Source organism: Zingiber officinale, chromosome 8A, assembly GCF_018446385.1.
Source record: "Zingiber officinale cultivar Zhangliang chromosome 8A, Zo_v1.1, whole genome shotgun sequence".
NCBI lineage: Eukaryota > Viridiplantae > Streptophyta > Magnoliopsida > Zingiberales > Zingiberaceae > Zingiber > Zingiber officinale.
This window is the reverse complement of record NC_056000.1, coordinates 7,457,404-7,528,060: the sequence shown is the minus strand read 5'-3', so window position 1 is coordinate 7,528,060 and position 70,657 is coordinate 7,457,404. Positions and strand designations below refer to the sequence as shown.

The window sequence follows — 70,657 nt, the reverse complement described above, 5'->3', positions numbered from 1 at the left end:
GTATGGTCTTATGGATGCCCTTCTGACAGGCCCACACCTAGGCATGGTCGAAAGCAGGTGATCGCTTCGATTGGTGTGCCCAGGCTCCTTCGAGAGGTCTATATAAGGCCTCCATTTCTTCAACCGGAGGTACACAAGTCTACATTTTCTCAGCCGCTTTCTTATTCCCTCGCCTGACTTGAGCGTCGGAGGGCCATCGCCGGGACACCGCCCCCCCTGGCTCGGTTTTGTTGCAGGTTCGCCGGAGCACTCGAGGATCCAGCAGGGAGCGCCACATCCCCAGCGTCCATTGACCCTGGTTCGGACAGGATCAAATTGGCGCCGTCTGTGGGAACGCGCCTGTATCCGAGCGGAAAAGATGGACGAAGCTGGACGACCTCACCGTGACGCTCTCCCAGGAGAAACTCGACGCTCTAATTGAGGCAAGAGCAGCTAAGCTCGTGGAGCAACAGAAACAGAAGGCTCAAGCTGAGCGGATATCTGAGCGGCCCAGGAGGAACGACCGGAGAAGCATTAGAAATGGGGGCAAAATAAGGGTCCGACCAGCACTCAAGTGGGAGTAACTCCTGCCCCGATATCGGTCCGACGAGGGAGCCATGATGCGTTTCGACAAGTATATATATTCTTCATCACTCCACGAGTATTCGGGAGTCGAGAAATTGGGTCAGAACCCTCGCTGGTCGGCAGGTCAGTTCTTCAGTTATCCTCTTTCCGTTGTAAGATTTATTATAGAGCCCCGAGCTCGATGGGAAGACCCCGTGCCGCTCGGCCGGGAGTGTATAAACCGAGCCAAGAGCTCGATGGGAAGACCCCGTGCCGCTCGGCCGGGAGAGTATAAACCGAGCCAAGAGCTCGATGGGAAGCCCGTGCCGTTCGGACGGAGGTATATTAGCCGAGCCAAAGGCTCGAGGATCGAAGGCCCCGTACCGTTCGGACGGAGGTATATTAGCCGAGCCAAAGGCTCGAGGATCGAAGGCCCCGTACCGTTCGGACGGAGGTATATTAGCCGAGCCAAAGGCTCGAGGATCGAAGGCCCCGTACCGTTCGGCCGGAGGTAAATTATCCGAGCCAAATGCTCGAGTGTCGAAGGCCCCGTACTATTCGGACGGAGGTATATTAGCCGAGCCAAAGGCTCGAGGATCGAAGGCCCCGGACCGTTCGGCCGGAGGTAAATTATCCGAGCCAAACGCTCGAGTATCGAAGGCCCCGGACCGTTCGGACGGAGGTAAATTATCCGAGCCAAACGCTCGAGTGTCGAAGGCCCTGTACCGTTCGGACGGAGGTATATTAGCCGAGCCAAAGGCTCGAGGATCGATGGCCCCGAGCCGTTCGGCCGGAGGTAAATTATTCGAGCAAAATGCTCAAGGACGAAGGCCCCGAGCTGCTCAGCCGGAGGTATATTGTACGAGCCAAAGGCTCAATTCCGAAGACCTTTTGCCGTTCGGCCAGGTAAACGTTGTCCAAATTAGGCTTAAAAGCCCGACGAGCTCCGTCGTTAAAAATCGAGAGTCGCGCCGACCGGCTATAAATAACCGCGCCGACGAGCTCCGTCGTTAAAGATCGAGAGCCGCGCCGACCGGCTATAAATATCCGCGCCGACGAGCTCCGTCGTTAAAGATCGAGAGCCGCGCCGACCGGCTATAAATATCCGCGCCGACGAGCTCCGTCGTTAAAGATCGAGAGCCGCGCCGACCGGCTATAAATATCCGCGCCGACGAGCTCCGACGTTAAAGATCGAGAGACGAGCCGGCGTCTATAAATCCCCGAGCGGAAGACCGACGAGCTCCGTCGTTAAAGATCGAGAGACGAGCCGGCATCTATAAATCCCCGAGCGGAAGACCGACGAGCTCCGTCGTTAAAGATCGAGAGCCGCGCCGACCGGCTATAAATATCCGCGCCGACGAGCTCCGTCGTTAAAAATCGAGAGACGAGCCGGCGTCTATAAATCCCCGAGCGGAAGACCGACGAGCTCCGTCGTTAAAGATCGAGAGCCGCGCCGACCGGCTATAAATATCCGCGCCGTCGAGCTCCGACGTTAAAGATCGAGAGCCACGCCGACCGGCTATAAATATCCGCGCCTTCGAGCTCCGACGTTAAAAATCGAGAGACGAGCCGGCGTCTATAAATCCCCGAGCGGAAGACCGACGAGCTCCGTCGTTAAAGATCGAGAGCCGCGCCGACCGGCTATAAATATCCGCGCCGTCGAGCTCCGACGTTAAAAATCGAGAGACGAGCCGGCGTCTATAAATCCCCGAGCGGAAGACCGACGAGCTCCGTCGTTAAAGATCGAGAGCCGTTATCCGCGCTGACGAGCTCATCATCTAGCCGTTCATTTCAAAACAAAGGGCGTCCCATCGTACGGAGCGTCACCGCCACTAGAGACAAGCCACGTGGCGCTCTGTCACCAAGCGCAATTAATGCGCCCATACCGCGCATACTTCGGCTTAATGAAAAAGACTTGCGCGATTTTCAAGAGGATTTAGACAAGCAAACATCCACGTTGGGCGCCAAGGCATACAAAGCGAAGAGCCGAGCGGATAAATTTGGCATGAGGGCCGAACGGCTCAAGGGATATCAGCAGCAGCGATAAGGCGACGACCGCCCGCTCGGACACACAGTCCAGTCAGTCGGACTCACTGCCTCCTTCGACTAGACTTGAAGGGGAGGCAAGTGATCCGGCAGTAAGAAGGATGGGGTCCCGTCCGAGCGGAGCCAGAGATTACCCAGCCAAAGGTTTGAGTTTCCGACGCCAAAGCAGAAGAATCGGAGCCGAGTGGCCGAGCGGAGGTGCCCGCTCGGCCGAGGACAGAATGGCCGAGCGGAGGTGTCTGCTCGGCCGGAATTGTGGCGAGGGAACAGTGGTTAGCCGAGCGGCCTATTCGCTCGGCTCGGGATATGATATGTCAGCAAAGGCATGATGATTAGACTGTACGCAAGATGACACTATTAAAGGCCCCACCATCACGTCACGGAAAGGTTGATACAGTAGCAGTATGGTCTTATGGATGACCTTCTGACAGGCCCACACCTAGGCATGGTCGAAAGCAGGTGATCGCTTCGATTGGTGTGCCCAGGCTCCTTCGAGAGGTCTATATAAGACCTCCATTTCTTCAACCGGAGGTACACAAGTCTACATTTTCTCAGCCACCCCCCCCCGGCTCGGTTTTGTTGCAGGTTCGCCGGAGCACTCGAGGATCCAGTAGGGAGCGCCACATCCCTAGCGTCCATTGACCCTGGTTCGGACAGGATCAGTATGATTAATAAGATAATGAACGACCAAATAAAAGGCTTTTTGTAGGCGCTCGGTTAAACAAAGTCCGACCGAGTGTAAAGGTATTTAGCCTTATAGAAGCTTTTAGCATATTACCGGTCGAGTGAAGGTCAAACGAACACCAATGTGCTTACATGTGCTCGGCTTGACAAAGTTCGACCAAGTGTAAAGGTATTTAGCCTTATAGAAACTTTAGTATATTACCGACCGAGTGAAGGTCAAACGAACACCAATGTGCTTACATGTGCTCGGCTTGACAAAGTCCGGTCGAGCGTAAAGGTATTTAGCCTTATAGAAGCTTTTAGCATATTACCGGGCGAGTGGAGACCGAGCGATAACCAATGTGCTTACACGCGCTCGATCGGACAAAGTCCGGCCGAGCATAAAGGTAGTTGACCTTATACAACTTTTAGTATATTACCGGCCGAGTGAAGACCGAGCGAGCATTAATGTACTTACATGCGCTCGGCCAGACAAAGCCCAACCGATTGTAAAGGTATTTATCTTCATAAAGTTTTTAGTATATTACCGACAGAGTGAAGGCCGAGCGAGCACTAAAATGATTACACGCGCTCGGTCTGACAAAGCTCGGCCGAACGTAAAGGTATTTAGCCTTATAGAAGCTTTTAGTATATTACCGGCTGAGTGAAGGCCGAGCAAGCACTAATGTGCTTACACGCACTCGGCCTGACAAAGTTCGGCCGAGCGTAAAGGTATTTAGCCTTATAGAAGCTTTTAGTATATTACCGACCGAGTGAGGCCGAGCGAGCACCAATGTGCTTACACGAGCTCGACCGGACAAACCCCGACAGAGCAAAGAGATATTTAGCCTTATACAACTTTTAGTATATTACCGGCCGAGTGAAGGTCGAACGAGCACCAATGTGCTTACATGCGCTCGGTCGGACAAAGCCCGACCGAGTGTAAAAGTATTTAGCCTTATAAAGCTTATAGTATATTCTTGGTTGAAACATGCTTAACAGAGAGTATTCTCAATAGAAGATATATACGAGCGGCTTGAACGACCGCTCGAGACATGTTTAACAGAAGTACATAAGTATGACAGTCTGGCGAATTTGACAGGAAATATCTTCTAGAATCTTCTTCAGTTGTAGTGGCGTGTTCTTATGCATACTTTATCATGAATACAAATCACAAACGACAAAAAAAAGTACAGGGGTAAAAAAAGATTCCTTAAAGGATTATTACACGAAGTCTAGAGAATGACTTCATCTTCTAACAAACTCTAACAAACCGGGGACCATCTCATGACTACGGAAGTTATATGAGGTAGTATAAAAAGGGGGATTCTCTCCGTTGGCAAGGTAAGCAAGTTCTAACATCCAAAACTTTGTTTCCAAGTACTTGAGTTACTGTATTTCTTCTTCTTCTTCTTCTTCCACCTTCAAGAGAGGAATTGACTTGAGCGTCGAAGGGCCTAACCAGGGATCCCCACCCCGGTCTTAGGTCACTAACGCTTTGTTGGCTCGTTTCACTGTGCGTAGGATTGTTGAGGAGCTCTTTCGGATCTTCAGGAGTTTGTCTTCATCAAAAATCATCGTTCACCGGGCCTGCGCACCACCTCGCAGGCTTCAAACAGGATCTGTGTCCTTGACCGTAGGATTTTTGTTCGATGTCCTCGACCTGCCAAGACTTCGCTTAGTGCCATAGACCAAGACTTCCTTGCCTAGGCAACTAGGACTTTCCACCTGCTTAATGTCTACTAAGACTTCTTTGCATAGTCTCAACTAAGACTTTCACCTTACCTAAGATTACTTAGGACTTTTCTGCATACTTAATCAAACTTATTACAATAACAATAAACTTTAACTTTGAACCTTTTATCATTATCAAAACTTAGGTCCGATCATCTGGTGTTTCCTGCACCAACATATTGGACTAACATAGTTTTCAGTGGATGATTGTCCAAGCTGAACTTTTGGAATGCCATGATTGGGAAGGATATAGTAGCAGTCAAAGAAGGATCAGACATAAAGAGCAATTTGTAACAGACCTGATCCTTCTTTTGGATGTTTGGTGACAGTGCATTCACATTAGGATGTTTATCTCCATTAGCAGCCACTCCAGCAACAAAAACATGGTTTTCACATGAAGTAGGCTTTTCATTTGCACTAGGAACTGTCTGAGGAACATTGTGGTTTGGTTGAACAGCTGCATTAGCAGAATCTGATTCTGCTGTCTTTTGATTGAATGAGTTCTGTTCATCATATTTCCTTTCTGGAGTGTCCTGATCAAAACTTAAATTTCCATTACGAGTAGAGTTTGCACCATCTCGATTATCAGTGGCATGGCCTGACACAGCAACTATGGGAGGTTTATGACTAATCTGATCACTTTTTCCGTTGGGCACATGAGTGGTGACAAAATCTCTTTCTTGATTGGTTGAGGTTCCTGTAACTTCCTTGCCCATTGACTGCTGAAAGGAATAAAGATACAATAACAAACAAACTAGAAGCAAAATTATTTTGACATCAGCGCAGAAAGGGAAACCAATAAAGTATCAAAAACAAAAACATTGACAATAGCCAAACATATGTCAAGTATTTAACATAATATGAAAGCAGTTATAATGTTATGGCATAAAATGAATTGGTAATGAGACAAATGTATAAATAAGATTACATGTATCAAATGGCAAAAAAAACATCCACTGGAGAGATATCTGTGTTAATCAAGTGACACATTTTTCTTCTCGTGTCTAATAATAAAATCAATAAGAAATTGAAAAGATGAAAATGACAGGAACAGATTGGCCAGATCAAAGGTAGACAAGTACAGTGATTTCATTTTCCTCATTATTGATATCTTAAAAACAGATAATATCACTTCAATCAAGTTGAATCCAGTTAGGCACTTGTTAAAGGAAAAACAATCTGTAAATTAGCAGTTTTTCATTCAGCTCAATGATAATAACTGGAACATCACTTCTAATGTTGCCTTTTCATATAGCATCAATTTCATACTAAAATTCAGGAAAACATAAAAGCAAGCCCTTCATAAATAGTAGTTGAAAAGGAAAACAACAAATAGAGAAGTTTTTGCTTCACTGATTCTGCAAAACAACCGAGTCCCAAGAGTTTCTAGTGTACACTAAAACATGATTATTTTTTTTTGTTAATACGAACTAGCAGTGCTATCAAAATAAGATTGCAATTTTAGTCAAGATCTTCATCACAACTCACAAGCTGGAATTTAAAGGTAAAGTAGAAAGAGTGGAAATTAAAACTAATCATCTGCATTGTCAATACTACAGAATATCAAAACTAGTTTTCATTAAAAGGAAAGGTTACAGAATTGGCATTATGCAAGAAGCAACTAATTAACAAACTAGGAAGATAACTGAGGAGATAAATTAAGATGTCCGAAGTGACATATTTAGTACAATTAAAACTAAGGTAGAGAACAATTGGTATGGAGGTTCAAGATCATTTCGATCCTTGCTAGAAATTTCCCTTTATGTGATGCACTAGCTTGCTCACACGTACAGAGAAATCTACTCCCCACCAGCATAATAAAGAACCTGCAAGGTATCAGTGCATGACAACAGCCACACCCTATTCAGAAACACATTCTGGACCATCCAACAAAAAAGCTACAGTCAGTTTTATATAAATAGGACACCTTAATAATTCCATTTACTTTCATCTCTCTGTTAATTTGCTAATTGTCACAGTTTTTCAACGAGTCCATGCAAGGGAAGATAAATAAAGCATCTGAGACATGACAATTCAACAATGTGTCAAGAGACATCCAATCAAGTCATGGTTTCTTGAAAGAAATTTTCATTTTCTAAATCATAGAACCATAACAATTAAACCAGAAAAGCAAATAAGATGTCCTGTGAGTATTATTTGAATTTTTTTTCCAGAGTTTTGCCAACTTTAGAAATTTGTTATTCATTTAATTCTAAATTTATTTATTTATTTTAAAATGAACACACATTGGTAATTTGAAATTAGTTTTAATTCGTCGATAATAACATTTACTAGGAACTGAAGTTCCACTACTGATTTTAGTCGTTATTGTGAACCATGGATCACCAAGGCTAGGACAACTTGCCAGATTTGTTTTGCCAGGTCAAAAGACTAGATGCATAACTGATTAGTTGCATTTATCCTTGAGCCTTTAGTGCATACTTGGATTGGATGTGCTTGGCTACATAGTGCTGTTTTCTGCCATTGCTTTCTATATTTCAATGCTCGAGAGTGTTAGGGACTGCAAATAAGGTTTTTGGATATTGGTCACGGAAGAACTGAACCACTCGTGTCTTAGGTCTAGACTCTAGGGTGCTGACACAAAAAATTGCCTCTGAATTTCATATTTCTCATTTTCTCAATTTTTTTTCATGTTTTAGCATATTTAATTGTCTTAAACAATATATTTCTCAAATTACTCTATGTTGATTCGCTTGATCCCTTTATCAGATAGAACTACATGCAAAATCGACTCCATCATGATTATCTATATTCTCATTCAAAGCTAATCATTTTTTAAAAGAAAGGCACAAAACATTACCCTACATACCAATCAGTATTGCCCTATAACAATAGGTATTGTACTAAAAGAATCCCCCAACAAGAATCATACATTACAAGTCAACAGGAAAGTGGAACAAAGCCAGAACATAACTTTACTCCACTTGGACAATGTGGAAGAGAATGTATCAGAATAAAACAGCTTGACAGCAGAAACCAAGGTCCACCAACATCAACAAATGGTAAATTTCTCTCACTTTTACCCTAACCCAGTAAACCTTCCTACCACTAAAAGCAGAAAACAATGCCCACCAACTTCATCAAGTGACAATCATTTTAGGAGGGCCTCAACTTTTATACTAAACCCTTCCCATCCAACTCATAGGAAGGGAAAGCTTGACATGGAGACGAAAAACATCATAAATCATGAGCAAAAACACCAGATCTCAACCATCGCCCTTAGATCCGACTATAACACTTCGAACCCACTTCGACCTCACCTCATCGCCCACGCATTCCATTACACTGACAAACCGAAACAGATTAAGAACTGAATCATCCAAACTAAGGCAATCACCAAAGATTACTTACAGATGACTTCCCAGACACCGATTCGAGAGATCTGGAGCTCGCACCGAGTCGATTTGCCTCGCCCAGTCGCCCTCCTCCGCCTCCTCGCCGCAGAGAGCAGTAAGTACCCCCTGTTACCCCAACTCTATCGCAGCTTCGACGTTGACGCCGGCAGCTAACGGCGGTTCCGGAAATTCTGCCCGCTGCCCAGTGCCCACATGCTCCTCGTGCGTTCTTTTATTGGCGGACGTAAGCTTACCGATTCACCTTGCGGTGATGTGATCCCGATCTAACGGACTTTTATGTCGGGGTTGACGGACTTACTAAACAACGGTTATAGAGATGAGTACGGACAATTAAGTGTACTAGACTACTAGCCAATGTTTCGTTAATTTTTTCATAAAGCTATTAAATTTATAAAAAAAATAACAAAAATTAGCTAAATATTTTTTTTAAAAAAACTCTGAAATCAGACATAAAAAAAATTATTAATATTTTTTAAAAAAATTACCTTTAAAATATGCTATATAGGTATATATCACTTTTTGAAAAAGGATAATAACGTGACTTGATGGATTAAAACGTGCGACCAAGTGGATTATAGACTAAATTGTGTGGTTCCAAATAGCCATGGGATCCTATTCATGGACACTAAATGATAAAGATGCATTATCAACTTATGAGTTTTCCATTTCTTATAGAAAAAGATATTGTTTGTTTGTGGAGTAGATGAATTTGCAGGAATAAATTTATTTTACAAGAAAGATAGTGTCTGAAAATTTTAATTATTTCCTTTAAGAAAAATAGTATTTGTACCACTCATTATTTCATCATAATTTGAGCTGGAGTTGCTTGGATGAACAGATAGAGAACAAGGAAAAGAAATGTGAATGGATGATTATTGCTTCTCCTGCAATATTGTTAAGTCCTTTCCTCTCCTTCCAAGTAAATTTCACATTAAAGGAGAAAAATTCATTATAAAATCTAATAATTTACAGAAACTAGCTCTAATTCAGGGAGAAACACATTTATACCACCATTATATCACTAAGAATACATTATCATTAGTTGAATCAGCATTAGGCCTGGTAACACACTCTACAATTAAGTGAAGAGGACGATAAATTAAACAACAGGAAATTCATGGAAATGAGCACTGTCAGCATGAGCCGTGAAGAGGGTTTGAGCTAAGGTCGGTGTTGTCAACACATTTATTGAATTGGCACTCCAACTTGGCGTGGCCGATAACCCAACATCACTATGAAGTCTTTCGCTGAGGTACCGATAACTGCTGGAAGCCTTTGTGATGGTGGTGTTCCTTTCAGCCACTGCACTACCACATTGTTCAGGGACATTGTGGGCATCATTGGTTCATTTCGGCATGTTATTTCGATCTGCAGATGCTTAGAGTGTTACAAAAATGGAGTAGTTAGCTGTAAAAAGCTCAGAGAAGGTAATATGATGAGTTAGAAAGAGAGCCTAAACTATGGCATATTCCCTCATTCAAACTAAGTTGAGAACATGATCTCTAGTGTGACCGATTTAAGGTCCTTAATTATATTTTCCTCTACTATAGACATGCAAACATTGAACTAATAATTAAACTAGATAAACAAACAATTCCTACATGTCATATTTTGGGTTATTATTATGGGAAGAGAATGACGAGAAGCAATTGTTAAGATTTAGGCTAGAAAGTTGACTTTTGAACGTCTATACTAAATTCCACCATGACCGAATAGAGTTAAGCTCACAATCCATGGTTTTTAATGTTGTGCTAGTGGTTGTATTGTCTTTGTTGGGGGATATTTAGTGTATTTGAACAGAAAACCATTTATGGTTATCTTCATGACATATTGAAGCACAAATCACAGTGCAAATGTGCAATGCTTTCCTTTTTTGAGTTACTACATAGGTAAAATTAGTTTAGTATTTTGCAAATGTCTCCATGCAAGTGAGACTTCAAATTTTGTTTTTGATGCAGTCATATATTAGTATACAACCCTGCTCGGTAAGAAGTACTATTGGTCTAGGGAATACTCACCTCATCTTCACTGAAAAGATTAAGCTTATTGACAAGGTACTTCTGAATGTAAGAAACAGGTACATTACCATCCCTGGGATCAGAAAAAGAACAGTCAAATGGCTAATGCTAGATATTGGTGGGGAAAATCAAATATCTAGCGATAATGAATTGAGACATCATTTATAAAAACATTAGGAAAATGACAAGAATTATTCTTTGTAGATCTTCCTTGTAAGTTGAATTGAATTCAAGACTCCATTAAGATAACAGCGAACAAATCAACAAACAAAAATGGAAAGCAACAAAGTGATGTTGGCATTAGGCCAGCAAACAATGAGTCAATTGAAATTTAGAGCAACTTAAATGCTTTCTTTGTCTTCAAAGTTCTTGTTGGAGATTCACTTTCTTACTGAATATAGAACAAGAATTTATACTTCATCAGCAGTGACCACTTACCAGTCATGTTTCCATAAGAAGTTTAAGTCGAAGAGGAAGTACAACATGAACAGTTCGTAAGTGTGGTTTTTTCATCATTCCATAACCAAATACAACTTGATTGTTTGTGTTTGTCATAAGTTTATCTCAATTGTTTGTTTGCCACGACTTAAAGCTATTCTATGCAAGAAAACATACAGAACAACACTTGTAGGCATTATTTTTTAAAGTGATTCCAAAGGAAAGATGAAGAAACAATGACAAGTTATAATTTTTCAAAAGTATTAATGCATAATAAGAAAAGTAAACTCACTTTATCCGCAAATAATTAGTTGATATCTGGGGAAATGAGGAACCTCCAGCCCTGAAACCATTGTGCATGAGATAAGTAAAGAACAACTTGGAAAAAGTATGCAATAGATAAAAACAAAAAAACATCCAGTTTTGAATCTCCTTAACTGGTCAAAAGAGGCCACTAGGGAAAACCACAATGGAGTTATTCTCTTGTCACTTTGAGCATCAGAAACCTCATGTACTGTTTGAGTTGAGTTATGGTTTCTCCTTTTCTGGTTAACTGACTTCAGCCTTCTGGATTTTATTGTCATACAAGCCATTTCAGCATTGTCATTCTTCTCATCCTGAGATTTAGACTTATGAGGATGCTCCATAACCTTGGTTTCGTTAGTATTTATTTCACCATCAGCAACCTTGTTTTGCTCTGCCTTAATGAAAGAATTCTGTAGACCAGACCTAAAAGATTTTGTTCTGTTTGCAGCTTCAACTAAGCAATTTAAAGGTTTCCAGAGCTCTGCCTTATCCTGTGTGGCAGTTACATCACTCCCTGTATCTTTATTAGCATCACTGTTGGAATTGTCAGAAGGCAAAGCAGCCTGAAATAGGTTTTAAGAAATAAACATAGGTTCACTGTCAAAAACGCAGAAATACAAATAAAATTCACTTGCAGCTTTAGCATCTAAGCTAAGTTGCAAAATAAAACAAACTATCATTTATGTCACCTGTCTTCTGTTTAGGGCCTGCTTGGTTGAGTTTCCATTCCAACTTGATTTTTTTGCAAACTTATCCGTAGTGTCATCCTCATTTTTATAGGATTCACTACCATGAAATGTGGGCCTGTTGCCAACTGGTCTTTTTCGCCTTCCTAATGGACCTATCTGTATAGTAATTCTCGGAGTGTTCACCACCAATGAAGAAAGAGAAATTTCTTTTCTTCTAGCAGGCAATGTGATGGAAGGGGCACTATCAAAAGCTCCATGTTTTGGTTTCTTTAGAGGAAAAATCTTCACTCTCAAATCTTGCAGATTATGATCAGCCCTGCAAGGGATATAGTGTTTCAGACAAGCATTAACTCATGCATAACAGTACAGCCTGTGAGTTTGAGAAATTAACTAAATTTGTTTGTATGGGTTGATTTTATTCTTGAATATCAACTCAAGTTTGGAGCACAAGTATTAATCTCTTGTCCCTTTTTATAGAGAATATTTATATATTATTTGCATTAGTGTTGTTCTTTATAAAATGATCTGATTAATATCTGATCTGCATTCCTTGGATAGAAGCTTTTTGCATTTCCAGCATATGTAATATTACAAATGTCCTGTGACAAAGGATGCCAGAGCACTTGTATATAAGTTCATAAGTTTAGAACCACCATAGTGATTTTGCATATAACTTGAAAAGAAACCTAAGTTTGGTGATCAAGCCCGAGGGTTCTCATCAATTATCCCCCACAAAATAGAAGGGGAAAAAAATCCTCTTTGCGGTCTCATATATAAGCTGATTAAAAATGAGCAATAAAGATAGATAATCATACCTGATGGTTCTAAATAACTGTGCATAGAAAGACAAAAATATATCATTTAATTCATATACTATCCTAATTAATGATTGGAGTCTTTGGACTTTAAGAAGGCTAAAAGGTTTTTCAAGCAATTTATATGTATTTTCACTCACACTCACTCCGTTTGGTCACAAACTGCTCTGCAGTGCTCAGAATTATGTGGGTGACTGGGTTGATAATCCCTTGTTAACTTAACTGAGCAGTGTTTCGTTAAACTTATAAGGCTACCTATTTGCTAGGAACATTCAATAAGAACTCCACACTGATCAATAAAGATGTTCCATGTGATACAAGGCTTTTGCGGGAAAGTTTATGAGAATACATTAGGCTGATTATGATGGAAACTTCTGTAATATACAAGAAAATAGTGATAAAATTCAAGTATTAAATGAGACCGTATTATACTTCCAACTGTTTAGACTTTAGACTTTAAAAGAGAATAGAGGCTAATCTGTTCTGAAATTAAGTTTCCATATAAAACCAGTATCTCTTACTGAATATCAACCAAAATAAAGATCTCATAGGTTCACGTATGCAACTTGTTTATGGAAAATCCAACTTCCCACCTATTGACCTGCATCAATCCAACATTTACATGTAACTAGGTTGATTTCATTTGTATAAATCTGTTGGACCCCGTGGTAGTTTTGATGTGATCAACCAAGTTAAGCTAGGTCCTGTTATATTTTGATCTTTGTGTCTAAGTGTGCAGGAGCTTAGGAACACAGAAAGTCGAGCGGAAGACACAGCCAGCGAGAAGGATGACACGGGAAGGTAGCCGACGGGCTCGGCGCATCTGAGGGACGAAGTGCTGCAGAAGAGTACACCGATGGACGAGAAGGACGTGCGCGACGTTTGAGGGACGAGAAGCCGGAGCGGAAGCCTGTTCGAGGAGAAGGCAGGAAAATGGGTCTGGGTGTGCCCTATTCCGAAAGGCAACGATCACCAAGGCAATCGGAGTAGCAGAAGAGCGAAAGGAGGCTGGAAATACTGTTGGAGGCGCCTTCAAAGGGAATTGAAGACACCTCCGAGGCGCCTCCTCGCCTCACTGTGGAAGGCACCTTCGATGGCTGGAGGGTGCCTTCGATGAACCGTACAAAGGCACCTTCCAGCCTTATGGAAGGGGCCTTCGACCAGGCTAATTTTACCATTGTCAAGCGATAAAGCTTTATCATTTGGCGCCTCACTGGAGGCACCTTCCAGCCTGTTGGAGGCGCCTTCCACCCACGGATAGAGTTTCCCAGGAGCTATAAAAAGACCCCTGGGGCTAGGAAATAGACTAGAACTTCCAACCAACTCTTGTTTTAATTTCTTAGCAACTTTCTAAGCTTTCAACGAGTGTAAGAGGCTTCTCCGCCTTCGTTAAAGGAGATTTTCTTTTAGTGCTTTCATTAGTCTTGGATTAATAACCATATATGTTGTAATCAAGTAAATCTTGTGCCTCGTCTTTTAAGTTGTTATTTTCATTTATTATTATAGCTGTTTTTAATTAGAGTTGAAAGAACGGGAAAGATGTTTGTTTTATTTTGACAGATAATTCACCCCCCTCTTGTCGGCCCCATTGTGCCAACAAAATCTACATGTGTCTTAGATGAACTAAAAGGATGTGAATCATAAATTATATTCCCCAAAGTAGACAATCTATGTTGCTGGCATTGATGAGTTCTCTAGTTGATAGGAAACTGGTAATTATCAGTAAGGTATTTCCTAGGAAACCATTGGCATGCGCTGCAGCACAATAGTCTATTTATACTGCGATAATGCTTTTCCCAAAAAAGCATTAGCTTTCCTCAAAATCCCCATAGTCCAAAGGCTCCAAACTCGTATATGCATGAGTTAAACATAATAAATCCAAGAAATCCCAGCACAACTCTCTCAGGAACTGTTTGGAGAAGTTAAACTGTGTTGCTCTTGCCTTGAACAAGGAATACTGACATCCAATGTGGTGTGGTGACACCCTGTAGCAAAGACAAAAAAAGTCCCAAAAACATCAAATCTGATGATGATTACTAATCTTTGACATTCTGACCAAATACAAAGGGAGAAGGAGCATCCTCAAGGTTTTTTTCCATGTATTCTGAAGAATTCTTTCCATTAATCTTTTCTTCATGCTTACTCTTATATTCTAAATCTTGGGCTCATCAATATTGTTACTTCGAGAAAGCTCCTCTGATGTCAAATCTGGCTTCATTACTAAAGGAACACAAAGCACACTGTGCTATTTTTTCAGGCCTGAAAACTCAAACTACATACCAATTAACTTTCTTACATTTAAGCATATTAAGGATATAAATATATAAATTGTTTTTCCCCTAAAGTTTGAGCTTTTGAGATACATGATTAGCCAATGAAATTTAACATGGCATAGAGCAAAAGGTCGATGGTCTGAATCCCTCTTGTCAAAAAATGTTCTCTCATTCTAGCATTATCCACATATATCGAGGTAAAAGTAGTATCCTAGAAAGGTTGAAGATATACTTTGAAAAAACACAAGAGTATGCACTCTATTTCATAACACTAGTAGCTAAGTATATAGATTCTAGGATAAAAAACAGTGGCAAACTAATAATTCAATGGAATCAAATTAGGAGCCATGATGAGAAATCCATACAATATAAAGTATGAAATCTTAAGGAAAACAAAAATTACCTAAGTTTTTCTACAGGGAGAAAACCAAGATGAATATTGCATACGGGGCAGCAATCTGTTTCTTCTTCATCAAGTTTCTCAAATATGCACTTTCTGCAAACTGGTAAAGTAGAATTTATTAATTTACGTATAAATCAACTTAAGGTTCAGACTTAAATTTTTTAGGAGAACTTTACCAAAGATGCATGTCCAGATGAATGACCAATGATAAAAGCATTAACATATGAAAGTAACTAGAGATCTGATCAAGTAAATGATTACTCACATATATTACGTATACATTCACATAATAAGACGATACTAACCAAAGGATCAGACTATAATAGCCTTCAGAGTTGAATGATCAACAGAAAGGAGAATGGAACTTATATGCATATAAGTGAAACCTATGCCACCTTGATCGAGAAAAAACCAATGTAAACAAACTAATGTAAATCAAAGTATAAATGATCCTTGACAACCTCTCTTCGACTTAGCACGTTACAAGAAAAAAAAATCAAAACCAAAGATTTATTTTCCAGAAAGTGAAGTTATAAAACCTTTCTATAACGTATATGCAACTATAAGAATGCAGAGATGAACTCTGTCATTCCGTTGCATGCCTTGACGTGGCTTGCTTGGTTCATACAGTACAATTTCGAACGGAGAAAATAACCGATTGAAATTAATGTGGAACGAAAACACAATGTATCTCATACAAAAAACAGTACTCTCTACCTGGCCATAGAAGCAGAGACACAAAAACACTACATATACGAGCAGGATCATGACACCAATGCATACGACCATGATCACTCGTGCCCAAGGGGAATCAATTAGGAAGCTTAGTTGATGCCAAACATCAAATATTTTGAGTCGTTCGTTGTTCCTAATTGATCTTGGAAACTAGAAAGCAAGCAATTTTTTACCGCAAGGAGCATCGTAACCCTGAGAGATGCATATACGTAAAATAAAGACCGGAGAACCCCAACGCCACAAGCCATCCCCGTAAGCACAAACCAAAACCATCGATCAGAACCATGAAACATCCGAAATACGAAAGACCAAAATAAGAGGAAGAAGCGAAAGGGAGAGAAGGGCGCGATGGTGCTCACACGTATGAAGACACTCGGAGATGGTGGTAGCGTCCCGGATGAGCTTATTGCAGATGGGGCACGTCATGCACGCTGAAAGAAGCTTCCTCTTCACCTCGACCACCTGGGCCGGCCCTGCCGCCGACACCTCATCCTCCTCCGTCCCCGAGCTCGCCATCTCCGCGTCTGCTTCCAGTCGAAGGCCTCCAGTCACTCCGCCACGCTCATACCGTTCATGCGAGCTACCCTCCGACAAGAACGTCGTCGCGCGTAGCTCCTAAAGCTCAAGGTGTGGCATTGATGGACGAATCACGTGTATGAACGCGGGGCGGCGGGGATCCGACGAGAAAAAACGAACAAGATCGGATCTTGATGGGAAACAAGGAAGCGGAGGAGCCAAGGAGCGGCCTCGAGGTGAGATTTGGTGGGGGGAGAGGCGGGGTCGAAAGGGCGGAGAGAGATCGGACGAGAACGAGGACGAGGAGAAGAACGCGAAGAGAGAACAGAAGCGATGAAGGGGGAGAATGTGATTGTGTATATATGAAAGGTTGTATATAAGAGAGAAGGTTTCCTATTGGTGCGTACCTTAGAGGAACCCGTTCGTCGCTCTCAGAAGATGGACAGTGGGTCCCATTGCCAAACAGCAATAACAAGACTGGTAAAGTTCGGTCAGCTACGAAATGGTGAATGGACGAATATCTGTTGGCGAAAATAACGTGTTTTGGAGGATTGTTCAGATAACGCTAACGTGCTGGGGGAATTTTTCGCTGATTTTTTTCTGAATTTTAGTATTGTTCTGAAAATCAAATTTGATCATGTATTTTGTTCGAAATGAAAAACTGATCGGAAACTAACAAGATACAACGATCGCTGCAATTTAGTTATTTTTCAGGGTGTAATATGTCATAATCTAATCTAGTCGAAATAAGTGCCAAATTTCTTTTGGTACCAAATTTTAATGATTATATAAGTAGCCCTTTTAGTTTTAACGTAATTTTATTATTTTAAAATAATTTAAATTTAAATTAAATTATTGTTAAGCAATCGTATCCGTATCTCTAAATATATAATTTATCTTAAATTTTATATTTTAGCTTTCAATATTTGCTGGCTTTAAAATTAACGGATAACGAATAAGTGTGTCATTTCGTCGCCATCTCCAAATGGATGGCTGAGATGCATCTGGTATTAGCATCCCAACCGTCTGATCTTTTGTTGACCCTTTTCCAAATGTCTATATATATATAGGCATGCCCAAGGTTCCGTTCTCAAATTCCGTCAACGAACCAAGTTGAATATCGTCGATAGAATAATTGGCGGAGAATAGGGCGACTGAGAGTTTGCCAGGTGCTTGGAGAGTGCCGACGTTTTCTATTTGGGCGCTTATCTCGATCTTCCCAACAGCAATCGTCGTTGGTATCCATTTCAGGTTTCAATCTATTTCCGATGATTTTCTCACATCTTTTGATTTGCATTTCTTGGATCAAGACCGGTATTTGAAGTCCGTTAGGTTTTTAATCGTTTGCTGCTCTTGACTATCGCATTCCATAGAACAAGATCGTTTCTGTAGTAGGTTCAAAGCTTTCATTTGTTGTGAAGTTTTGCCATGTCAATTGTCAAGTACGGTTCTTTGGTTGAGTTCATAAAGTGATTTGTTAGAGATCAAGAATTGAAAAGTGTCCGTTTTCAATCTGTTTCCGTTCATTTTCTCATATCACTTAGATTTGCATTTCTTGGTCCAAGACCGGTATTTAAAATTCGTTAGGTTTTTAATCGCTTGCTGCTCATGACTATCACATTACATTATTAAACGATATCGGTTTCCGTAGTGGGTTTAAAGCTTTCATTTGTTGTGAAGTTTTGTCATGTCAAGTACGGTTCTTTGGTTGGGTTGACGAAGTGATGTTGTTAGAGGTCGAGAATCGAAGTGTCCGTTCTCAATAGTCATGCGGTGAATATGGTGGCTGGTGGGCTCCTGATTCGGGTCAAGAGTAGGGTCAAAGTTTAGAAGGTCAGTTGATAATCTCTTGGACCATTTTTTTATGATCCAAGGAATGTGTCACTCATATTTACGGTCGGATTGTGGTCGTGATCTGTCCGTAAATTGTTACGATCTCTTTCTGGGTTCATCGTCCCCACCAGATTATAGTTTTTGTTCGGAGTGAACGGTCAGAGGTCACCCGGAGGACACCCTCGCTTGGCGCCCAGTAACCTGGCCACTTATCCACTACCAGGGGCATCGGTGGTGGATAAGTGGTCAGGTTACTGGGCGCCGAGCGAGGGTGTCCTCCGGGCGACCTCCGACCGCTCGCTCCGAACAAAAACTATAACCTGGTGGGGACGATGAACCCAGGAAGGAATCACAATCATTTGGGGCGGGATCGCGACCGCGATCCGACCGCAAATGCAAGTGACACATCCCCTAGACCACAAAAAGTGGTCAAGGAGATCCTGCCTCCTGGTATAATAGCTAATATAGTGGTCAAAATCAAGAAAGGATCAATACTCGAGACCAACTCAGACAATCATCCCAATCGAGAGGTCATCCGACCGGTTTAATCCGTCCGGACCCTTGGGTCGGTTGGATACCGAGCCTCTCAGTATTAATAAAAAGTTTTAAGCCGAGTGAACGCCATCCAGAGCAAGGTCCACTTCGTCACTCGAGGTTAACACGGTTAACTATTTTGGCTGAGTGATCTAGCTGATCGGATAAAATGAATACTTGGTTTGACCAAACTCTGGTGTCAAACGGAACTCAACCTGAGTGAAGGACGAGTCCCCGGCAACATTTCGCAAATCCGACCGGATCTCTCTTGTAAGCAACAGCCGATCAGACAACATAAGAGGCTCGGTCGGTTGGCCAGTTATGCATATTGAAGGTCCCTTAACCCAACAATCTTACATTCCTTTTGGCATTCCATGCTACGTTTGATAGAGAATGTTCTATATGCAAGTTGTAAACTTCTACCTAGCCAAACACAGGGATTGTGGGTCCATTTTGGGAAAGGTGTTAGAGCTTCGTCATGGTATGCCCTTTCTTGAAAGCGCTTTGAGATTCATGCAAAACAAACAGTAACACTATAAAAAGGCACCTTCATCTAGGTATACGATGCTACACAACTTTACATACTCATAATTACTATTCATTTACTGTTCATCTTCTTCAACTGGATCACTGACTTGAGCATCTGAGTATTTGCGTCGGGGACCCCCTCCTTGACCTGGTTGCTAACACTCCTTTGGACACGCAGGACCGTTCGAAATAATCTTTTCTAGCTTGGGGTTTTCGCATCATCGATACCAGAGTCACTTATTTAGTGTACAATCTTCATCGATTTCAGATATGATCAAATAGCAAAGCTCAAGAAAGAATAGCTAATATCAGAAATTTTATAATCGTTTATCATATGGCTAGTTGTGTAGTATGATTTTATATTGTTATTGAGACCACTGGTAGTGATGAATCACATGATAAGTAATCTGAGTAAATTGCCATTGTTGATCATCATATTTACTTAAATAAAACCTTTTTATGGTTTATTTTGGTCTCTCCAGTTAGCATCTGCTTGAACATTCCGGTGATGTAAGTTCAGAAGAACACCTGAAAGCAAAATAGGTTGATAAATCTCAATATAAATCTTATATACTCTATTCAATTCTTAAGAAATTATAAATTGGATAAACAAAATTATGAAAGCGTACCAGAATCCATATTATGTAGTCTATTTTGGACAAGATATTTAATTTGCAGATTTCCTTAGTATTCAGAGAGTTTTGTCGATGAGGAAACAAGACAAACCATCATCTGTAAACTAGGATAATAACCTTTATTCATAGAAACATAAGTTTGCCTATTTCTAATTTGGCCCCTCAATAAATTAGAAATTGCACATGATATCCACATTAATATATTCATAATAATTAAATACTTAAGTCATATTCTTTAATCATAAATTTGATCACATTAAATTATTACTTATTTAATTGATGACATTAGACATTTATAACTACAATTATGGTCTCAAAATTCTAACAATCTCCCACTGTACGCACTATATATGTAAACTTATAAATGTTAACATTAATGAGCTAATAACTTTTGTCATTATAGCCGTATGACTTCCTTAACAATCTCATCCATTAATTATGTAGACATAGGATTAATGTAGTATTTGTTGTATCTGTCACAACTAAATCATCAATGGTCACGTATATCAATATAATCAAATGACATAGTTCAATTATGAATGTGTGACATAAAAATTACATGTAAGGTGATTTATTCATGTCAATTTTTAACTGGTCTTGCTTATAACCAAAGTAAGATCAAAACTTTAACTTAAGTTATACAAAGTGTAATAAATAAATATTGAAATTTATATCTAATCAGATAATCTCCAAATACATAAGTTTCAACAACATAACTAAACATATATAGAAAACAGATATAGTACAAACTCTCATTAGAGATTTCACCAAATTGAATAACACTCATATAAGTGGTATGCTTATAAAAGATATTGGGTGGTAAACCCTTCGTAAAAGAATATGTTATCATAGAGTTTATGTCTATGTGTTCTGTCGAAATCTATCCACTTTGTACTCTTTCACAACAAGGAACTTGATATCGATGTGCTTCGATTTTATCGAACTTCTATTATTGTTAAAATGCAATATAGTTAATCGATTGTCACAAAATAACTTCAGTGGTCTTTTAACCCTTCCCAAAATACACAGTCTAGTGACAAATTTTTTTAACCATATTCCATGATTAGCTGCCTCATGACATGCTATAAACTCTGCTGTCATGGTGGAAGAAGTTGTAAGTGCCTATTTTACACTTCTCCAAGAGATAGCTCCGCTGGCTAGCAGAAAAATAGCTATCTTGACACCCCACAAAATCAGAGTCAGAATATCCCATGATCTCAAAGGTATTTGACCTCTTATATGTGAGCATATAATCAATTGTTCTATTTAAATATCTCATTACCCTCTTTGCTACTTTCCAATGATCCATTCCTGGGTTGCTTAAATATATGTCCAATACTCCAACAATGTAGCAATATCGGATGCGTACAAACTTGAGAATACATAAAACTTCCTACAGCCGAAGCATAGGAAATCTTTCGCATTTCTTGAGTCTCAAGGCTTCCTTTAGGACATTGTTTAAGATTAAACTTATCTCCTTTAGCGACCAGGGTGTTACCTGGTTTGCAATCTTGCATGCTAAATCTTTTAAGCACCTTATCGATATAGTTCTTTTACGATAATCCAAGAATACCTCGAGAACGATCTCGATGTATTTGGATTCCTAATACAAAAGATGTGTTACCAAGATCTTTCATTTCAAAATATCTAGATAGAAATTTCTTGGTATCATTTAACTACCTATATCGTTTGTGGCAAGGAAAATGTCATCAACATATAAAACATATAGAACTAGAAAGATATGCTTATTGCCAGTAAACTTATGATACACACAATCATCTACCACATTCACCTGAAAATCAAATGAGATTATTATATGATGAAATTTATGGTACCATTAACAAGGTGCTTGTTTTAACCCATAAATGTACTTCTTAAGTTTGCAAACCATACTCTTTGGATCTCCTGATACAAAGTGTTCTGGTTGCACCATATAGATTGTTTTCTCAATATCTCCATTGAGAAAAATCGTCTTGACATCCATCTGATGGAGTTCCATATCAAATGGTGCAACAAGTGCCATGATATAGTCCTTTGTTGAAATTGGAGAAAAGGTCTCCTTAAAGTCAATCCCATATTTTTGAGTATAGCCTTTAGCTATAAGATATGTTTTATACCTTTCCACATTACCGTTTGAATCCTGGCCCGTTTGATTTTAAAAATCCACTTACAACCAATGGGTGTCACGCTTTCTGGTAATAGGACAAGTTTCCAAACTTTATTGTCGTGCATTGACTTATATTCCTCATTCATTGCCTCGATCCACTTTTGAGAATATGAATCTTGCAGAGCTTGATGAAGGTTGATCGGATTATCCTCCGCCATACCATCATTTTCCTCATGTTCTTGAAGTAGTATTATGTAATCATCCGAAATAGCACTCCTCCTTTCTCTAGTGGACCTTCGTAAAGGTACTTATTTTACATACACCGATTCTTGAGGTTGTTAAGATTGTTCTTTTGGGAGTTGATTAACAATGTCTTATTGTTCTTGTATTACATCTTGATCACTGACAGGAATAAAATCCTGATCGGTATAAGAAGCAATCATAGGAATATAAATCATTTCCTCTTGAAGAGTAGTGGAAATACATTCCTCCTCAAAGACAAGGTTTGTAACTTTATTCTTCTCCCCAAACTCAATTTCCTCAAAAAACGTTGCGGTTCCCGTCTCAAAAATGGTCTTTACTTTGAGATCATAAAACTTATAGCCCCGTGATCGCTCAGAATAGCCAATAAAATAGCTACTTACAGTTCTGGAGTCTAGTTTCCTTTCATGTGGCCTATACAGTCTAGCCTCAGTCGGACATCCCTAAATATAAAAATATTTAAGACTTGGCTTTCGCCTTGTCCAAAGTTCAAAAGGTGTTTTAGTAGTTGCTTTAGTGGTTACTCGATTTAAAATATAAGTTATTGTCTTTAATGCTTCTCCCCATATGACATTGGCAAGGTTGAATGTCTAACCATACTTCTTACCATATCCTTAAGAGTTCGATTACGTCATTCAACTACACCATTCATGCTTAGTGAGCCTGGCATGATGCATTGTGGGATGATTCCACAGTCCTCTAGGTATTGAGCAAAAGGTCCTAGACGTTGTTCACCTGAACCGTCATATCTATCGTAGTATTTACTGTTAGGACCAAAAGTAGCTAGAAGGGGGGGGTGAATAGCTTGTCGCGTTCGCTCGGTGCTCGGTGTTGCTTGGCGCTGCTTGTTTCTTCTTGGATGTGCAGCGGAAAATACAGAAACAAACACAAAACGCTAACACTAGGATTTTACTTGGTATCCACCTCACAAGAGGTGACTAATCCAAGGATCCACACCAACGCACACACCCTCCACTATGAATAACACTCCTTTATGGTAACTACCAAAGGCGGAGAAGCCCTACAACACTCTCAATACAAGAAGAAGAAAGGGAAATACAAGTTAAGCAAAAGCTTACAAGATGTGCCGTAAAAACCCTAACCCTAACTTCTTCCTCTTGCAATAGATCCGCCTCTTGACTTGGAAAGCCTCCAAGAACCTTCAAGAACTGGCGATCACGTGCTTGTAGAGAGCTGTGGAGGAGCTGGAATGAATCTGAGAAGAGCTCGTAAAGAGATGCCGAAGACCACGCTCGCCTGCGTCTACGACGCCAGCGGTCGGATCCCGATCGATTCGAATGTTCGAATCGATCGGAGGCTTTCGATCCACGGATCGATTCACAGCCTGTCGAGAAGCGCTGGATCGATCCACGGATCGATCCGGCTATCCATCGCAGCATCGTCCCGATCGATCGGCCGATCGATCGGGACCTCGATCGATCCACGGATCGATCCGACCATTGAAGAATGGATCGATCCACCGATCGATCCACGATCGGATCGATCCACGGATCGATCCAAGACTTGGTTTTGCCCAAAACCAAGTCCCAAACCTCCTAACCAACATCCGGTCAACCTTGACCTGTTGGTACATCATGCCTCGCATCTGGTCACTCCCTTGACCTGCCAGGACTCCCCACCAAGTGTCCGGTCAATCCCTTTGACCCACTTGGACTTTTACTCGTCGTGCCAAGTATCCGGTCACTCCATTGACCTACTTGGACTTCCACCAGATGTCTGGTCAACCTTGACCCATCTGGACTTCCTTCCTTGCCAAGTATCCAGTCAATCCTTTGACCTACTTGGACTTCCCAACACCAGATGTCCGATCATCCTTGATCCATCTGGATTTCCTTCCTTGCCAAGTATCCAGTCAATCCTTTGACCTACTTGGACTTCCCAACACCAGATGTCCGATCATCCTTGATCCATCTGGATTTCCTTCCTTGCCTGGCTTCACTCACCAGGACTTTTCACCTAGCTTCACTCACTAGGGTTTTCCATCTGCCTAGCTTCACTCACTAGGACTTTCCATCTGCCTAGCTTCACTCACTAGGACTTTCACCTGGCTTCACTCACCAGGATTTCCTTCTGCCTAGCTTCACTCACTAGGACTTTCGCCTGGCTTCACTCACCAGGATTTCCTTCTGCCTAGCTTCACTCACTAGGACTTTCCAGTCAAGTATCCAGTCACTCCCTTGACCTACTTGACTCTTCTTCAATCAATATCTTATTGTCAAACATCTAAACCCTAACCAAGACTCAGCTTGGTTAACCAGGTCACCCTTGACCTGAGGGATATTGCACCAACAATCTCCCCCTTTTTGATGTTTGACAATACCACAATAACACTTACAATCCCACATGTAAGTTAGGCTAATCCTATAGCCTCCTTCTTCATGCCACTAGGTAATGAACCCATAAATTAAGCTTTTCATTCTCCCCCTAAGAGGGCAAACTCCCTCTAGGTAATGAAAACCTAACTTACTTCCTTTCATTCTCCCCCTATTGGCACACATCAACCCCCACTAATAAAACACATCAACCCGTCTTTGGACACACATCAACCTATGCTCCAATTTTGGGCACACTTCAACAAATCCATTTGTTGAAGACTCTCCCAAGAGTTGCTCATCGTGATCACAATTTCACTCATTGTGATCAACTCAATATTGAAGGTCCCATACCCTTCATTATCCTTAAACTTCTCCCTCAATGTTGATAAATACCCAACCTTGAGCATTTTCAACCACTTGAGTTGCCACTTGAAATGATGAGGATATCCACTCCCCATTTATCCCCATTTCAAGTTTAAATGCTCAACCATGAGCATTTTCTTTAAAGAAGGTTAACCACCTTCCAAGGTTCATGAAAAATAATTTTCATGCCTTTAAAGAGTCCCTCCCCCTAAAGACATGGTGGTAACTTCTGTCATTGCACCAACAATGACTTGGAATCCCTAAACCTTTAGGAAACCCAGATTTAGAAGTTTTGAGGTTCAAATGTTTAAAATTTGACACAAACCTCGACCTAAACTTCAATGAAGTCTTCCTTAACCATTCCATCCTTGTTTTCAACACGAAAACACCCTTTTTATGTATACAAATGTATTTTAAGGGTTTGGAATGGTTACATAGACTAACCATGGTTCAAAGATGCTGAAGTCAGGCCTTCCCAGCCAAAATCAGCAACTTGGATCGATTGAAGTTGGGTTCCAATCGATTGAACCTTTATGAATCGATCCACGGATCGATTCAGACTCCCTGGATCGATCGGCTGATCGATCCAGCGAGCTTCTGCTCGCGGGAATTACCGTTTGAATCGATCCATGGATCGATTCATGGAACTCCAATCGATCCATGGATCGATCGGAGCTCTGATAGTTGCTGAAATTCCTTTTCAGTCAACTTCAGAAACCCCTAGAAAATTCTACAAAAATCCAAAAATTATGAAATTTCGTGTAGACATTATTTAGGGCATACTTAATCATGGAAAAATAGTTTTCTATGAAAATACATCATATTTTCAAAGATTGACACAAACTTGAAAACTTGCAAAAACTTTAGTGTTTTTCTTCAAGTTTGTGTCTAACTATTCAATGGTGATTACTATCAAAAGATAGCCTTCACCAAGGTTTTCCAAAAACATTTTAAAAACATTTTCAAAACCAATATCCCATCATGTTCCTTGGGCTTAATGCACATGACTTGTACATTAGCTTTCCCAATGATGGGAACACACATAACTATGTGTTTTGATGAATCTAAAACTCAGACGAATGCACTAAATCAACATCTTGAGTTTTGTTCATCATCCTAACATCTCACTTGTATCTAATGTGCACTAAAACACATACAAGTCACCTTATAGTCTTTGTGAGATGTAGGATTTTGGTTTTGCCCTATTCTAGGGATCATGCATATCTATCTAGGCATTTTGAGAGGTAGACATCCACAAAGGATGTTACTTGTTGATTTACTTGTTAAACAAATGTCACTTGTTTATTCCACTTGTTGTAAACAGATGCCACTTGTTTAACTAATGTCATATGTCCTTAATTTTTAAGGAAATAAACATAATGCATGATAATGTTGTGGCATACATCAAAATAAAATAACTTTCAAAAGAAAGATTCCTATAACTACATGATGTATGTATGGCATGACATGGTATTTTTGTATTTTTCATGATAAGTCATGAATGCAAAATACAAATAAGATAAAATATGATGTCATGGCATATTATGAGCAAACAATCATGGCATGGTTTAGCATAAATAAAATATACCTAGATTACTTATCTAAGTATCATTAATCTTAGCTAATCCTAAAACTTAAACCCTAGATTGCCCAAAACGCTTCAAGAAAGTGCCAAAACCTAAGTTTGCATTTCTTATTCCCTTGATTAATTTATGCCAATTAAAATAAACATGTCCTCAAATGTTGGCATATTCCATTTTTCCTCAAGAGTAGCACTTTTAAATTTAAGGCCCGGATTGCCTTAAATTGCCTAAGAACATACCAAAATCCCAACTTGATAGTTCTTATGAATTTCCCAATATGTGCCATTTAAGATTAAAATCAATTCTTCCATCATTAGGCACATTTTACTCTTTCAAGGAGTAAGTAATAATTTCATTTCATTTTCAAAGGTTAACAAAAACCTTGAAAATGCTCCTTGAGTGTCAATTTCCTCAAAGTTGGGTTAACCACCCTTCTAATCGGAGTTGACACTCTCTAACCCATCTATGGGGTAGAGAAGATGCTCCTAGGAGCCCAACACCTATTGGTGCTCCTTGGATGCTCTAGGTACTTACTAGGGATAACTTCCCTAGATACCTTCCTAGTGACCTTGTTGGGCCTCTTAGAAGCCTTGGTCACATTTTCTAGGTCAACTCTAGGGATAACCTCCTTTGTGACCTTGTTTGTGACTTTCTTAGACTTCTTAGAAGTCTTAGTCACATTTATTGCAAAAATACTCTTAGGGATGACTTCCCTAGTATTCTTGGCTTGACCACTAGACCTAGGGTTTGTTCCATAACTATATGGAACTCTATGGTAAGAGGGCACATCCTTCTTAGCCTTTGGTTTGTATCCCAAACCTCTATGGCCATTGGATGGCTTTTGTACCCCTAAACCTAGGTTATGCTCATTTTGCCCTAATAGGATATTTTCCATCCTTTTTAGGGTCTTTTCAATTTTATCAAGTCTTGACCTCAAGACTTGATTTTCCATCACTAAGTCCTTAGTTTTTGGTTTTCCATTAAGTTCATGAGCATTTTGGTTTCTAGGCTTGTATCTTACATCCTTAGAGTTATCGCCTAGGTTTTTACCTACATTCCTAGCCTTAGGGATAGTAGTTTTGGCATGTAGGGCCACATGCTTTTCCTTAAAACCCTCATGCTTCCTATTCTTATGGTAAATCGCATTAAAATGATAAAAATTTGACCTAGCATGCTTTTTACCATTTTGCAAGGAAATAGGCTCAACGAAAGTTACTTTCCTTTTTACCTTGGAGGCTCCCCCTTGACTAGTGCCTCCTTGAGCCTTGACCACTTTCTTCCCCTTGGGGCATTGACTTCGATAATGCCCTTTTTGTTGACACAAGAAGCACACAATGTGCTCCTTGCTCTTCTTTGTCCCGGGGGTGGTCACCTTGGGCTTCTCCTTGCCCTTTTGTGCCACTTGGCCCTTCTTCTTGGCCAAGTTGGGACACTTGCTCTTATAGTGCCCATGTTCCCTACACTCAAAACATATTATATGATTTTATTATTAATTGAAACATTTATACCTTTGCTTGTAGGGGTGGCATCTTTTTCTTTGGATCCGGAGGTAGAAGCTTCCTCTTGATCGGACCTTGATTCTCCTCCCTTTGATTTTTCTTGACTTGTGGAGGTAGAAGCTTCTTCCTCCTCTTGATCTCTTGACCCGGATGTAGAAGCTTCTTCTTCATCTTGATCCGGTGTCACCAAGGATTGCTCCCCCTCAATCCTAGAGGTGGAGGCTTCATCATCTTGAATGTGAAACAAGGAGTATGCTCCCTCCTTGTTCCCTTCGGTGCATTCCCTTGAGGATGAAGCTTCTTGGATTTCCTCTTCTTCGGAGGTTGAGTATCTCTCAACCTCGGGGTCCTCCTCTTGGTCTTGCTCCAAAGAGTCACCCTCTTTGGATTCTTCATGATCTTGTACAGTGGAGGGGATCTCTTCATGAAGCTTGGCCAATTTGCTCCAAAGCTCCTTGGCATCTTCGAACTCTCCAACTCGAGCCAAGATGTGGCTAGGCAATAAGTTGACCAGAAGCTTGGTCACTTTGTCATTTGCCTCGCCCCTTTGAATTTGCTCTGAGCTCCATCTGCTTTTCTTTAGAAACTTGCCCTTGGAGTTTGTTGGAGCTTTGAAGCCTTCCATTAGAGCAAACCATTGCTCTATTTCCATCATAAGAAAATTTTCGATTCTTGATTTCCAAGAATCGAAACTTGTAGAAGTGTATGGTGGAGCCACCCTTGTGTCAAATCCAAGCCCATCTTGGAATTGCATCTTGAAGTTGAGCTTGATAAAGTCTTGAACTTGAAGAATTTGCTCCAACTTCTTCACCCTCTAGCTTTTGTTGTTATGCTTGACCCTTCCGGCGATGATTCCGGTGAAGAGCGGCCTCGCTCTGATACCACTTGTTAGGACCAAAAGTAGCTAGAGGGGGGGGGGGGTGAATAGCTTGTCGCGTTCGCTCGGTGCTCGGTGTTGCTTGGCGCTGCTTGTTTCTTCTTGGATGTGCAGCGGAAAATACAGAAACAAACACAAAACGCTAACACTAGGATTTTACTTGGTATCCACCTCACAAGAGGTGACTAATTCAAGGATCCACACCAATGCACACACCCTCCACTATGAATAACACTCCTTTATGGTAACTACCAAAGGCGGAGAAGCCCTACAACACTCTCAATACAAGAAGAAGAAAGGGAAATACAAGTTAAGCAAAAGCTTACAAGATGTGCCGTAAAAACCCTAACCCTAACTTCTTCCTCTTGCAATAGATCCGCCTCTTGACTTGGAAAGCCTCCAAGAACCTTCAAGAACTGGCGATCACGTGCTTGTAGAGAGCTGTGGAGGAGCTGGAATGAATCTGAGAAGAGCTCGTAAAGAGATGCCGAAGACCACGCTCGCCTGCGGCTTTAACCCGCGCCAGCGGTCGGATCCCGATCGATTCGAATGTTCCGAATCGATCGGAGGCTTGAATCGATCCACGGATCGATTCGAGCGCTCCGCGATAAGCGCTGGATCGATCCACGGATCGATCCGGCGCTATCACGCGAAAGCGTGTTCATCAGCTGATGCTAGGCCTCGGATCGATCCACGGATCGATCCGAGGCTTCTGTTACTGGGAAAGGCCTGGATCGATCCACTGATCGATCCAGCTCTTGGTTTTGCCCAAAACCAAGTCCCAAACCTCCCTAACCAACATCCGGTCAACCTTGACTGTTGGTACATCATGCCTCGCATCCGGTCACTCCCTTGACCTGCCAGACTCCCACCAAGTGTCCGGTCAATCCCTTTGACCCACTTGGACTTTTACTCGTCGTGCAAGTATCCGGTCACTCCATTGACCTACTTGGACTTCCACCAGATGTCTGGTCAACCTTGACCCATCTGGACTTCCTTCCTTGCCAAGTATCCAGTCAATCCTTTGACCTACTTGGACTTCCCAACACCAGATGTCCGATCATCCTTGATCCATCTGGTTTTCCTTCCTTGCCAAGTATCCAGTCAATCCTTTGACCTACTTGGACTTCCCAACACCAGATGTCCGATCATCCTTGATCCATCTGGATTTCCTTCCTTGCCTGGCTTCACTCACCAGGACTTTTCACCTAGCTTCACTCACTAGGGTTTTCCATCTGCCTAGCTTCACTCACTAGGACTTTCCATCTGCCTAGCTTCACTCACTAGGACTTTCACCTGGCTTCACTCACCAGGATTTTCACCTGGCTTCACTCACCAGGATTTCCTTCTGCCTAGCTTCACTCACTAGGACTTTCGCCTGGCTTCACTCACCAGGATTTCCTTCTGCCTAGCTTCACTCACTAGGACTTTCCAGTCAAGTATCCAGTCACTCCCTTGACCTACTTGACTCTTCTTCAATCAATATCTTATTGTCAAACATCTAAACCCTAACCAAGACTCAGCTTGGTTAACCAGGTCACCCTTGACCTGAGGGATATTGCACCAACATTTACCATCATGATTAGATCTGACTTTCTTAATGTAGGATCGAAAAGAATTTAGATATCTCCACAATGACATGATATTGTCCACTTTGGGCCTAGACCCTCATGGCTTTGCTCTTGGGCTCTCCCCAAAAGCCCTCATGCCAATGGAGATATCTTTTCTCTTATAAACCCATGATCTTTCTCATGTGTTTCCAATATGGGACTATGTTTGCAATCTTGCAATCCCAACAATCCCCCCCTCAAACAAAGGACCATAGGTTTCCCACGTCCGATCCTCGACCTACCAGGTCTTCCTGCCCCTCGGTCCACCCGACCTACTAGGACTTCCTTGCCTAGTGTCTAGTCCTCTTGATCCGAACATATGCGCCCCCACTTTCTTTGTTCGAAGTTAATATTGTACTCACATGACTCAATCAGACCATTACTCTTGTGCACAGTCGGCGGTTAAACCTTCTGGCAGTCCGGGCTCTGATACCAATTGTAGGATCGAAAAGAATTTAGATATCTCCACAATGACATGATATTGTCCACTTTGAGCCTAGACCCTCATGACTTTGCTCTTGGGCTCTCCCCAAAAGGCCTCATGCCAATGGAGATATCTTTTCTCTTATAAACCCATGATCTTTCTCATGTGTTTCCAATATGGGACTATGTTTGCAACCTTGCAATCCCAACACTTAATTCTTTTGTCGAGTTGATTTTCAACTTCAACCTTAAATGATTTGAAAACATCCAATATTTGAGCCTTCTGATAAATAAGAAACAGGTATACATATCGAGAATAATCATCAATGAATGATACAAAATATTGTTAACCATTTCAAGAAGATGTTGAAAATGGTTCACAAACATCTGTATGTATCAATTCTAATACCTCTGTAGCTCTATATGCACCATCTTTCTTTCTTTTGGTATGTTTGCCCTTAATGCATTCAACACAAACATTTAGGTTTGTAAAATCAATGGAGTGTAAAATTCCATCTGATACAAGTCGTTCAACTCTATTTCTAGAGATATGTCCTAAATATTTGTGCTATAAGGCACCTGCGTTTTCATTATTAAATTTATGTTTAGTACTACGTGATTCCACATTCAGAGTTTCAATATAAGAAATATTTATATCAAGCATATATGGATTGTCATAAATTATAAGTGAATCGGTTCCAATAACAATAGAATTAATAGATAAACTGAATTGACTGTTTCCTAACGAACAACAATAGCCTAATTTGTCCAAAATGAGAAATAGAAACCAAATTCTGTCTAAATGATGGTACAATAAAAGTATCTATTAAGTCTAAATAATAACCAGTGTTTAACAACAATCTAAAATACCTTGTTGCTTCCACCGCAACCGACTTGCCATCACCCACATAAATGCTTCTTTTAGTATCACGTGGCTTTCAGCAGCTCAGACAACCTTGCATTGAAACACTGATGTTAGTAGTGGCACCGAAATCTAAGAACCAAGTGTTTCTAGATACTGAAACTAAATTTACTTCAAAACAAACCAAATTTTAAAATGTACCCTTTTTCGCACACCAGGTATGGTACTTAGGACATTCTTTCTTGACATGATCACATTTGTTATAGAAGAAACAACCTTTCTTGTCATGATCTTGCTTTTGTTTCTTCACATAAGGACCTTTAGTAGCCTCATTCTTTCTTTTCTTGCCCTTATCTTTAGGGGTGCTTGCCAAATAGACACTTTCAGCCTTGTTTTGCTTCAACCTTCTTCCTTTTGAACATAGTAAGAAATGAGTTCATTAAGAGTCCATTTCTCTCTTTGACAATTATAATTGATCTGGAACTAACTGAATTGGTTCGGAAGAGAAATAAACATTAAATGAACAAGTATATCATCCGACAATTCAAGATTAAGTATCTTCAACTTTGATGTAAGGTGAGACATTTCCATGATATATTCCCTAACATTTCCTTTGCATTTATACTTCATGGAAATCAAGCTCTTTAGAATTGTGTTGGTTTTCGCCTTATCGCTTTTGGCAAAGCGCTTTTCAATCTTGTCGAGATATTCCTTAACTTTGGTGACCCTATTAGACACCGCACCCCTAAAAGCCTCAGGTATGCCGCGTTTGATGATTATAAAACTCATGTAGTTAGAGCGATCTCACTTCTCATATTTAGCCTCTATTCAGAAGAACTAGAATCTATAGGAGCAGTGGGTTGCTTTGTCCTAAGCAGCTAAGAACAATAAGAATGTTCTCCTCTCAATCCTTAAAATTTGTACTATTAAGGATCGACACTGAACTTAAGTCAACAGAAATAGTAGCAACATTTGCTAAAAAGAGAACACAAGAATTATAACATAAATAACATACCCATTTGGAATCAATTAAAATAAATGGTAAATCCCATCTAAAAATACTCAGTGCAACAACAATATCAAGTCTTTGGACAGTAATATCATTTACAAGTGGTACTCTTGTTGTAATAATCAAACACTAACAATAATGCATAACAAATAATAAATTTATCTTTAGATCGATTTATTATATGTATGAAACATAACAAATAAAACCTGATACTTGTTACGTGTTTATTATCATAAGTAAATGTATAATTTGTTAAATATAAATCTTCCTTTGGGTCGATTAATACTCATATAAATATACACATTTATATTTTATTTAATACCTCAATAATATCTCAATATTTCAAATAAAATTAAATTCAAATAATAAAGGTGACATATAATTTAAATTTAATTTAATTTAAAATAATAAATATTAATAGAACTCATATAATCCAATTAAAATAATATTATAAAATAATTTATTATTTTATCCAAATACTAAATTTAATAGATTATCATTCAAAGGGATAAAATAAAGGTACTTATAGTAAATGACCAAGTACCCTATATAAGTGTTACATGTAGTATTTAACAAAAAAATGAAATTCATGGCAACAAACGTGGTAATGCATTTGCTCTCCAAACCGCACAATAAAACATGTTTTTTTTTTAATTATTAAATGATAATTTATCAAAAGACATATCCAAAATTTTGAATTATCAAAAGATACATACTACTTTATCATTTACTAAAGGAGACACCTTTTTATAGTATTTTTTTCATTCTATGCTCTTGATTACTTTTCTTTTTTTTTTCTCTGTCATTTCTCTCGCTCTTCTCTTTCCTCCTATGCATGCAACGTTTCTTCTCTTTCGTCTCATTTTTTTTCTCTCTTTTGCACGTCGATTCTTCTAAAAATATTTTAATATCTCTAAGAAACTGAAATAAATAATGGATAGCATATTTGAACTCCTTGCAATCCCAGGAATCCACAGGAACTGAAATGGGTGTAATCGGAACTCTCTAGGTCCATAAGTGAGTTTCAACCAAAATCCATTGATGGACTTAGAGAGTTCCAATTGCACCCATTTCAATTCCTATGCATTTCTGGGGTTGCAATGAGTTCAAATATGCTATCCATTGTTTATTTCGGCTTCTCAGAGGTGTTAAAATGTAATAGAGAAAAATTACCAAAATTCTCCACGTTTTGTCTAATATAAAATAATATCAGGCCTAATATGGGCCTGATATAGAATGATATCATACCCACGTTGGGCTTGATATGATTTCTTATTAGGCCAAACGTGAAGAATTTTGACGATTCTTCCTTATTATATTTTAACACCTCTGAGAAGTCGAAATAAACAATACATAACATATTTGAATTCCTTACAATCCCAGAAATCCACAATAACTGAAATGAACGCAGTCATAGCTCTCTAGGTTCATAAGTGTATTTCGACCAAAATCCACTGATGGACCTAAAGAGCTCCGATTGTACCCTTGTCAGTTCCTGTGGATTTCTGAGGTTGCAAGGAGTTCAAATATACCATCCATTGTTTATTTCAACTTCTTAGAGGTGTTAAAATATTTTTAGAATAATCGACGTGCAAAAGAGAGGAAAAAAAGATGAGGAAAGAGAAAATATTATATGCATAGGAGGAGGAATGACAGAGAAAATAAAAAGAAAAGTAATCAGGAGGGTAAAATGGAGAAAACATGTAAAAAGGTGCATCCTTTGGTAAATAACAAAGTAGTATGCAGATTTTGGTAAATTCGAAGACCTGGATACGCCTTTGGTAAATTACCGGATTATTAAATATATCAAAAATTGAAGTACAACATTATAATGGAAGTACGACATATGAGATGTCAAACTTGATGTAAAAAGATTCCCAATGGTAGGTAATTCGGGAGTAATAAATTGATGAATCGCTTCAACCCAATTGAATCTACCTAAATTTTTAAAATTTTCTACAATATCTACAAGACCTAATGGAACCTTATATGTACTAGACTAATATAAAACACAAACAAATATATACAAAATGTATAATTTACAAAATACTAAAATATCAACATCTACTTCAACTCTATAAGAATAGAGTTTAAGCAACTCCTCAATTCTTGATTTAGTAGGTTTTTTTTCATGGGAGAAGTGAGTAAGGAAAAGGTCACTCGATGCATTAGTTGATTTCATAGAACAGAAGCGCCTGTATCTGAAATATCAAGTAATAGAGATACATCGCTTCTAGTGAAAGCTCCTGGGATAGTTAAAATTTTAAATTGATTAGTTTTCTATTATGCACTTCTAACTTTCAAAACTAGAAAATGTATCTAAAAATATAAAGGTTTGAAATGTTCAATCTTAACTTTGAAATATATTCATTTGTAGACCATGAACTTACTGAATATCTTATATATAAAAAAATAGCAAAAGGGGACTATTTAATGATCATTTTGTGTCGATCATGTAAACGAACAGAACTACGATCTTGTCCTTTCATTGTTGGAAGACCAAAAAAAATTATCCTAAGAAACTGATCTATTAGAGTTTATGATCAACTTGAATTGATGACTAGAATCTCATAATAAAATATCAATTATTAACCTAAATAAACAAATATATATACAAAAATAATATTTATATGATTAAGGAAAATTATTACATAAAATAGCATCATATTGTAGTTAGTTTATAAAAATCAGTATCAAGGTTGGTATTGATTTGTAAAAATTAGCTACAATATGACCATTTGAATAAATCAACGTATAGGAGCTCCATTTTGTGCAAAATAATAATATGCCGGTACTGATTTTTAAAAAATATCACATGTGTCCAATTTTAAAAATCAGCACCATTATATTTCTTTGAAATCAATCAGTAAGCTGTATCTCGTAATGATTTTTAAATAATTATATTTTAGATGTAAAAGAAAAATACTCAACATATCTTATAAATTCTCGTGAAATGCATCATTAAGAAAAGTAGAAAAAAAAAATGTAGGAGATGAGCCGTATAAGTGGGACGAAAATCTTAACTCATTCCATCCTAGTTGATCACTAAAAAAGATGGCTTGATCTAGAGTCTGACATAGGGGAAAAGAGGAGCGGATTGAGAAGGGAAGGGGTATGCAGTGTATATATATATATATATCAAAGAAGTTTTCTGTTTCATTTCTCTTAGTTTTCCATGTCTCCGATAATATCACGGCGCGGGTCGCGTCGTTAACCCCTTGACCTCATCTCCCTCCCGGTAATTCGTTCGTCACGTGCTTCCTTCCCTCCCCCTCGTCCTCTCTCTCAGATCCGTCTCCATGCGCTCCCCTCCGTTGCCGTCCGCCGGAGGCGGCGCCCGCGACGCTGAGACACTCTTCCGCTCCAAGCCGATCCCCGAGATCCGCGCCGCTGAGGCAGCCACGAGGCGGGAGATCAAGGCCAAGGAGGAGGAGCTCCGCCTGCTCGTCGGCGAGAGCTACCGAGATCTCATCGACTCCGCCGACTCCATTCTCCTCATTCACTCCTCCTGCGAGTCAATCGACTCCAATCTTGCTGCCGTCGAAGCCGCCCTCCGCTCCCTCTCCGTCCCCTCCGCTCCCGAAGCACCCACCCTCGCGTCTAACCCCGCTCGCACTCGCGTCTACGGCATTTCCGCCAGGATCAAGTACCTCGTTGACACCCCTGAGAACATCTGGGGCTGCCTCGATGAGTCCATGCTCCTTGAGGCCTCCGGTCGGTACCTCCGCGCCCACGAAGTTTACGGCCTCCTAATCAACACCGCCGATCGAGAATTGCTCGCCAAATTTCCTCTTCTTCGGCATCAATGGGAGATTGTGGAGGGCTTCAGGGCCCAGATCTCGCAGAGGACCCGCGAAAGGCTGACTGACCAGGGCCTCACCATCGCCGCCTACGCAGATGCCCTAGCTGCTGCTGCCACCATCGACGACCTGGAGCCAAAGCAGGTATTGGGCCTGTTCTTGGACTCGAGGAGGTCGTGGATCTCGCAGAAGTTAGCAGGTGGCATCCTTGATTCTGATTTCTCTTCTTCCTTGCTATGTGATGTGGTTAGGACGATAAGATCTAGCTTGGGGCAAGTGGGCGAGCTCTTTCTTCAAGCGCTGAATGAAATGCCGTTGTTCTACAAAATGGTACTAGGGTCTCTCCCTGGGACACAGCTGTTTGGTGCAATCCCTCATCCAGAGGACGAAGTGAGGCTCTGGAAGTCGCATAGGGAGAAATTGGAAGCAGCTATCGTTCTGCTTGAACCAGATTTCATTGCCGATACCTGTTCTTCTTGGTTAAGAAACTGCTGTGAGGAAATTTTTGGCAGGTGTCCAAATGGTAAGTGTATAACTGATGCAATTGCTAGCGGAGAGGGCCTTGCAGCTGCGGAAAAGATGGTTCGTTATACTTTAGATGACCGAGAGGGATTGGAGGAGAGCTTGGAACATTGGCTGAAAAGTGTCTTTGGCTCTGACATTGAGTCCCCTTGGAACCAGATTAGTGGGCTCATCCTGAAGAACAGAAAAGACATCTTAGAGGATAGGTTGGAAGAGGCATTTACTGGCAGAATGAAAGAAATCATGAATTTAGAATTTGCAAACTTGAATATAGATATCAACTTGAGGAACTCTGTCCAGGCTATTGTGAAAACTACTGAGTGGAATGACCCAGATGATTCACAAGCTTATTTAAAAAATCTGTCAACTGATGGCGGAATTTGGTTCTCAGAGTCAATTCAAAAGAAAACAGGATTACTTTATGCTCATAAACCAGCAATTTATGAGAATGATTTCAACAGTAGCTTGAATGCATATCTTGGACCTGAAGTTAGTCGGATTGGAGATGCATTGGACAGAAAATGTCAAACAATACTAGAGGATCTTTTGTTCTATGTGGAATCTCACAACTCTTTTTTGAGGTTAAAAGAGCTGGCGCCATATCTTCAAGAAAAATGTTACAACACCATAGTTGCCTTACTGAAGGAACTTGAAGATGAACTTGCACTTCTTACTGCTGCTTTGGAGAGAAGCACACAGGACAAGGAGTTTCCTCACACTGTCCTTATTGACAGATCACTCTTTATAGGACGCCTTTTGTTTGCATTAAAAAATCATTCGAGTCATATACCTCTAATTCTTGGATCTCCAAGGCAGTGGGTTAAAGATACTCTTGGTGCAGTCTCTGTTGGCTTTTTATCCTCTCCTTTGTCTGGGAAACATAATGCATCTTTTGATTCTCCAATCTCTCCCCGTCATAGCTCCAAAAGTCCGAGAAGACAATTTCTTGATAATCCTAGAAGGCAGACAATTTCAGCTGCTGCTGCGTTGTTTGCACTGGATGAAAACTCAAGTCCAAAGCTTGATGTACTTAACAAAATCTTTAAAGATCTGTCCATCAAATCTCACAGCCTGTGGATTGTTTGGTTGTCCAATGAGCTAGCACTAATTCTTTCCAAGGATCTTACCAGAGATGAAACATTATCCTCTTCAATTCCTTTGCAGGTATATGGTCCCTGTTGTTTATAGAAAAATTACGTAGTTGCGATTATTTCTGAATCATTCTCTAGGGAATTTTACAGCATAAATTAAAGGGAAATTATGTAAATAAAAAAGTCAAGATTCCTACAAATGCTCAACTCTTTAAGGAAATGGAATTTCACCTCTTCTTCTTATCACTATTATTTGTGATAGAAGGAAACCTACAAGAATTTGGTAGAGATCTTTAATTAAGGTAAGTGATTTGGTCATTCTGGGACCTACAGGTTCACTAGTCCGTATGATAATTAAATTTAAGTTAGTTGTTTGTAATAGAAGGAAAGCTAGAAAAAAGTTGCATTGTTTGATAAAGGGAAAGGATCTTTCAGTTTGCTTTTGTTATTGCATTGATGACTAAAGTGAAGGTTGTCAAAGTTCCCTCCTTGCTGCTTAGCCATCTCGTATTCTACAAGGTTTATTTCAAAAAGAAGAAAACAAAGAGAGCTAAGATGTCACAACTCGCTCTGGATGAGAGTATTAACTTATTTTTAAGCTTCCATTGTAGAAAAGTAACAGATTTTGGTTAGAGCAATATATTATTCATATGGATCAGACGTCAATTACATGTTCCTTTGAGTAGAAGAAAGAAGTCATAACATAGTTTTATATGTTTAGCTAATTGTTAAGTTTTTTTTTTTTTCATTAGAGTTACTTGTTGCATACGCTGTAATTTTATAGTATGCTGTTGTTTTCTTATATTTAGATTATGTTAATGTGTTTTAAAAGATAAATAGCTACATGCCTAGTTGAATTACATGGTAACTATTTCTTATATAGGGCTGGGAAGTAACTACCATCAAACAAAATGATTCCAAGGAAGGCCCTTTGGAGATGAAAATCTCTCTTCCTTCTATGCCTTCACTCTATATCACCTCCATTCTCTTTCAGGCTTGTTTAGAAATTCACAGAATGGGAGGTCATATTCTTGACCGATATACACTGCAGATGTTTGCGTGGAAATTTTTACAGAAGGTATATTGCTCCATCCATTTAACTTTATAAATTGATCTCCTTGTGCTAATATGTGACGTGTTTTACTTTTACAGGAATATTTTATTAGGACATTTTTAACATGTTCCATACTAGGATAGTCAGTGATATGAGTTTGCTTCAACTTTGAATTTATGGTGGCATCTAGGTTTGGTGGTTCTGTTAGGATGTATGCATTTTTTGATATCTGGATAATGCTGATTCTATCATCAGTGTTTATTTAAACCACTAAACAACTAGAAATTTTGTGTTCCAGTCTAAATGCTCATGCATTATATTAGCTTAACGAGCTTACAGAATACCAATTGCTTAGCACAAATAGGACTAGTCAAGAATTCCACATAATTGTTAGATCAAACTTCAAATTGATGCAAATTATATAGACAATGTCAATACTTATTCTGTCACTGATTTTTACTAGATCAGTTTGAGGAAAAAAATGTAGGACCATAGGTTAACTCCAAAAACTTGATCAAGGGGGGAACTGCTGCAAAGCTACAATACACCACAAGAAGCTTCACAACAAAAACTTACTAGGATGAGTCAAATTCTTCTGTTGCATTTTATTGTTTAAATTGTGATAAGTTGTTTTGAATCTTGATGTCTAATATGCCAGGGTAGTCAATACATAATAAAACTCTAAGATGTAACACAAAAATAATCATTTGTTCAACATGAACTTGTTGCTCAATTGCTTCACTGAATCTATTAGCTGCCATTGAATCATCATCGAGGTCATGAACATTGCTAGGAAGAATTGATCCCCAAATTAAGTTATTAGCAAGAATGCAAGATGCACTTCTGTGACTGTAGCCCAGAAGCTCAATCTAGATCTTTAAATTAACGAATGAAATGTTTGTCAACTTTAATGGTTCATTGTGTCAGCCTACTTGTATTGTCAAGTAGTACAGCAGTAATGCTATTGTGCAATTTATGTCTGGCAAATATTCAGCATCTCATTGATGAGAGAAAATTCTACATAGGATGAGGTTTTGCAGCCTCAAATTAAATTTTCCATATATTTATTCCAAAATACTAAATATTTGATTCGGTGTTCACTTTTGGACTTATCTAAAAGCATAGGCTTCTAATAAAGAGCTTATGGCATAGGATTATGACCAGCATTTTCTCAAGTTAAGTTGGATTAAGCTTGAGGCCTGGTCTGAATTAAGAGTGCAAGTCAGATTGATGAGCTTTAGACAGAAGCTCAAAATGGGTGATTAAAACAAGGATAAATAGGAGAAAGATAACAGAAAGTAGCTTGGATTCACACATCGACTGTGTGCATTCATAGGCATATGGATCAAGTGTCATAAACATCTAAGTTATTGAATGGAAGTAATTTTCTTGATAGTTTTGATGATTGGAAAACCCATTGTCAAGCATCGTAGACCTGGCTTAGCAAAATGAAATCATTAGTCCAGAAAACACACCACATATGCGCAAAGTTGTTATGGTGGTTCTTTAGATTCTAATATTTGAAACATAACAGCAGTAAAGGCAACTCTGGGTTCAATTCAGTAAAACATCAATAACAGGTTCCAAGTGTTCTTTAGGATGCAATAGGAAGATCAAAAGGGACAAAATTTGGAATAGTTGGCTATACTGAGAAGTTAATGAAGACAAAGGCATTATCTTTTATATTTGTATCATTGAATAAAATTCTACTCTATCCAACTGTGCTCTGTGCACATGCTGAAATGCAAACAACATCGAAATTCCCACTCCAACTTGATATACACACTGCACAGACTGAGTGGATTGTTGTAGGCATTTTCGAGATAAAGGATGATGAGGCCGCAGTGTGATAACTCAGGTGTTCAGGAACCAGCAATGAATGGAGTTCTTGAGAGAATCAATGAACCATAGCTTGAAATTGTGGTGGATTGGGGTATCTGAGTAGGTATGCCTCCTGAGTCTTTTTCTTCAACTTCCTCTTCTTCCTCTTCCTCTTCCTGCTTCTCTACCTCTTATCCTCTTCCTCCTTAGAAGTTAGTTGTCCTTCTCTTGACAAGCATAGACTACACTACCTTGTATTGGTACATGCTGTGCCAGTGAGGACCAGATGGATCTCATATAGAAGCTCGGCGCTGGAACAAGATTTTAGAGCTTGATATGTCTACTCCCCTATTTTGATTCATGGGATAGTAAAGACCTAATTAAGGGTACTTTGTTATTTTAGTTATCGGTTTTTGCATGCAATGTGAATGTAATACTAATTGATTTTTTTTTCCAACTGGTACAAGTGATTTTACATTATTAATGCTGATTAGTAGTTATGATGATTAGAAGAAGTGTTCATTTTTTTGCATAAATAGAATTATGAAAATATTTATTACATAATACACTTTCGGTAACTGAAATTATTTGATTCGTATTAAATGTTGTCATTAGATGGTTGAAGTCTATGAAAGATTTTTATCAGCCTTGGAAAATGGTGAATATCAAGTCTCAGATAAAGGAATACTGCAGATTTTGCTAGATTTGAAATTCATTGCTGATGTTCTCTCTGGAGGCAAAGACTCTACTGCCAGTGATCCTGAATCAAATGCCAAAGAAGATTCACTAAAAGTTAAAATACTAAAACCTGCGTCAAGATGGAAACAGCCACAAAACAAGCCTGATTCTGCAAATGTGGAGACTATTTCAAAACTAATCAATAGCTTTTCACAGAGGCTGGATCCCATTGACTGGGCTACGTAAGCATCCTCTTAGTTATAATGTTAGGAATTTTGATTGAATAGCACACTAATAAAATGGTGAGCTATGCGATTTTAATCATGATAAATATTGACTTGTCTTGGACATTTATCTTAAAATATTTTGCAGGTATGAGCCTTACCTCTGGGAGAATGAGAAGCAATCATACAAGCGATATTCTGTTCTTTTTGGCTTCTTAGTTCAGCTTAATCGTATGTACACCGACATTGTCCAGAAATTGCCTACAAAGTCAAATGCAGGTTCAAACATTATGAGATGTTCCACAGTTCCCCGATTTAAATACCTCCCTATCAGGTTAGTTTTACTTTCCCTAATATGTAACGTCCTACAACAAGGCCAGGGCCGGCTTTAGGGGGAGGCAGCCTAGGCAGCTGCCTAGGGCCTTCCTATTCTAGGGGCCTCCAGATTATTAAGATTTTATATTTATATTTGAGGGTTTTATTAAATTTGATAATGGATCAATTTTGTTGATAGACCAAAAAATATTTTATTAAACAAGCCTTTTTTTTATTATTAATATCTCTTTTTATTAATTTTAATCAATTCACGATTTGAAATTGTTCAAATTTATCCTCATTCTTTAACATAATATTTTTACTTCGTATCTTATATTTATCCTTACCTTGTTAGTTATAACATTCCACCTATTTTATAATTGCGCATGGACCATGAGACACATCTTGACTAAACTTTTTGCGTCCACAATCTATTATGTTTGACCATTAAAAATCAATTTGAGTGAAAAAAAGCCGATTCACTTTTTCCTTTTCAATTCTTTTATTCTCTCTCATACAACCCTATCTCTAATTTTCTACCCTATCTTTCGCCTCATCGCTACGCCGACTTCAAATCTCAACAGAGAAACTCTCCAGAGAGATCGGTAGTCCAACAATCTTTGATCTTCGGCTCCAAGTCTCCAATCTTGAATCCCATCAGTCCACTAGTTCGGCATTGATAGTCTCCAATTAGCCTAGGGCCTCCAATTTTCTGGAGACGGCCTTGACAAGGCAGATGATAACGTTGAAATGTAGAATGAGATTTTTGCAAGATCATTATCTACCCTAAAGTTTTAAATCAATATTTGCTTCAAGCAAATCAATATTTGCCTTCAAGCAAATCAATTTTGTTTTTGATGTAATCTTTCCTTGAAAGTAGATTGGTTCCTTCTTAGGTTTCATGGCGATGTATTTGTAGTTGTACTTCTACAATTATCTCATTGTATGGTTCTAATATGAAAACTTCTCTCCAGTGCTCCTGCATTATCGTCAAGAAATGTACATAAATTAGCTCTGCAGACTTCTGATGATACCTCAATGAGGAGCCCCTGGCAAGCATATGGAAGTGTGGAACAATCTCCGAAGCCAGACTTTGATGATAGTCCAAACTATGGAGTTACTGCACCGTTGCTCAAGTCTATCATGACACAGGTACAATAGTAGGAAATCCAACATATTTTTTCTTAACAAATCCTCTTTACATTTTAGTGCTATGATTATGTTGTCAGAAAATATCATCAGTTGCATATTAAATTGATTAGTCACTGTGCCACCTTATTCTAGGTTTCTCCTTGGGTGCAGTGGTTTTAGGCTTATTTTCATAACATAAAAATTGTAATATTTAAAATTTGCACGTGAAACTTTTCACCTATTGGTGCCAACTACCTTGATTGGCTTTAAGGCATCACTTGTCCATATTCCCTAGTAAGGGTGGCAATTTGGGTCATGTTATGTTATAATCGTGCTAGGTCAAAAAAAAAAAAAAAAAATTATAAGAAAATATTAAAATAGTTATATATTTTTTAAAAAATAATTTTATAAGGTGTAAGATTGACGATTATAAAGTTATATGACAATTTTATGTCGTATAAGATTAATATTTTTAAAATAAATTAAATTTATAAACAGGTTAGTTCATATGTTATTTATGTCGCATTGTGTCTCTTTCATAATTTGTCTTCGTTAATTGTTTTTCTGGTCATGTCCTAGGTTGTGTCTAATATTGTCAGCTCTATTCTTTTGTGTCATGGGTGATAGTTTATACAACTAATTACTCACAATCCAAATTCTCTTTAGCCAGAAATATAAAAGTGACTGCTGTTTGATCATGATACATGATTTTTTTCCTGGTGGTACCTCTAATTTTCCCAGTGTTTTGGTTTAACATCCCATGTTATTTCCAGATAACACACTTCATTTAGTGTCTCAAATTATTGCTTTATAATCAACATTAAATATCCAGGCTTAGCTTTTGATTTTTGCCCCTGTTTATTATCAACATTCAATGTCTTCTTGATGAGTTAAGTTTAATTTTAGGGACCATAAACCTCTTTATGTTTTGCAAGCCTCATAAAATATGTTTTGTATTTAATGGTCACGACTCTTTTACAAGTCTTATTAGTACATTTACATAACGTTTTACCTTCAGATTTGGTAATATAATATGATACTAAACGTGGATGGTGCTGTTCTTATAACTTTGCCCCCAGGTGGGAAGCAAATTTGGGGAGAGTACCTCCAGATGGGGCTCTATGCTTTCTGATGGCCAAGTTGGTAGGCTCAAAGACAGATCTGCTGCTGCCATGTCGACCTTCGGCGACATTCTTCCTGGCCCTGCAGCAGGGCTTCTATCATCTCTTACATCAGGCGCAACCATGTTCGAAACTTAACTTGTGTTTATTCTGCATCAATAAGAGTATTCATATGAAGGAACAGAATCCATTTGTTTGGAGAGGGAAAACTTCAGCTGGAAATTTCTAGTCTCGCTGCAGAGGTAATAAGGAAGCCTTCTCACAGCATGAGCAATTTGCAATTAAGTAAAACCCCAAGTAGTGGAATCTGTCTTGCAATGTGCAGTGTTTAGGAGCTGGAACACTCGTCCAAGCCTCCATGTTAGAGAAGTCGAGGGATCAGAGAGTTGTATATGTTACAAGATTCACAGTTTCAACAAAATATATATAGTTTTCCCACAGGGCCCTATGTAAGACTAATTTTGTTTGTTCGAGTTTTATTCCTTTTGGTTAATCTTAAAATATTGAACGACATTGTTATATATCAAGTAGTCAAATTCATGTTACAAGATTCGCGGTCACTGAATAATGATCGTGCATCTCAATCTTCGTTTATTCCAAGCTTGATATCAAATTATCCTTCACTAATCATTCACCCAAATCAGAAGCCACTTGGATTCCAAGCCCACTTTGGAGGTGAACCTGCCCCAAGGCAAGCCTGAAGCTTGCCCAAATACACCACTCATCAATTGCATGGATCGCAAGGTAACAGAGCGCCTTCCTTGTGCATGGAGAAGGCCAAGACCTTAAGAGAAGCAGCCAAGCTGAAGTCTCTCCTTCTAATAGCTCTCCCCTTTGCTGCCCTCATCTTCTCAGGCCTCACAAAGATCACCATAAAAAGAAACCGAAAACCTTGTGGCCTTCCGTTCCACGAAGAAGAAAGCCTGATGGATTCTTCTGCTTCCAGTTGTTCCACATATGATTTCGATTCATCCTCCATATACCAAGAGGAAGAAGAGGACGATGATCTTGAACAAGTAGAGTTCCTGCCGAGGTGTCTAGAAAATCCAAGCGATGTTTTGATGGTTAATATCCAAGAAGCTGCAACTGATGGCATAGCTTGTGAGATTACATCATCTACCAAAGATGAAACAGAAGCTCTGCAACTGATGACTCTAAAAGAAGAGATGGAATCTTTGAACTCACTTGTGGCTGCAATTGCTGACAGAGCAAATGAGATGGAGTCAGAATTCCAGGACTACTACAGTGCAAAGGAGAATGAAGCGGATTTCCACAAGCTACAGATTATGTCTTTAAGTTACAAGCTCGAGTGTCTGGAAGCCAACAACCGGAGGCTCGAGAGCACCATTCGCAGTCAACATCTCAAGAAACTGAGAGAGGAACTCAAGTTTCAGCAGAGGAAGATAAACAAGATGCAAAAAATAGAAAGGCTTCATCGTCTCGAAGCACGGCGGCAAACTCTGGTTATGAGCGCTCGAGAAGATGAGTTGTCCAGGATAGAGGAGGAGTTGAAAGAAGTGAAGGAATTTGCAGATCGATTGATGCAGGAAAACAGTTCATTAGATTGCAAGCTGGAAGCATTGACAGGAATAATTCAATCTGCATCAGAGGTTCGTATCCTATATCCCCAACTTGGTTTTTCGATTAGAAAAGTTAAATTATGTCTGCTCCTATTCACAGGCAAAAGCAGAGATGGTCAAGAGTGAAAGCTTCAGGACTGTTTCGAACCAGGAGTTGCTCGATCAACTGGAGCTGTTCCGGTATCAATGGTACCTGGAAATGGAGGAGCTTATATACTTAGGCTGGGTCGGTGCTTGCTTGAGCCATGAACTCACCATGAACCAAGAACAACAAGAACAAGAAGATTTGAATCCAGTTCAGGAGATCGAAGAGCAGCTGATCATGGAGAATGAAGTTGTGAAGAGTTGCAGGGTGGAGTTCCATGACTCAGAATGTTCCCCAGCGGCTGCAGAGATCAGCAACGAAACTTGCATGGATTTGGAAGTTGAAGGCAGCAAGAAGAGCCGTCGTTCTTGTGGGTTGAAGAAACCAAGGTTGCTGCGCAAGCTTAGAGGATGGGCCAAAGTAAAGAGAACAGCGGAAACAGAATTGATGGATTAACTTGTTGCATTAAATTACTCAAAATATTGAAACTCACATTAATAAATAATTTATCTACCACAATTGATGGATCACCATTTTTTTTCTTGTCATAGCCCATTGGATCCTGTTAGGTAGCTGGTGATAAAAGAGAAGAATTATGAATTTTATGATCCTGTAATCAATCTGTTTCCAGATAAGGAAACGGCAGTGCAAGATCTAGATACTACAGTTCAAGGCTATATCACAGGTCCATAAAAGCTTTCAATGCCTAAACTTGTGGCACTTTAACTGCTCATCTTCTGATGCCAGTTCGGCCCACATTTAATTCTTCACTTCTCCTCTCCTCTTCTTAATTAAATCCCTCTCATCTACTTCTTTCTGCATCAACATTGTCCATTGAGCAGCTGTAGAGCACACTTCACTTAGTGAGGGAGTGAAACAATGGAGGTTTGGAGAGGAAGAACTGGTGCAACCACGAATCTGGCTCTTGTCGCTGTTGTGTTGGCTGCAATGGTGGAAATCTCCGCGGGGCAAGGGCTGGTCCCTGGTGTCATGATCTTCGGAGACTCCGTCGTCGACGCCGGAAACAACAATAACCTTGCCACTCTTGTCAGGGCCGACTTCCCTCCTTATGGAAGAGACTTTCTGCAGCACAAGCCCACAGGAAGGTTCTGCAATGGCAAGCTTGCAACTGACTTCACCGGTACTGCATCATCTCTGATATTGTCAAAAGACTGTTTTTATCTATCAAGAACATGAACTTTCTTTCTACTAATTAATGATCCCCACGAATTCAATCAATCCGTTTATGAACAAAAACAAACTTACTGGTTTAACCTTTTCCCATGCAGTCGAGAACCTCGGATTCACTTCATATCCACCAGCCTACCTCAGCAATGAAGCTGCAGGAACAAATCTCTTGAATGGCGCCAACTTTGCCTCGGCTGCGTCTGGATACTTGAACAGCACTGCAAATCTCTATGTGAGCGTTCTCAGATTTTCATCGTGGATTTTCATAGCTATTGTAAGGATTGCCACCATTGTTTCTCTTTGGCAGCATGCAATCCCTCTAGCCCAGCAGGTGCAGTACTACAAGGAGTACCAGTCCAAAGTGGAAACCATTGCCGGGAGAGAAAAAGCGAGAACCCTATTCAGTGGTTCCATCTACATTCTCAGCGCTGGGAATAGCGATTTCATCCAGAACTACTACGTCAATCCTATGCTCAGTGGAAGTTACAACCCTGATCAGTTCTCTGGCTTGCTGGCGAAATCTTTTACCAATTTCGTTCAGGTGCATTCCCTGCAAAACTTCACAAAGTTGCTCTAGGGATTGTTTAACAAAGATCTATACATATATTCAATCTATTCAAAGCAACAGTTAGATCACAATACGTATACCTACTTTAGTCAAAATAATTGATCCACTCCATTATATGTCATTCAATGCGTTCAAGCTAAAGCTGGGTCGCCGTACGTTAGTAGTAGTTGAGCAATCAAGACAAGGATTGATGAGCTCTGCAAACCCTGATTCTCTTAACTTTCAGACATTGATTCATCATTTTTCATTGCTGATCACATTAATAACTGGCCTATATCCGTGGACCAGAATGTGTACGATTTGGGAGCACGCAGAGTCGGTGTCACATCTCTACCCCCAATGGGGTGCCTTCCAGCAGCCATCGCTTTGTTTGGTGGTGGCAATAATGGCTGCGTAACACGGCTCAATAACGATGCAGTCGCCTTCAACACGAAGATCAACACGGCTGCTGAAGCCCTGAAAAGAAGTCACCCTGATCTGAGGCTAGTCATCTTCGACATCTATAAACCTCTCCTGGACCTGATCAACAACCCTGGGAGCAATGGTACGCATAGTTCGAGCCCACTGCAAAATATACAAAAAGTTTCAGACATGTAACTGACAATTGTATTGATTTGGTCCCAAGGTTTCTTCGAGTCAAAGCGAGCTTGCTGTGGCACAGGGACAATCGAGACATCGCTTCTTTGCAACACAGGAACGCTGGGGACATGCATCAACGCCACTGGGTATGTGTTCTGGGATAGCTTTCATCCTTCGGAGGCTGCTAACAGGGTCTTGTCTGATGCTCTCCTGCTCCAGGGCATTGATCTGATCTCATAAGAAATGCATGCGATCGAGCCTTTGCCTTTTCTCTAGAACTCTACTACTTCTACTGCACTTAGAATTGTCTGAGGAAGTTGTTTGTCTTGTCCACTATTATGCTAGTCTTGTCTCTGAAGGTGGTTAGCTTAACCGCTATTATTAGATTTGAACTTCTACGTTGATGATTTAGCCAAGCCATGCTGTTGCTTGTTATTTAATAATGCTTTTGCTGGTTCATATTCCTGATTTTATTTCATCAATTTTGCTTATAAAAGAGTTTTTTCCCCCTTAGAAAATTACATGGATATTCACAGTTGTAAGATGTGAAGCAGTGACAAGATTTTAAATTTTTTTTTAAAATGTGAAAATAATAAGTGGATTTATAAATCAGTTCTTTAAAATCAGCAAGAGTAATTAATATCGAAAATTTTGAAATAGAAGGGGCCAAATGGCAAAAGAATTACGTTAGGATGAGAATAGATAATTGGTTTTGGGCGTGATTTGATAATATTCACGCGGGGGCCATGAAATGGTCCTTTTTTGTATTTGGGTAACGTTTTGGGTAAATCAGACGCGTCTGCCGATCTGTCCAACATGTAAAACTCGATATATTATTGGGAGAATTAAGTTATTATCAAGACACGTCATCTTTTATTCGAATAAATCAGAAGGTAAAAACTTGGGCCACGACTTGCAGGCGAAAGTTGCTTGCGGGTGATGGTGGTACAGTAGTACGTCAATTTGTTTCCTTGGCGCGGTGGCTCAGCCGGGGAGCCCTCATTCGCCCAAAGCTTGATGTCTTCGTCTTCCTTGCTCCTCTTCCTCGACCTGTCCCGATTCTTCCATCAAGCGGACCGGGCCTCCTTACTCCCCTTCCGCGCCTTCTCCGCTTCCGTCTCCTCCACTTCCCTCTCTACATATCCGACCCGGAGCCTCCTCTCGATCCATCCCGTGCTCTCAGTCTCCAGATCCACCGTGAGGCCATTATCTGAGAAGGGAGGCGGCGATGGAGGAGGCGCTGTCGTTCGGAGTCAGCAGGAGAATACGGAGGGGGAGTTGGCCGAAGCGGAGAAGGAGTTTGTGGCAGATGGCGTCTGTATTAGCGGCACAAGTGAGTCGGAACCTTCATTTCAGCAGCAGGAGAAGAGACGCAGGATGGTGGCCTCTGCGGATTCGATCTCGCTTGGCATCAGAGAACCTGTGTACGAGGTAATCTGTCGGTGGAAATCCGCCAGCGCAGGAGTTCTTCACCTTAATTGGCGTGCGACTTTGTTGTCGTGCGTGTTTTTGCGTGTGTTCTTTGTTCTTTTGTGTTCTTTTCCTTTTTTTTTTTCCAATTGAGTATTCATGAATCCATTTTGTTTGAACACTTAAAACAACATTTCATTCCAAAATTAGTATGACCAACATGATCGAGACAATGTAGAAAACCTAGTCAGATAGAAAAGATCAACAACCAACTCCTTCCTACTTTCTTAGATGCCGCTGGAGAGAGGGCAAAACTATGGGCAGACAATTCACATAAAGAGGACATTCCTGGACAGGCTCGCTAGGTCAGACTAAGTCCTTCACACGGTGCTGTTGGTACGCTGTGAGGGTCCCCTGATCACTGCTGCCCAAGAGGAGTCTTGGTCCTGCGTTTGCAAGGTTAATAATGCCTCACTTAAAAACAACAAGATCGGCCCATGATTTCACCCAGAAGATTACGATAACAAAATTGCTACATGGTTATAACACTTGCACAAAATTTAATAGTCAATCAATTTGTCACTATTAACTACTAGCATACTACTTTTATAAATTACCTGAACCATTAACGGAAAAATATTACCTAAGGAATATTTTGCCTAAATCTCCCATTTGCGTGCAGGACACCAAAAGTCACCTTCATATTATTCATAATCTGTTAATAGTTTAAATAAGTAAGAGCAAAATTGTTAAACGGCTTAGAAGTTTCTGATCTTCTATTTCTCTTCTATCTCGCCCCTAAGAAGATTCTAAAACTGATTCTGGCATATCATAGGAGTAACTTAAACAATAAAAAAAAGTTCATTAAGAACTAGAAGAATCTTTTTTCCCCCTCAAAGTCGTTCAAATCATCATGGTATAGGATAAACTAAAAAGTTTTGCGGAATAATAACTGATAATCTTGAAAAAAGCTTGTGACATTTCTGTTTCTTTTCTTCTGTTTAAAAAAATTTATATCTCAATCTTGACAACCTTCCTGTAATAGTTGTTACTATGCTGCTGCTATGGCTGGCCATGGCTTTCAATTGCTACCTTGCATGTTTGGTATTTGGAAGTTTCTTTGTGCCTTCAGAGAACTAATATATAGGTAATAATCTAAAAGGGCACTGAGTTCACTATTTGAGACATCATGACAAAACATTTGAAAGTTTGTAGAGATAGACTATATGCTTACATTTGCACCTTGTTATTCTTGATTTCAGAAAGCTAGATTAGTGTCATATAATTATTTTCTTTGGTCTAATAGTATATTTCATGCTTGATAGAATCTCTTTATCCTACTGTGAGAATGTAACTTCGCATCCCAATACTTTCACCAAAAATAACACTTAACCATGTCAATAATTCTTGACTTATACTAGAAAGTACCTGTACTACTTTCTTGTTATCTAAAAGCATGGTTGGCTTTTCACTGAATGAAGATTGATAGGGTTCGCTTTTGTTCTCCACATGGATGACAAAATTTGTTTTTTCAGTGTATTTCTGACTCTCCATATGATTTGTTGAGTATTCGTGGACATTTGATGTAGTTTCAAAATGAGTACTAGTTCAGATCAGAATGTATGATGGATTTGTAATTGGAGCTGTTACATCCAGGTGATTGAAGTTAAATCAGATGGTACAGTGTCTACAAGGAAAATTAACAGGCGACAATTGTTGAAATCTAGCGGTGGGAAACTAATTTCTCAAACTTGATATTTATTATTTTATTTCATATCAAAACTGCAAACAAAGATTAACTGGCATCATAGACAGCATCATTTGCCATCTCCTATATGTTGTACTTGTTCTGTTTATTTTCTACTTCAACCGTTGAGCTTTTTTTATTGATTATATCAGTACAATCCTTTCTACTTCCTGCTACTTTATCAATTTTAACTTCTTGTCATAAAGTTATGGTTCCATCTATTTATTTATCTACTGTATGGTCAATAATTTGACAATTTTATTTTTCAAAAAGAAGATCAATCACTTCTGAGCATATAAAAATTTCATCTCTACGAAGTAATTAGCTTTTAATCAATAAAGTTCTATTTTTTCAAATTCTCTGTGTGAGATTGTTCTTCACTTTGTGGGATACTTATATTATGTTTTATCAGTTTTGACCCAAAATTTGTGTGAATTGAGGATTAAATTTGGTGTTACATCAATTGGCACTAGAGTGTTATTGTGTTACATCAATTTGATACGAGAGCAATTTATTGTTGCATCGATTTGGCATTAGAGCATCTGCATTGGTGGGTGTTATAACACCCACCATCTCATCAAAAAGTATGGGGTCCACATGCCACATACACATTATATTAACACTTTCATTCTCTCACATTCATTTTAACATCAACATTCATTATTGTGGGGTCCACATGCCACATACACATTATATTAACATATTCATTTTAACATCAACACTCATTTAGAGGGATTTAGGTGTTTATATGATTGAAATAAGTTGTGCAAGATGATGAGTATTTATAGATGAAAATTTAATTTTTTTTATTAAAATAGTTGTTAACTAGTCGTTATATAGATTTACTAGCCGTTGTGTAGATCTACTAACCGTTAACTAGCCATTTAATTTTTTTATTTTAATTTCATCAAAAATACACCACTAATTTAATTTTATTTATTGATTTTTAATTTTTAATTTTTTAATTTTTTTTTTTAATAAAAAATACATACGAGGGCACCCATGTGGCCCTCCCATGCTTCTCACTTGGTGCACAGGTGATATATATATATTTTTTTAATCCACTGCAATGCCAACAACATTAACACTGCATCACATTCATTTTAACATCAACATGCAGTTATAGCATTCACCGTTGAACGCGAATGTAGATGCTCTTAGAGCCTTCTTGTTCTACATCAATTTGGTTTGAGAGCTCTTATGCTACATCACAATATTCTTTTTCTAATTGTCTTCTAGTTTTATTGTTATTGTAATTTTAATTCCTTCATGCATATTGTGTCTTAGGCCTACGACCCAGAGATATCAGGAGTGTAGACCCATCATTGTGGCTGATGAATTCAATGCCATCTTTGCTGGTAAAATTAAGCAATTTGTGAACCCTATTATTTTGTTTTATGTTATTTTCTGGTATGGATGGACTTTAAATAAATAACTTGTGGTGTTAACAGACTGATTCTTCTATATTATATAGTCCTTGGGCTTCATTATGGGTCTTTTTTTAAAAAAAAAAAGATAAACACAACACAATCTTGGACTCTCTTTCTTATACATCAACACCGGACCTTTCTTTGTTTCATTTCTATAATGTCTTTTCTCCACTACTTTTAAAGAAACTAACATGGTTTAAGTGGAAACCATCTGGTTCCCAGTGGCTTGATCTTGATAGGGGAGGTGACCTGAGCCACAGAAGATTCTTTTTAACCAATAGCTCCATAATTGATGATCCATATTATTCCTTTTTTTTTTGGTTCCTTGGATATTAGGCTACTCAGAAAAAGTTTTGCACAAAAAATTATTTCAGAATATTGGTAGCCATGTGAAGTCACAACTTCATCCTATGCTCTTTTATTTATTTATTTATTTTAGCTATGTTATATTTATGTATTCTGAGTCTCCTAATAGATTATTATGCCTTGGGATTAAAATGACATGGTTTTCTATTTCCTTTTTTACAATGTTTTGCATAGCTTGCTAAATATAAAAACAGAAATTTATGCATCTCAATGTGCCTTCATATGTAACTAGCACAGATAACCAGATTTCTGCCTTTTCCATGCTTGGTGGTTGATGGTGCCAATAATTGTTTCTAGATTTAACAGATACAATTTTTTGCATAATGTTTCCCACAATTTTATATGCACTTATTTACTTTTTTACACCACTTTATGGTAGGTGCGAGAACAAGCTATATTAATGAATTTGGGCTCCTTAAGGGCAATTGTTATGAATGAACGTGTTCTTATATTTGATTATAACAGGTGCAGGTCTTTCATTGTATATTTCACCAGCTTTATGTGCACATACACAATCATATAGCCTGTTTCTTTCACTTTATAGAAAAGGAGGGAGAGCCTTCTTAAAAACATTGTTGCCTCGCTTAAATTCTAAAAGCAACGGCGGTGGACTTGCCATGCCTTTTGAGCTCGAGGTATAGAATTATCAATTCAATAAAACAATTCAGGTTGATGTGTGTTGAAATTATATGGGATTTTTTGGTTTCTTTTTAGTTGTAATTTTGGTTTGTAAAAACAATGAAATCTGAAGGATTGGAATACTTAATATTTTTTGCAGGTTGTTGAAGCTGCACTACTTTCTCGAATAAACCGGTTGGAGCACAGAATAATGAATATTGAACCTCGTGTGAGTGTTTTCTTTTATATTAATTGTCCATATTTCTAGATGAAGTTCAGTTTAGGTGAACTATTGAAGTATAAGTAGATATTGATTACTTCATGTTGTCCTTGTTAGTGCAATCGTCCTCGTGACCAGTTTGACTAAGTTCTGATTGGTCCAAGCTTGAGTTTTGATGTTTGACAATGTGTGAGAGAAAAGTCAAGTCAATATAGGACCGGATATTTGGGAAAGTTCTAATGGGAGGTTAGACAATGGAAAGTTCTAATTGAGGTGAGGCAAGGGAAAGTTTTAACTGAAAGTTAGACAACGGGAAGTCCGAGGTTAGGCAATGAAAAGTCCTGATTGAGGTTAGACAAGGGAAAAGTTAAGGTTAGACAAGGGAAAACTTTAACTGGAGGTTAGGCAACGGAAAACCTATGAAGTTGGGTAACGAGAAGTCCTAACTTGAAATTAAGTAGGTAAGAAGTTTACCGAGTAACTAGTCTTAAGTGAGGTTAGGTAAGAGAAAAGTCCTAACTAAGGTTAGGCAACGGAAAGTCCTAATCGGAGGTTAGGCAGGTGAGAGTTCTACTGAATGACTAGTGCCAACTGGAGATTAGGCAAGGGGAAGTTCTAGTAGAGCTAGGAAAGGGAAAGTCCAAATGGGTCAAAGGTGGACCAGACACATGGTGAGCAGAAGTCCAACGAGAAGTTGGCAAAGGAAAGTCCAAGTGGGTGGGTCAATGAGGACGAGCACTTGGCTAAGAAGCCTTGGCAAATTAACGTTGATCGGATGCTAGGCAACGGGAAGTCCTAATAAGTCACGACTAACTTTAGTGTTGGACAAAGGACTCTAAACACAGATCAGAGCTTATGGCTGGACAATCGATCATAATAATTGATTGGCCCAAACTAATCGATTGGTGCAATCGATTGATGGTCTTATTTGGGAGCATAGTATGTCCCGAAATTGATTGGGCCATCGATTAACCCATTTGATGTACATCATAATCACTATCATGCATTATTTTTAATTCCTTGTAATTAAGGACAATGATATTAATTGACATCCTAGGTTAGGATGATTAAAATCGAAATGTCTAATTAGAGATACATGATTCCTTAGTTTTAGGGAAAACCTATTTTACATCTCACAATGATCATAAAGTAACTTGTATGTGTATTGAGATACATTAGATTCAAGTGAGATGTTAGGAGAATGAGCAAAACTTAAGATATTGATTTAGTGTATCTATTTGAGTTTTAGTTTCATCTAAAACACATAGATTTTGTAAAGTCCAATCATGAGGAAAGTTAATGTACAAGTCATGTGCATTTAAGCCAAAAATCGTTATTGGAAATTTGTTGTGAAAATGATTTCAAAAATATGTTGGAAAACCGTGGGGAAGTCTATTTATTAATAGACATCACCAATGATTAGTTAGATACATAGTTAGAGTAAAATATTGAAGTTTTCAATGGTTTCTAATTTTGTATTATTCTTTGAAATTGAGATATATTTTCATAGAGAATTATTTTGCCCCTAACGTTTACATGAAATTTTATGATTTTTGGAAATTCGTAGAATTATTTATGGATTTCTGAATTTCAGTTTGAAATTAGGAATGTTAGATACAACAATCGATTGGGTTAATCGATTGTCACACACCAATTGATTCGTGAATTTCTGCGAGTACATAAACTCGTGGAATCGAATTGTATTCAACACCAATCAATTGGTATTGGGCGGAATTGATTGATAACTGAAACCAATCGATTGGTTGTGATTGATTTCGATTGAAATGGGTTTGTTTTAGTTGATTAAGCCATATTTAGGTTATTTAATTATTCCTAACATTATGAAATGCTTGGACAAGTATTTGAGGGTATTTTCTTGATGAAAATGAGAAATGAATAGTCAAAGGGGACTAATGAGGAGTTAAGGAGGTTTAGATTCAAGGTTGAATTTTAATCTCATGACTTCAATTTTGGGATTTCCTAAAGATTTAGGGACTTCAAATCATTATTGGTGCAATGATAGAAGTTGGAGCATACTTTGAGGGGGGGAGTTTCACCTTAAAGGCATGATTTGGATAAGGAACGAGATCTATAGAAGGATGATGTATGTATGCTTAAGGTTAATCATCGGAAACAATGGAAGCTTGAAACTTTCATTGTGATAAGAGGAATTTTGAGAAATAGAAACAATGTAAGTTAGGGAACCTTCATTGTCATGGTTAGATGAATCTTGGGAGAAGATTTATAATTTGTGTATAGGGTTTAAGTTAGGAACTCCTCATTTATGTTTTGGTATGAGATGAAGAAGGAAGTTGGGCTAATATGAGTTAATCTAACTTAATCATATTGTCAAACATCAAAAAGTGGGAGATTATTGGTGCAATCGTTCTCGGGTCAAGGATGACCAGCTTGACTAAGCTCGAGTTGGTCCGAGTTTGAGTTTCAATGTTTGACAAAGTGTGAGAGAAGTCAAGTAGGTCAAGAGAAGACCGGATACTTTAGTCCTAACTAGAGGTTAGATAACGGAAAGTCCTAATTGAGATTAAGCAAGGAAAAGTCCTAACTGGAGGTTAGGCAAGGGAAAGTCATAACGGGAAGTTAGGCAAGGGAAAGTCCTAACGGGAGGTTAGGCAACGGAAAATCCTAACTGGAGGTTAGGCAACGAAAAGTCTTAATTTCAGTTGGGCAAGGGAAAGCCCTAACTAGAGGTTAGATAACATAAAGTCCTAACTGTAGGTCCCGTGTTATGCCTGCTAGAGGGGGTGAATAACCCTAAAAATTAAGTTAGAATAATATCTCTTGCTTTTGCTTTAGCAAGGATGCACAATTAATTATGCAAAAATAATTAACATTAAATAATCGAAATAAAGTAAGAGGATAAAAAATTTTACTTGGTTATAACCTAGACGGTTGTTAATCCAAGACAGTTGAAAGTTCTATTAAAATTCTCCTTCGTGAAGGCGGAATAGTCTCTTACAGTCTTTGAGAGGTGCCTCCAAGGGGATCCAGGATGCCTCCAAGAGGATAAAAGTTTATCCTCTTCTCAACGGTAGCCTAACGACTACTATTCATTGGAGGCGCCTCTATAGAAGCTCTAGGGCACCTCCAATAAGGCGCGAGGGCGCCTCTAGTCTCCAGCAAGGCGCCTCCTTGAGGCGTGAGGGCACCTCCATGCTCCTTAGAGGAGTGCTTCACTCCAACAGCTGGCAAATGTAATTCTCGCACCCGAGGCGCCCTCAATCACAAGTGAGGCACCTCGGGTCTTCAAGATCAACATCCAAGTTGATCTTCTTCGATATTGCTCGCTTGGGTAATACTCTGGTTGTCCGGAGTTGAGCTCACTCGAACTTAATTTCGACCTTCTCCTCGAATAGGTTTCCTCTCATGCTTCTCGTCCTTCGAACATCGTGCACGTCCTTCTTGTCCACCGGTCTACTCTTCCGCATCTTCTCGTCCCTCAGATGCACCGAGCTTGTCGACTTCCTTCCCTTGTTATCTTTCTCACTCGTTGCGTATTCCGCTTGACTTCTTATGCTCTTAAGTTCTTACACTCTTAAACATAAGACATTAAAACATCACAGGACTTAACTTAACTCAGTTGATCATATTAAAACTAACTTGAGGTATTTACAATCTCTCATTTTTGATGTGCATCAACTCGAGTTAAGATTAGGATAAAATAGACAAATAAAATGCAATTAAAACATAAATATGACATTTAAGTGCAAGTGTTGAATGCAATAGCAATTAAAGAAATGAATAAATAAAATCTCCTCCTAAACTTAATCATCTAGTTATTCTCCCCTTTTGATCGCATAAAAAAATAAGGGAAAAATGGGCAAAGTTAGAAAAAAAAATCTGAAATTTTTCTAGGGGTCGTACATAAACATCCCAAAGTTGTGGATTTTTACCGAAATAAATTTGCAAATAAATTGATTTTTAAGAATTGACTTTCAAATTTCTTAAAAATAATTTAAAAATAATTTTAATTTTTGGAAAAATTTTGAAAATTTTTGTCAATGTCAAAGATAAGTTCAGTAAAAAAATTTTCAATGAGCAAATTGTTTTTTTCTATTATCAAAATAAATATTTTGAGACATAAATGGATTTTTTAAAAATTTAATGTTTAAAAATAGTTTTATACTTCAAAAAATCATGCCAATTTTTTTAAGTATTTGAAATGTAATGTTTATATACAGAAAAATTAAATCTTTTAAAAATAAATTTTCAAGAATTTTTAATTGTTAAAACATTTCTGTCAATAAATTTTTTTTTATGTGATCAAAGGGGGAGAATAACTAGATGATTAAATTTAAAATTCTATCAACAGAAAATCTTATGTTATGTTACAGGAAAATTAATTCCGTCAAAAACTAATTTTTAAAATAATTTTAATTTTAAAAATATAATTTTTGTTAAAAATTCATAAAAAATAATATGGAGGTCAAAAAAATATCGGAAATTTTTTCTGTTAGTCGATAATAATTTCATTTTCACACACAAAAAAATAATTGGAGAGAAAATGTAAACAGAAGGTCTATTAATTAATTTTTACAAACAATATTAAAACTAAAGTAAATTAAATTTTGAGTATGCATATAAAAATTAGTTAAATCAGACTATGCATGATTTGAGAACCCAATATAAGTTTTTACTTACTGATTTATCAAATATTTTTTAGGAACATAATTTCTAGCTATTTTTATAATTTAACCCCTATGATTCTTAATATACCAATTTAGTCCTCCATTATTTCTAGGATTTGAAATTGACAAAAAATTTGAGCCTGCATCATTTTTTTTAATATTTCTATTTGCTCTTTTAATTTAGAGTTTTCCATTTGAATTTTGTCAAAAAGTTCTAATAGACATGCTTTAGCTAAGTTTATCTTTAACTCTTTGTTTTCTATTTTTAAATCCATACATTTATTTCGTAGTTTGCATAATGATCTAGATAACATATTTATACCTTCATACAACAGATCAGAAGGTAAGAGTCATACCTCACTTACCATATCGGATTTGTAATTCGAAGCTCTCCTTCATCGATGCTCTTAATGCTCATTTCGGATGAGCTTGCTTCGTCTTCAGCTTTTTGATGATTTGCCATAAGTGCAAGTCCAGCGTAGGCCTCGATCTCAGACTCTGATGCTGACTCATCCCACATGGCTTTTAGATTTTTGTGTTTCGTCCGTCTTGACCCTTTGTCTTTTTCTTTCTCCCTTTTCTTCAGCTTTGGGTAGTTGTCTTTTATGAGTCTTTCTTTAGCAGTTGTAGTATCTAACTTGCTTCTTTCCTGGAAGAAACTTCTTGGCCGACGACTTATTAAATCTATTAGTTTTAAAAAACTTATTTAACTTTCTTACCATAAATGCTTCTTCGTGGTCATCGAGTGAAGAATCTGACTCTGGTTCATCCTTTTTGTTGGCTTTCAATGCTAAATTCTGAGCTGACTTTTCTTCTTTATTTCTTAAACTTGCACATCTTGACTCGTGAAGTTCAAAAGTTGAAAATAAGTTCTCTAAGGTACTTATCTCGTGGTCCTTGGAGACGTAGAAGGAATCTACTATAAACGTCCGCTCAGGTGTTTTCGGAAAAGCATTCAGCGCATACCTTAGCGAGTCCTGATTCGTTACCAGTTCTTCGAAGTTTGCGAGTCCGGTGAGCAACTTCTTGATTTTTGCGTGTAGATGAGCAACTGATTCTTCCTTTTCCATTCGGAGGTTGCTAAGTTGGTTTTGGAGCAGCTCCTGTCTTGTGAGTTTGGCCTTCGAGGTTCCTTCGTGTAGCTCTAGTAACTTCTCCTAGAGTATTTTTGCCAAGTCATAGCTGGCGATTTGATTAACTTCTTGGGGCGGAAGAATGCTCAGCAGGTGAAACTCTGATTTGTCGTTCGCCACGAAGTTATTTTGCTCCTTTTTGCTCTAAAGGTGTTTTTTTTCCTCCTCTCCGTGTTGAGTGTTACATAACCATATTTTATTGTTAAAAGAATTTCAAAATCTGTTTTAAATAATACATCCATTTTGGGGTTCCAAATTGCGAACTCCCCCTTGAACTTTGGCAGGTGAATGCTCGATTCGGCCATCGTCTTCTTACTTTAGCAGGCGATTAGTCTTTCTAGAGTGGTTTGACTCTGATACCAATTGTAGGTCCCGTGTTAGGCCAACTATAGGAGGGTGAATATTCTTAAAAATTAAGTTAGAATAATCTCTCTTGTTTTTGCTTTAACAAGGATACACAATTAATTAAGCAAAATTAATTAACATAAAATAACAGAAATAAAGTAAGAGGAGATAATATTTTACTTGGTTTCAACTTAGGTAGTTGTTAATCCAAGATACTTGAAAGCTCCACTAAAATTCTCCTTCGTGAATGCGGAGTAACCTCTTAGTCTTTGAAAGCTCAGGAATTACTAAAAAGATTAGTACAATGCAATGTTGAATATTTCGTTTCATGTTGGGTAGAACGGACAAAACTTACCGTTCCACTCGTGCACCGAAATCAACACCAATATAGCTACAATTTCGTGCGATGTCATCGGCTCATCGCGTGCACGCGACAGAGGAATCATGCGTGCTCGTCGTCACGCGATAATTAGGCACACTCATCGCACGACAAAAGGCTTGTCGCAATTCCATCGCGGAGGAGTCGCGCGACTCCTCCAGCGGCGTCGGAGGCGTCCCCCGCGACTCTTCGGTACCACCGGAGGAGCGCGCAACGATTTCTCGAATTTAGGCGTTAAAAATTAAATATTTTAATTTAATTAATTCAAACATTTCCCAAGGTAAGTGTGATATTTCAAAGATCTTTTTATAAAGTCTAATTAATTTATCCCAATAAAATAAAAATATATTTATTTTTTTAAAAATAAATTTTATTAATTAATATTTTGAAAATTAATTTTACTAATTTAAATTTTATTTAAAAATTTTTAAAAAATCTAAAATTTTTAAAAAATTCTAATAAATGAGATTAATATTCTGATATTTTTAATTATTTTATATTTTTTTCAGTTTTACTATTTAATTAACATTTTAATTTTTAAATCATTTTAAATATATATTATTTAAAATAATAATTAATTTAAATAAAGAAATAGTTAATTTATACAATTATTATACCTAACGTAGTATTTTTTTAATTAATTTATATACTTATTATAGAAGCAATATAGAATCAATTTAAAATTTAGATCCATTAATATTAAGATGTTTAACTTTTTTTACTTTTAAAATTCTTATTTTTTGAATATATAAAATATATATTTTTATCGTAGAATATCTCTCTACTAATCTGCTTAGGAAATATTATATGTCCTTTATTTAAGAAATTTTGATAAATGTATGTTAAGTTTATGATTCATAATAAAACACTTATAATCTTGTACCGCTCTAATCATTCTAAATTGAGATAGTTGAATTATTATTAGAAAATTATTTCAAGTTTAAATTAAAAAATACTGAAACTGTATTGGCACGGCACCATACGATATCGAATCCGTATCGTTCCGATCTGAGACTGAAATCTCGGCATGGGTCGAGATTTTAAACCTTGGTACAATGATTGATATATAATTCCTATCTACAGGGGGACTTTTTATAACCTTCTGGAAAAAGTTACGGTTGTTTGGAGGTATTTCCAAGGGGATCCAAGGTGCTTCCAAGAGGATAAAAGTGTATCCTCTTCTCAACGGTAGCCTAACAATTGCTATTCATTCGAGGCGCCTCTATAGAAGCTCCAGGGCGCCTCTAATAGAGGTGTGAGGGCGACTCTAGTTTCCAGCAAGGTGCCTCCTTGAGGCGTGAGAGCACCTCCATGCTCCTGGGAGGCGCCTTCACTCCGGTGGCTGGCAGATGTAATTCTAGCACCCGAGGTGCCCTTAATCACAAGTGAGGCACCTTGGGTTTTCAAGATCAACTTCTAAGTTGATCTTCTTTAATCCCGCTTGCTTGGATGAAACTCTGATTGTCCGGAATTGAGCTCACTCGAACTCAATTCCGACCTTCTCCTTAAGCAGGTTTCCTTCCCGGCTTCTCGTTCCTCGAACGTCACACATGTCTTTCTCGTCCACTGGTATACTTTTCCGTATCTTCTCGTCCCTCGAATGCACTAAGCCTATTGGCTCCCTTTCCGTGTCATCCTTCTCGCTCGCTTCATTTTCCGCTCAACTTCTCATGCTCCTAAGTTCCTGCATACTTAGACATAAGGCATCAAAACAACATAAGACCTAATTTAACTCGGTTGATCAGATCAAAACTAATCCAGGTACTTACACTAATCAAGAAGTTTATTGAGTGACTAGTCTTAATTGAGGTTAGACAACGAGAAGTCCTAACTGAAAGTTAGACAACGGAAAGTCTTAATTTAGATTGGGTAAGGGAAGACACTAATTGGAGGTTAGGCAATAGAAAGTCCTAACTAGAAGTTAGACAAGTGAAAAGTTTACCGATTGAGGTTAAACAAGGAAAAAGTCCTAATTGGAGGTTAGATAATGGGAAGTTCTAACTAGAGGTTAGATAGGTGGGAAGTTTACCGAGTGACTAGTTCTAACTAGAAGTTAGGTAAGGGGAAGTCCTAGCGGGGCTAGGAAAGGAAAAGTCTAAGTGAGTTAAAGGTTGACCAGACAATTGGTGATCGGAAGTCCAACGGAAAGTTGGCAAAGGAAAGTCCAAGTTGATCAAGGAGGACCGGACACTTGGTGAAGAAGTGCTGGCAGATCAAAGTTGATCGATTGCTAGGCAACGGGAAGTGCCAACGAGTCAGACTTTAGTGTTGGGCAAAAGAACCCTAAACTCTGATCAAAGCTTAGGGTTGGGCAATCAAATAGAGTGTGTGATCGATTGAAGGCCTTATTCGGAAGCATAGTTTGTCCTGAAATTGATTGGGCAATCGATTGGCTTGGTCAATTTCTCGCGACAGCACAGAAGATGCTGGAATTGATTGGGGCAATTAGTGCTTTTCGCAAGAACAGAAAACTTTTGAATTGATTGGGTTAATTGATTAGAAGCTGTCAATTGATTGGACGGACGAAAAAGAGTTGTTCTATTTTGAATGGTCGATTTGACGTGGTAAGGCTAATCGATTGGGAGACATTTTTCAGCCTGAAAGAAACTCTAGAAAAGGGGGGTTCACGAAGAGAATGAGCTGCCGGTTCTTGTGAAGTTCGAAGTGAAGTGTTGTTACATTTTCAATCGATCAAGAGACATTTCCAAGCACCAAGAAAGCACTCAAAGCAAGATTCATGTAAAGTTGTTGGTATTCATTATATTTGCTTTCATTTCTTATTGTATTTCTCGTGTTCGAGATTGTACGAGGTTTCTCTGCCTCCGAGAAAGAGGTTTTCATAGTGAAGCTGTGAGAATGGAGAGGACCGTTGGATTAGTCACCTCATAGAGATGGATACTAAGTAAAATCGAAGGTGTTAGCATTGTGGAGTCTTCGCTTCAAGTTTCCATTGTAAATCAAGTTCGAAGAAGCGAAGTGAGCTATTCACCCTCTATTATAGCTCATCCGTGTCCTAACAGTCCTTTAGTGGTTACTTAGGCATAACTTGGTGAGAGATTACTTGGGCATCTAGTGCTGCTCTGCAATGTTCATTTGCATTTTTTTTTACAAATTGGATTTGATGATTTGTTGATTAGAAAATAAATTTTTATTGCAGTTATGCTATTAGGAACCACATTCAGATAAGAGTAACTGCACCTCCCACATCTGTTAAGTTGTTTGATTACTCTTATTCTTATAGCATTTTGTTAACACTGGCATTAGTTCTCTCTATTCAAGAAACACATTCTGCTAGGCTGTCACAAGTAACCTCAAATTATTTTTTCTCATAAGTATAATTAGCTTTTCAATTATGTGGAGCATTCATCAAATATTACAACCATAATCATTGAAAATTCCTTATCCAAGAGCAGAACTTATGACATTCATATTTAGATAAATCATCATACTATTTTGTTTACCCCTCCCAACTTCTCTACTCAAGTATACTTCTCTACTTGAGTATACCCTATTCGTAATATGAAATGATGGATTGGATTTTTGTCTTAGGTGGTTGCATTACTTGAAGTTCTTCTTCTTCCCAATAGATTGACAGCCGATGTGTTGGAAGATCTACGTCTGAGCAAACAAACTTTGGCATGTCAAATGACTCATATAGTATCCTTTGATTTTAGATGTGTGTAACATTGTGTATTAATTTTTCTTTCTGTGTGCAATTAAAGGTTGAATTGGGTTCACGAGCAGGAGAGCTGAAACAGATGCTTCTTGATCTTCTTGAAGATCCTCATGAAATTCGTCGAATATGCATAATGGGGAGAAATTGCACAATTCGCCGGGGGAGTAATGACGTGGAATGTTCCCTTCTCTTGGACAAACAAATTGCTGAAGGTGCATTTGTGTTTTCGTCTTTTTCCTACTCTAGGTTCTCTCCAGATTCCTTACTCTAGTCACATATCTTAGAAGAATGATATCAGAGAGATTGTATACTTGTGATTTTATATTTATCTGCCATCCTATGCACTGTGGCCAAATTTTATGCAAATGAGGTATGACAGTATAATTTGTAGGATCTTTTTGATATGCATGAACTCATGCATTGATGTAGCTTGTACCCTACACATATTTCCCGGTCAAATACTTGGTTTCATAGATTATGTTGCTTTTCTTCATAAAATAGAGGCTTCTAATATAAATTCTCTTTGAAAGGCCTGCATACTTCCATAACTTTTCCATAATAAGTTGCAAGTCACAACTGTTTGGGGTCCTTGATTTTTATTTTTTTTTCATCATTAGAGTTTGATGTGATGAAAAAAAAAAAAAATCTAACCACACAGCTTTAATTCTGTGGATAATAGATTCTCATCAATATTTGTTGAATAATAGATATTCTAAAATTAAAATATCCAAGACTCTACACGATTTACTTGTTAAACCACAACCACTCCTTGCTATTGCTAAAATAACATTTTAGATATTGTTATTAATTTGACATTAAATTTTCGGAAGCTTATTTTTGTCATCTTACCATTATAATTTATCTTGTTTCTTTCTAAAGTAACTATTGTGATTCCTATGTACTTATTTGACACTACATGTTTTTTTATTATGACCATAGAATATTGTGTAATGTATTCTTCCACTAATGTCTTCATTTTGTCTCATGATGGAACAACATTCTACAGAAGAAGAGGAAGAGATCGAAATGCTCTTGGAGAATTATCTTCAACGGTACTGTATTCTAATAAATATGAACTTCACAATTGTTTAAAAAATTATAGTGAGAAGGAAATCTAGATATCCTTTCTTTTACTTGGGAACGTTCATACCTTAATAGGGAACCTTCATGATCGGCCTCAGCATTGACAAATTCATTCATTTAGTAAACTTCAGCAAAGACTCTCATCCTCTAATCAGGGGCATTTATAAGGACCGTGTATCATTTTCTAGGATATGATAACGTTGTCACTCGAGGATACAAAAACATTAACTCTCCTAAGGAATTCTCAAGCACACTGGCATCTCAATAAGTTCATACGTAGAGTTGTGTTCTAATTAAAGAGGTATAGGTGTAAATCAGAGAACTATCACTAACTTGGGCTTAAGCATTGTGGGTCAGTAGTTGAGCTTAACTAGTTATTGAGTTGGTTTTCTTGTTTGAGCAATTGTTTCAATTAGTATAGGAGCAAAGGTAATTCTAGATATGGAAGGTGTTTTGGAAAGAAAACTCGAACCTGTTGAATAGGGATGTTTTGGTCTATGAATTGGGTTTATATTTTTATTGTGATGGTACTCCTTAAGTGCTTGAAATTATTCAAGCATAGGCTTGGATGAGTGAAATATTATTCATTTGCGCTTAACACCTTTGAGCCAATGGTTGGTCTTAACAATTTAATGGTGTTAGCTCTCAACAACTTAGGGGCTTCTCTCATTTGGGTGGATTGTACGTTTCAAGCACAGACAGCAGAAGCACACAACGCACACCCATAACCTGATCAAGTTCTTGTGACGCTTTAACCTATTTCACTTTTTTCAGATGTGAATCCTGCCATGGTCAAGCTGAAAGACTTCTTGATTCTGCCAAGGAAATGGAAGACTCTATTGCTGTGAACCTGAGGTTTACAATTTTTTATCTTCTTAGCCTTGCTGATGCTTAACATTATATACTTGACTGCTGCTTCTTCTATATTGCATTTCAAATCTACCATTATGCCATGTGTAGTTGCTAGTATGCTCCTTCCATCTTGTTTTTTAAAATTATTAGTATTTTTTGTATTGCATCTTGGAGATTGCAATTTCTTCTGAATTAAGTTGTCTTTGTGACACTAACATATAAAAGTTAGAGCAACTAGAAGATTAAAAGGTTCTGTTTTCAGTAGCTTAGTTCATACTACAAATTTTTTTGTAAAAAGTCTGATAGATGCTTTTGACATTGATATTTACAGTGTCATGAAAAAAAAATATATAAGCATACTACTGGATTATTTTTGCTGCATATCGGAGCATATCTGCATTCCCAACTGCTGGCTCGTGATGGATCTGCCCATCTTATTTGTTGTTCCTTCAATTTGATGTATTTTGAGCAATCCATGTCAATATCCTTCTAAATCTTAGGATGGTATAAACATCTGCAATGTTGATGTAGCACTCTCCCTCCTGAAAGCATATAATTTCTCTTCAAAAATCTTGATGTAGGAACCTTGCTTCTGTGTTGATCTTGGAGTTGGCGATCTTTTTGTTGGAAATTTTCCTGAAAAAACTGAAATAGAGAAGTTCAAGTAGAGCAATTAAATGAATACATCATAGTTTTATGTTTGGTGATTTTATCATGGGATAATCTATATGACCACAAAGACTAAGATTAATACACCAACTATCTTGGAGATGCCTATGATATGATCTTCAAATGGATTGTTGAGGTTTCCTTTCAGCTCCTTAGTATTCTAATTTCTTTTTTCCTTTCCAAATACAATTTTACAAACAAGAAAACATTCACAGAGGAAAACATGATTTGATTTTGTGTATTCAACCTTGACATGGAGGCTTGAACTTCAAACTCTAAAGGTTGGTATATCTTAACAATAAACTGGATCGCGAAGATTTTGTACAGTCACTCTAATTTTCATGTTCCAATTCAGTAAGTTTCTATTTTTATATGGATCAAATTTCATTTACCTATTTATCGCCAGCTCTCGCCGACTTGAAGTGAGTAGAGTAGAGTTGCTTCTCCAAGTTGGGACGTTCTGTGTTGCAGTTGGGGCTTTAGTAGCAGGTATGACTCATCTCCTAAGGCTGATCCTTGTTATTGAAGCCTTGTACTATTGGATGCGAATTCGAGAGGGGCCCTTCATGAAGACCTAGAGAAAGAGGACACGTGTGCTCGTTCTTTAGATCATGAGCACTTAATTCTATAGCATGTGCACCTCTAATTTAGATCGTATGCGTTTGTTTTTCAAAAGTTGCCTCTATGACCTTCAACAGAAGCGTCTCCTCAGAAATTTTGCATGCTATTTTAATTCTACAGGGTTTTAGGGCATTGACTTTTTTTCATCCCCGAAGCATGCCAATTAATTAAGTAAATTCACAATCCTGCAGACTTCGCTGCACATAATTTTTATGTATTTATTTTGGTTAAAAGGTAGAAGCCAACATTTTTCAACTTATTATAGAGACTTAGGCATCAGTCCTATCGAGAGGATGAATTAAATCACTGCAAATGATACAATGTAACTCCATTGGTTCCTCCTCTAAGGTGCCGTTCTGTAGTCTAGTTGTAAGGGCCGATTTAGACAGTCAATATGCTGCCCCATTCTGATCCCTGCTGTCTATTCTCTGAAACATTAGATCGGATCCTTTGGTCCACTATTTTAATCAGAGGATCTATTTTTTCTGGATCAAGAGATGGTTCACAATGCAATTGTGGTTGGATCGCGGCCATGATTAGGTTGCAATTGCATTGTTGACCATCCGGTTCACCTTTTACCTAAGTTATAGTTTGGATCGAGATGAGTGGTCGGAAGCCGTCGCCCACTCGACGCCAGGCAGCCCGGCCACCCAACCACCGCCGGCAGCCTCTGAGCGGCCTCTGGCCGCTCATCCCGATCCAAATTATAATTTGGATGGGAAGATGAATTTAAGGAGGGATCGCAATCAATTATAGTTGAATCACGGTCGTGATCTAGTCACAGTTATGTTGTGAACTATCTCCTGGACCAGAGGATCCTTGGTCCTGAAGCATACATGGTTTCCAACTATGGCTTTTCTTTTTTATCTTTTCTTATAGACGTGATCTTAGATGTTAAAGAGATTAAATCCTGTTTTTCGTTGTCAAATGGGGCATGCTTCCTGTATCAATATGTTCAATAAAAAAAATTGAAAAACAGAATTGTAAGGTCATTCCTGTCTCTGATGATGAATTGGTTGTATATAATTCACTGTGCAGGAATATTCGGCATGAATCTAAGATCCTACCTTGAGGAGCATGCGGTATTAACTCCTTCCTTTTTCATTTTAATTCTCCAACATAAAGTTAAATATAATCGCTATTTTTAAGCATTATTTTGTTATGATGTCATGCTGGAATACGGTGCAGTGGGCATTTTGGTTGACTACAACAGGGATAATATTTGGCGCAGTGGCTGCGTTTTTTCTACTCTACTCTTATCTCAAGTCCAGAAGGATCTTGTGATCTTCCCAGCATTTTCATCGATTCTGAAGGCAGTTGCGATTGAACATAGAAGTGAAATAGGTTGGCATTTAGTTGGGTTCATTATTTTTTCCTTCCTCTGTTTTAATTTTATGCAGCAGCTGTTTAATCAAATTTTGTTGCTGCGCACCATGATACATTGGTCAGACGAGATTGATCCTTTCTATTGATCTAAAAGTTAGTCACAGACAAATTTCTTCACGCCTAAACGTTACAAGCTGGCTTTGATACATAAATTTGAGCAACTTAATTTTTATTGAAATTTGTGTTAATACACTGATTTAGAACACATCCCAACATTAAGGGTGCATTTGATTCGGGGTTATTCTTGATAATCTTGGTTATCTATCCAAGGTTATTAACAAAAATTTTGTTTGATTTAGGTATTCGATGATTCCCGAGTAATGTTTCATGTCCGACAGTCAGGAAAAGGGTCATGCAGTTCGGAATAGGAAAATCTCATAAAATTAAGGTTTTTCTTGATTTTAGGATTAGCGAATTTTTTTTACCAAAAATATTCTCCGATAAAAAAAAAGAGAAAAAATTTAAAAAATATTAAAAAATGCTTTAAAAAATTTAAAAATTTAATTTTTTTTTTAAAATAATATAAAAAATTAAAATTTTTAAAAAATATATTTTAAAAAATAAAAAATAAAAATTTTAAAAAATTTTAAAAAATAAAAAATAAAAATTTTAAAAAATTTTAAAAATTTTAATTTTTTTTAAAAATTTAAAATAAAATAAATAAATAAAAATTAAAATTTTAAAGATAAAAAAAATAAAAAAAATATAAATATAAATAATATAAAAAATATAAAAACATTAAAAAAAAAAACATAAAAAAGAAAAAAATATACAGGAAAAAAGAAAAGTAAAAAAACATAAATAATAATAATAATAATAATAATATTATTATTATTATTATTATGTATAGTTGGTGATCCGGTGGTAAGGATCGGGGACCCATAGAGGAAGGGGTCAATGACACGGGAGAGTCAAAGGTCCGGCTGAGTAGGAAAGAAGTCTCCTGGCCGATCGACCTGAGTAGATCCCAGGCCGGCACGAAGACAGCTCGACTTCGGGTTGAGCTTCCGACGCTCACAAGCTCCTTTATAGAGGAACCTCTAGGCCGAGTAGTCAAGCTGCTCGGTCGAACTGCAGAACAACTAGTGGGTGTCCCATCCGAGTACGTGACCTAGCGCCGTCTCTCCCGGTCCAAGGTGCATGTATACCCGAGCGCCCGGAAGGCCGAGCAATCAGCCCGTCCGACCCAATTAGAGACAAAGGGCTTAGAAGAGGACAAAAGGAGCAGCTAATGATATCATTCTCGAGACACCTGCCGCCGACAAGCAGCATGGTCGGCGGCCGGGCCGTACAAGGATCGTAC

General features: G+C 38.4%; 6 protein-coding genes across 11 annotated transcripts in view; 4 read left to right on the top strand and 2 right to left on the bottom strand.

Moving 5' to 3' along the window:
- LOC122012198 (protein WVD2-like 1) overlaps positions 1–8,581 on the bottom strand; it is a 19,016-nt gene extending 10,435 nt beyond the window's left edge. Inside the window, exons 1-2 of one of the 3 annotated variants that reach the window (XM_042568659.1) lie at positions 8,359–8,581; positions 5,286–8,292 (exon numbers count right to left, since the gene is read on the bottom strand). In XM_042568659.1, the coding sequence (XP_042424593.1) occupies positions 5,286–5,702 (417 nt within the window). In that variant the 5' untranslated portion in view covers positions 5,703–8,292; positions 8,359–8,581. The remainder of the gene's footprint in view (positions 1–5,285; positions 8,293–8,358) is intronic. The other 2 variants (XM_042568658.1, XM_042568657.1) reach the window with 2 other exon arrangements.
- Positions 8,582–9,324: 743 nt separating this feature from the next.
- Positions 9,325–16,890, bottom strand: LOC122012196 (E3 ubiquitin protein ligase DRIP2-like). Of its 2 annotated transcripts, none has more exons than XM_042568655.1 (7): positions 16,400–16,890; positions 15,306–15,405; positions 11,815–12,130; positions 11,258–11,688; positions 11,112–11,162; positions 10,382–10,454; positions 9,325–9,731 (listed from the first exon to the last, which is right to left on the bottom strand). In XM_042568655.1, the coding sequence occupies exons 1-7, from the start codon at positions 16,554–16,556 to the stop codon at positions 9,549–9,551; spliced, it is 1,311 nt and encodes a 436-aa protein (XP_042424589.1). In that variant the 5' UTR covers positions 16,557–16,890; the 3' UTR covers positions 9,325–9,548. The 2 variants fall into 2 exon arrangements, with proteins under 2 accessions (XP_042424589.1, XP_042424590.1); XM_042568656.1 differs by having other exon boundaries at positions 9,566–9,731; positions 10,450–10,454.
- A 19,280-nt stretch (positions 16,891–36,170) lies between these two features.
- LOC122012192 (conserved oligomeric Golgi complex subunit 1-like) lies at positions 36,171–45,266 on the top strand. The gene is made up of 6 exons (XM_042568648.1): positions 36,171–38,502; positions 39,313–39,507; positions 41,920–42,224; positions 42,355–42,540; positions 43,496–43,673; positions 44,732–45,266. Exons 1-6 carry the CDS (start codon positions 36,316–36,318, stop codon positions 44,909–44,911), a joined length of 3,231 nt encoding a protein of 1,076 aa, XP_042424582.1. The 5' UTR covers positions 36,171–36,315; the 3' UTR covers positions 44,912–45,266.
- Positions 45,267–45,377: 111 nt separating this feature from the next.
- LOC122012193 (protein CHUP1, chloroplastic-like) lies at positions 45,378–47,120 on the top strand. The gene is made up of 2 exons (XM_042568649.1): positions 45,378–46,383; positions 46,454–47,120. Exons 1-2 carry the CDS (start codon positions 45,541–45,543, stop codon positions 46,892–46,894), a joined length of 1,284 nt encoding a protein of 427 aa, XP_042424583.1. The 5' UTR covers positions 45,378–45,540; the 3' UTR covers positions 46,895–47,120.
- Positions 47,121–47,212: 92 nt separating this feature from the next.
- Positions 47,213–49,232, top strand: LOC122012194 (GDSL esterase/lipase At5g03820-like). The gene is made up of 5 exons (XM_042568651.1): positions 47,213–47,579; positions 47,728–47,858; positions 47,934–48,167; positions 48,483–48,738; positions 48,820–49,232. Exons 1-5 carry the CDS (start codon positions 47,318–47,320, stop codon positions 49,011–49,013), a joined length of 1,077 nt encoding a protein of 358 aa, XP_042424585.1. The 5' UTR covers positions 47,213–47,317; the 3' UTR covers positions 49,014–49,232.
- A 442-nt stretch (positions 49,233–49,674) lies between these two features.
- On the top strand, positions 49,675–69,471 carry LOC122012190 (magnesium transporter MRS2-11, chloroplastic-like). 3 transcript variants are annotated; one of them, XM_042568645.1, is made up of 13 exons: positions 49,675–50,204; positions 51,840–51,912; positions 53,218–53,288; positions 54,106–54,191; positions 54,271–54,361; positions 54,505–54,573; positions 64,617–64,703; positions 64,790–64,955; positions 65,750–65,795; positions 66,601–66,681; positions 67,754–67,836; positions 69,007–69,050; positions 69,157–69,471. In XM_042568645.1, the coding sequence occupies exons 1-13, from the start codon at positions 49,791–49,793 to the stop codon at positions 69,250–69,252; spliced, it is 1,407 nt and encodes a 468-aa protein (XP_042424579.1). In that variant the 5' UTR covers positions 49,675–49,790; the 3' UTR covers positions 69,253–69,471. The 3 variants fall into 3 exon arrangements, with proteins under 3 accessions (XP_042424579.1, XP_042424581.1, XP_042424580.1); XM_042568647.1 differs by lacking the exons at positions 67,754–67,836; positions 69,007–69,050; positions 69,157–69,471 and adding an exon at positions 67,563–67,747; XM_042568646.1 differs by lacking the exons at positions 67,754–67,836; positions 69,007–69,050; positions 69,157–69,471 and adding an exon at positions 67,010–67,747.
- The last annotated feature ends 1,186 nt before the right edge of the window (positions 69,472–70,657 follow it).

What these genes read in the sequence shown, in the direction of transcription:
- LOC122012196 (XM_042568655.1), bottom strand. Translation starts at nt 16,556, where the DNA reads ATGGCGAGCTCGGGGACGGAGGAGGATGAGGTGTCGGCGGCAGGGCCG. An exon ending in CTCCGAGTGTCTTCATACGT is followed by an intron (nt 15,406 to 16,399) that starts GTGAGCACCATC and finishes CTACTTTACCAG; the next exon opens with TTTGCAGAAAGTGCATATTT. An exon ending in CTAGTGGCCTCTTTTGACCA is followed by an intron (nt 11,163 to 11,257) that starts GTTAAGGAGATT and finishes CAATGGTTTCAG; the next exon opens with GGCTGGAGGTTCCTCATTTC.
- LOC122012192 (XM_042568648.1), top strand. Translation starts at nt 36,316, where the DNA reads ATGCGCTCCCCTCCGTTGCCGTCCGCCGGAGGCGGCGCCCGCGACGCT. An exon ending in CGTGGAAATTTTTACAGAAG is followed by an intron (nt 39,508 to 41,919) that starts GTATATTGCTCC and finishes TGTTGTCATTAG; the next exon opens with ATGGTTGAAGTCTATGAAAG. An exon ending in TCAAGTCTATCATGACACAG is followed by an intron (nt 43,674 to 44,731) that starts GTACAATAGTAG and finishes CTTTGCCCCCAG; the next exon opens with GTGGGAAGCAAATTTGGGGA.
- LOC122012193 (XM_042568649.1), top strand. Translation starts at nt 45,541, where the DNA reads ATGGAGAAGGCCAAGACCTTAAGAGAAGCAGCCAAGCTGAAGTCTCTC. An exon ending in TAATTCAATCTGCATCAGAG is followed by an intron (nt 46,384 to 46,453) that starts GTTCGTATCCTA and finishes TCCTATTCACAG; the next exon opens with GCAAAAGCAGAGATGGTCAA.
- LOC122012194 (XM_042568651.1), top strand. Translation starts at nt 47,318, where the DNA reads ATGGAGGTTTGGAGAGGAAGAACTGGTGCAACCACGAATCTGGCTCTT. An exon ending in ACAGCACTGCAAATCTCTAT is followed by an intron (nt 47,859 to 47,933) that starts GTGAGCGTTCTC and finishes TCTCTTTGGCAG; the next exon opens with CATGCAATCCCTCTAGCCCA. An exon ending in CTTTTACCAATTTCGTTCAG is followed by an intron (nt 48,168 to 48,482) that starts GTGCATTCCCTG and finishes TCCGTGGACCAG; the next exon opens with AATGTGTACGATTTGGGAGC.
- LOC122012190 (XM_042568645.1), top strand. Translation starts at nt 49,791, where the DNA reads ATGTCTTCGTCTTCCTTGCTCCTCTTCCTCGACCTGTCCCGATTCTTC. An exon ending in ACAATTGTTGAAATCTAGCG is followed by an intron (nt 51,913 to 53,217) that starts GTGGGAAACTAA and finishes ATTGTGTCTTAG; the next exon opens with GCCTACGACCCAGAGATATC. An exon ending in ATTCAATGCCATCTTTGCTG is followed by an intron (nt 53,289 to 54,105) that starts GTAAAATTAAGC and finishes ACTTTATGGTAG; the next exon opens with GTGCGAGAACAAGCTATATT.